Source organism: Erpetoichthys calabaricus, chromosome 3, assembly GCF_900747795.2.
Source record: "Erpetoichthys calabaricus chromosome 3, fErpCal1.3, whole genome shotgun sequence".
Taxonomy (NCBI): domain Eukaryota; kingdom Metazoa; phylum Chordata; class Cladistia; order Polypteriformes; family Polypteridae; genus Erpetoichthys; species Erpetoichthys calabaricus.
The window spans coordinates 284,464,354-284,529,851 of NC_041396.2; the positions used below are offsets into that span (position 1 = coordinate 284,464,354).

The 65,498-nt window shown below is 38.5% G+C and overlaps 1 protein-coding gene across 1 annotated transcript; it reads right to left on the reverse strand.

The window, feature by feature from the left end:
• Window positions 1–34,316: 34,316 nt before the first annotated feature.
• Window positions 34,317–60,052, reverse strand: LOC114649052 (asialoglycoprotein receptor 1-like). The gene is made up of 7 exons (XM_051924366.1): window positions 59,813–60,052; window positions 53,862–53,963; window positions 48,745–48,891; window positions 46,590–46,742; window positions 41,750–41,901; window positions 37,686–37,792; window positions 34,317–35,723 (listed from the first exon to the last, which is right to left on the reverse strand). Exons 1-7 carry the CDS (start codon window positions 60,030–60,032, stop codon window positions 35,573–35,575), a joined length of 1,032 nt encoding a protein of 343 aa, XP_051780326.1. The 5' UTR covers window positions 60,033–60,052; the 3' UTR covers window positions 34,317–35,572.
• Between the last annotated feature and the right edge of the window lie 5,446 nt (window positions 60,053–65,498).

Here is a 65,498-nt window from a genome sequence, read left to right on the forward strand (position 1 = left end):
CATGCCAACAATAGAGCCTGCCTTCCTCACCAGTTTGTCCAGGCGTGAGGCGTCTTTCTTCTTTATGCTGCCTCCCCAGCACACCACAGCGTAGAAGAGGGCCGCTCGCCACAACTGTCTGATAGAACAACGTCTTTATTTGAAAACAGCAGTGTCAGATTGGGAGGAGTGTGAACGTGACTGAAAGAATAAAACTGAATAAAAAAAAAAAAAAAACACTAACCTTTACAAGTACCATAAATTTACACCGGCTGTTACAGACTCAAATCAAATGTATGTTTTTATTGTATAATAGTAAGAATAATGGCAGCTCACTACACAAAACGGTAATTCTGGAAAGTGACCAGGATTAAACCCGTGACCTCTTGATTATGAGTCAGGAGTTCTTACTGCTGTACCACCCAAGCAGTTGTGTTAGCATCGTACCCTAACCTGATTTCATTTTCTTTTTGTTATATTCTTGAATAAAAGTGCACTTGTTTTGTTATACATGTACTGTATCTTTTGTGAAAGTGCTTATTTGATATTTGGACTTCAGCCTTCACACAGTATACACTTCATGTCAAAATTTTGTCATTAGTACTATAACATGAAAAGGTTTCTATTATAGATAGATAGATAGATAGATAGATAGATAGATAGATAGATAGATAGATAGATAGATAGATAGATAGATAGATAGATAGATAGATAGATAGATAGATAGATAGATAATCCAGCAGCAGCATACTGATAAAAAACAATAAATTAAAGAGTGATAAAAAATGCAGGTGCAACAGACAATAATATTGTACAATGTTAACGTTTACCCCCCCGGGTGGAATTGAAGAGTCGCATAGTGTGGAGGAGGAGCGATCTCCTCAGTCTGTCAGTGGAGCAGGACAGTGACAGCAGTATGCCGCTGAAGCTGCTCTTCTGTCTGGAGATGATACTGTTTAGTGGATGCAGTGAATTCTCCATAATTGATAGGAGCCTGCTGAGCACCCGTCGGTCTGCCACGGATGTCAAACTGTCCAGCTCCATGTCTACAATAGAGCCTGCCTTCCTCACCAGTTTGTCCAGGCGTGAGGCATCTTTCTTCTTTATGCTGCCTCCCCAGCACACCACAGCGTAGAAGAGGGCACTCGCCATAACCGTCTGATAGAACAACTGCAGCATCTTATTGCAGATGTTGAAAGACGCCAGCCTTCTAAGGAAGAATAGTTGGCTCTGTCGTCTCTTGCACAGAGCATCAGTATTGGCAGTCCAGTCCAATTATCATCCAGCTACACTCCCAGGTATTTATAGGTCTGCACCCTTTGCACACAATCACCTCTGATAATCACGGGGTCCATGAGGGACCTGGGCCTCCTAAAATCCACCACCGGCTCCTTGGTTTTGCTGGTGTTCAGGTGTAAGTGGTTTGAGTCGCACCATTTAACAAACTCCTTGATTTGGTTCCTATACTCCTCCTCCTGCCCACTCCAGATTCAGCCCATGTTAGCAGTGTCGTCAGTGAACTTTTGCATGTGGCAGGACTCTGAGTTGTATTGGAAGTCCGATGTATATAGGCTGAACAGGACCGGAGAAAGTACAGTCCCCTGTGGCGCTCCTGTGTTGCTGACCACAATGTCAGACCTGCAGTTCCCGAGAAGCACATACTGAGATCTATCTGTAAGATAGTTCACAATCCATGCCACCAGGTTTGAATCTACTCCCATCTCTGTCAGCTTGTCCCTAAGGAGCAGAGGTTGGATGGTGTTGAAGGTGCTAGAGAAGTCCAGAAACATAATTCTTACTGCACCACTGCCTCTGTCCAAATGGGAGAGGGATCGGTGTAGCATGTAGATGATGGCATCTTCTGCTCCCACCTTCTCCTGGTATGCAAACTGCAAAGGGTCAAGGGCATGGCGGACCTGTGGCCTCAAGTGGTGAAGCAGTAGCTGCTCCATGGTCTTCATCACATGCGACGTCAGAGCATCAGGCTTGAAGTCTTTCAGCTCACTAGGTCGTGATACCTTTGGTACTGGGGTGATGCAAGATGTTTTCCAAAGTTACAGCAGTTTCAACATTTGTTCCAGGCTCAGGTTGAAAATGCGCTGTAGAGGACTCCCCAGCTCCAATGCACAGGCCTTCAACAGTCGTGGTAATACTCTAACTGGACCCACTGCTTTGCTGGCACGAAGTCTCCTCAGCTCTCTGCTTACCTGGGCTGCTGTAATTGTGGGTGGGGGGAAACTCTCTCCTATGCTGTGTGATAAATAGAGGCACTGTCGACCCCTTGAACCCTCAGACCAGACGTTCACACCAGATAAAAGTCCAATAATAATATTTATTATTATAAATAAAGTGCACAAAGCACCACCACTCCTCTATACTCAATAAACAACAAAGCGTGTGGTGTGGCATGAGCATGTGGTTGTAGGTAGCTCCCTCACTCTTGGTTTGTAGTGAGGCTGAAGCAGGGCCAGGTTATGATCTGCTTTCCCAAGTGCATGCAGCGGGGTGGCACTGTATGCGTCATTAACGTTTGTATACATTAGGTCAATAGTTCTATTTCCTCAGGTGTTACAATCCACATACTGGGAGAAGGCAGGTAATGTTTTGTCCAGCATCACATGGTTAAAATCTCCAGAGATTAGCACAAGCACCTCGGGGTGCTGCGTTTGTAATTTAGCAACAGCACAATGAATGATGTCATCCGCTATCTCCATATCTGCCTGAGGAGGATGTAAACAATAACAACAATGACAATTTTAGGTATGTGTTCAACATTTCTTGCATTTCTCGAATTTCCTGTTATCCTACATTTACATAGATCATTGTAGACACGAAACACAGATGAAATGCATGTGTTCCACATAAAGATATATTATTTACCCTATACAACTCCAGGCACCTCACATCCAGACAAACAAGACTTGAGCTTGGAAAAATTTTTGCCCGATCTGAGCTGCGGCTATGAGGGGGATGGGAATGCAGGCTGCTTGCTGCTTGTGCTGATCAACACATTTACAAAACAAAAGAAATTAACAGAGAGGTGCAAAGGAATTTAAGGCGGTCCTGGATTATGAGTTTTTTCGTAGGCCTCAGGGATTCTAGTGTTAAAGAAAGTCAAGAAAGGACAGAAGTAAGACACACTTGCTAATGAAATAGTTAGCTTTAAAAACACAATGACAGTTGGCATTAGCCACGGCACTTCTACTGTTAAGTCACTCAAACCTTAGGTTCATGAGGTACATATCAAAAACTACCACCATGAACCACATAGTCTTACATTCTTGTAGATAATAACTGTAGTGTTTCATTAATATTGTCATTTGGCTGAAGATTCTCAATGAGCCAACGGGATTAACAAACAAGAACAATTGAGAACTTTATTAAAATAAACAACAGGAAAACAGTATGCACATCTCCTACACTGCTTTTTACGTACAGGCGCCTTAGCTCATTCACCACACAATAATGCTTTACTTGCATTGTCTGGTGAGCTGTGCACTTGATTATGCCATGCTATACACTATAGTGACAACTTTATTTCAGTGCTGTTCCTTTCTGCCCAATTCATGTTCACTTAATATTTAATTCATTACATATAATTAATATTTTAATATTTTATATTCCTGGACAGCCCATCTCTGGGCACTCTGGCTGTATCAGTGCTCTTAGTATAACACCAGGCTGCGTACAGTATGTCCAAGGAGTTATTATGGATTACTATCTAAAATCCAGGGCTTTGAACTGTAAATCTAGAAACACTTGATTAGAATACTGGTATTTTTCACACTACCTTTGTAGCAAGACTATATAACTTGTCAGGTGGGTTGGCTTTCTGGACTGTCCGTCACTTTATAATGTGGCTGGGAGGGTGTCTATGAATAGCCCTTTAGGCACTTTTGTGGACGACCAAGTGCTGGGAGGATCCCGCCTGGTAAATATTCGAGCTGCCAGATGCTGGAGTCATGTTACTATAACAACCAAGCGGGGAAAGGATGTTTTGGGGGTAAACTTTTATTTTTAAGGGGAATGGCAGATTGAGGAGGGGAGGAAAAAAAGGAAAAGGCAGAAGGCAAAGAGATGACTATCTACGCTTTAAGAATTGTCAGGATCAGACTTCACCCAGGGACGTCTGCTATTTGTGGGTGGCCACCCCGAAGTTGAATCAGTGTGACGAATCCCCGAGAAGAGGCCAGAGGCTGGTGTTCTCTGGGTGCTCCCATTTGGTGAGTCGGACTCGTGATTGAGTTTCTTCGGGATAGCCAGCTGGGAAGCCGTTTTCACCGGAGGACATTTTTTGTTTTCTACACTCCATTCTACAATAGGAACTGTACTGCATGTTTCTTCGCTGTGTTTATGGACTATGTTAAATCTTTCTTTTTGTTTTCTCTGGGATCAGTTCTTTTTTTTTTCTCTTTATGTCCGTGTCAAACTGGGGATTAAGATTTGGCCGCTGGGGAAAAGGGTTCACAAAAGAGCACTCAGGCAATGGGCAAGTAAATGTATTAATTGGATTTCAATATATTTACCAGTCCCATGTCCTTCTGATTTTTTGCCAGTTATTTAAGGGCACGTATAGGGGAGAAGAGTGGCAGAGGACCGAATATGTTAATGCTATTTTATCCTTTAAATATCTCTCACACCTCTCTGGTGGTGAAGTGTAGTAATCGCATTCCCATATCGGGCGATTGTTACACTTTTAATATAATACATACAGAAATTGTAACATGAAATTACATTATCAAATTCTGTTGTGCTATATCTTTAACTTTTACACACTGATTTCAGTCTGAAACACTTTAGCTATCACTGACTTATATGAAACTTTTTTTTGGATTGAATCAAATTATGCATATTTTGACTTTTTTTCATAAAAAAAATTAAACCTATAAACTGCTAAATGTATAGTTTCTTCTGCTATTGATGAGACTAAAGAAGTCACTTTGACTATTTCGATAATGTAAAATGTTATTTGGTATATTCTGGAAAACGCAAATGTATTTCAATTCACACAGGCAAAAATTAACCCTTAAAAATATATATGCAATCAAACCCAAAACTGAACAAACAGGGAAATGAAACAGAATGAAATAAATTAAACATAAATTCTCAACATAACCAGCCTAAGTGTAAAGGATACACAAAACATAACAAAACAATCGGGACAATCATGAGGTCCAAAACATGAAAGTTTTATGGAAGAATTTGTGCTTATTGTATGAGAAAATAAAAAAAAAAGTGCTTGAAACTGTATGCATGCTAAACTGTGCCATCCTAACTTATATGTATATATGCATCAGCACATTTAAATTAGAAAGGAGATCATATATGACATTTATTTAACTTTAAACTTTGTTTTCTGGTAACAGATTATATTTAACAAGTCTTCTTTCTTTTAACCAAGTATTCACCTATGATTCTTAATTATTAACTATTTTGGAACATTGCATTAATGCTTAATAACAGAGATATGTTTCTGGAATAAACCATTTATCTGTATGCTGACCGGTGTGTTTCAGCTGCTTCATAGTCGTTATATGTAAATGAACCTACAGTAGCTGATTAAATGAAGCTTTCTGTTAAATTTCTTCAGTAGGCCATGATGGTTTGAAGTTGGCATGTGGGGGCTCCATCAGTTGTTGTAAATAGAGGATGTCCATTTCGTAGAAGCTCCACAGCTCGGTGTAAATGTTTTCACTGTGATGAACTGGGATCTCTGGCTCAGGAGTGCCACCTCTCACCTACACAGTCCATAGACATTGGTCTGGCAGGTATGCGGCTTGCAAGTTTCCTCCAAGATGTTAAAGAAACACAATTTTAAGGTTTCTATTAAGTTTGGGGTTGGTGGCAGAATTGGCACTCTGGCCACCATAAAAAACCTCACATCTGTTCCATTCCATCTGAATTAGTGTGATGCTGAGGTGTCACCCATTGCATGGCTACACTCGGGTCCCAATCTGGGATCCTGAGTTGGTTCGTCATGTGTTGGGCACGCTGTAACAGCGCGTGCTCCTAACCTTATTAAGTTGGTCGGAATGTGAATTCTGTGACTTGCTCCAGCAGACCCCTTACACGACCACAGACCAGGTGAACACTGGCTGTATCCAAGGAAATGTTAAATGTATGAGACTACCTTACTCTCTCCGAAATTTAAAGGGGGTAAGTGTCATATCAGACACTTCACTCTGGCCTCTTTTAATATGGAAGTGGAATGCTCTCTTCCCACGTATCTTGGCCATTTGCAGAGCACCACCCTCGGTAGTAGATAGAAAGGAGCTCGCCGCTAACAATGCCAGTCAAGGAGCCAGCTTCAAAATTTAACTTGATTTGTCCAGTGAGGTGGGGGGCGGATCTTCACCTGAGGATCCGAACAATTGGATGACTCTACAACCCAGGTGTGCGTGCCTTCAACTTCCACAAATTGGACTGCCCAGACGAAGCAATGGCAGGGGAAGAGCAGGATGCTGTGCCAGGTTCAGGGGAAGCAGAGACAAACACTCTAACAGAGTTTACATGGCTACAATAAGCTGAAAGTAGTTTAGACTTTGCCTTTCAACACATATGGCACAGATGATTATTACTATATGTAGAGGGATGGTCCAAACTTTAAAACACCACACTTTTTAATTAAGGATAAGGTTTCTTATATCAAGTGATTTCTGATTGCATAAGAGACAGGCAGATTGAGCAGTTGGTGGTCCCAAGTGGGCATAGAGAGACGGTTTTAAAAATTGCTCACACCCACATCTTGGGTGGTCATTTTGGCATGAAGAAGATGGTTGAAATGCATTTTGAAATGCTTTTATTAGCTGAATAAGGGCCACGATGTGGAGCAGTTTTGTAGATCTATCCTGACTGTCTAGTTGTTTCCACTCATAGATCCGCTAGGGCTCCTCTCTCACTGATGCAAATTTTAGATGTCCCCTTTGAGAGGGTTGAGTTAGACATTGTTGGCCCACTTCCTAAGAGTAAGAATGGTTATCAGTACATGCTCGTGTTGGTTGATTATGCGACAAGCTACCCCAAGGTGACTGCTCTGCGGAAGGCTAGCTCACAGACGATTGCAAAGGCTCTCTTAGAAATTTTCATACATAATAGCATACCTCGCAAGATTTTAACTGAACAGGGTACATCCTTCATCTCCCACATCATGAAGCAGCTGTGTGAGAGCCTTGCAGTTAAGCAGTGGAGCACCACTGTTTATCATCTGCAGATGAATGGCCTGACTGAACAATTTAATAAAACGCTAAAACAGATGACCATGACAACCTGACCTCCTGGGATTTCTCGTTACCTCTTCTCCTGTTTGCTGTTGAGGAATCCCCTCAGGCATCTACCAGGATGAGTCTCTTTGAAGTGCTATTTGGCTGCTGACCATGCAGGGTTTTAGACATCTTTCGGGGGTAATAGACTGGGGTTTGCAATACACCGCACGGGGGGGAAATTTGTCGATTGAGTCATTTCTCTCCCAGAACAGATTTTGAAATTGTCCTCTATTGCAGTAGAATATCTGCAGCGCAAACAGAAGGTGCAAAAACATAATTATGACAGGAAAAGTAAACTCCACAAATTTAAAAAAGGGGATCGGGTACTGGTGTTGATCCCACATAAATTTCAGGCGAAATGGCTGGGTCCAGCAGTGGTGGAAGAGCGCATGAGTCCAGTAAATTATAAGATCAGAATTCCCAGTTGAGAAAGACCGTGCAAATTTTCTATATTAACCTTCTGAAAGAGTGGCACGAAATGCATGAGATGCCGGTCACGTCTTCAACAGTCCTTCAAAATGAGGTTGCTTTTGGTGAAGGCTGCGTTGCTGGAACTGATCGGAAGGAACTCGGATGTCTTCTTGGCCATGCTTGGCCAGACAAAAATTGCTGAACACAAGATTGTAACTGAACCCAGCGTTAAAGTACAGGTGCACCCATATCGCCTTCTAGAAGAAACGAGAAAGGTAATACTTGAGGAGGTGAAATAGATGCTTAAGCTGGGGTCAATTCGCGAAAGTGATGGACCCCAATTGTTCAGGTCTCAAAATCATCTGCCTCGGTTTCGTTCTGTATAGATGTTAGGCATTTGAATAAGAGTTCCAAGTTTGATCGTTATATAGATGATACATACTTTATTCATCCCAAGACAAATTCAAGTACCAGTAGCCAAGAATTAATTATGCCAAGTTACATGCAAACATTTAAGCACACACTACACCTATAACAAATACTGTACAAATAATCAATTCACAGTACACTAGATAGAATACATAATTGTGCAAATAATACTACAACCAAAGTGACAGGTGGCACATAATATTAAAGTGACACATACTAAAGTGACTTAATGTCAAAGTAAAATAAAATAAAGTGACATGGCTTATGCTGATAGAGTAATAATGAATGTGGAAAAAACTAAGATCTTTTATAGCTGTCCATATTGCAGTTCTGTGATAGCAGCCTACCACTAAACAAACTCCTCTGCTTACTTATGGTGGTGTATAGTGGGTGATACAATACAATACAATACAATTTATTTTTTGTATAGCCCAAAATCACACAAGAAGTGCCGCAATGGGCTTTAACAGGCCCTGCCTCTTGACAGCTTCCAAGCCTCGACTCTCTAAGAAGACAAGAAAAAACTCCCAAAAAAACCCTTGTAGAGAAAAAATGGAAGAAAACTTGGGAAAGGCAGTTCTAAGAGAAACCCCTTTCCAGGTAGGTTGGGCGTGCAGTGGGTGTCAAAAAGAAGGGGTTCAATACGATACAGTACAATGCAATACACAGAACACAACAAATCCTCAATACAGTATAAAAATAAAAATTTTAGAAGTACAGAGTAGAATTTAACAGTAGATGATATCACATAATATGATTTGGATTTGTTTAGAGTCCTGGAGACCTCATTCATCAAGCTGCCTCCCCCATTTGGCCATTCCCAGCTGAAATAGCGCTAATCCAATGAAAGGACCCCTCTTTCCCATGATTCCCATGATCCTCCATCTGGGATGTCTTTACCTTAGGCAGGCAAAACAACTTGGCAGGTGGGCCGTGGCACCAAGTAGCACATTTGAGTACCGAGAAGAGAAACATAATAGGTGAGGGTTAGAATCCAATTATAACTATCATGTTACTTATGTTTTAGTGCTAATGAGTAACAACAGAGATGTAGTCTGTACAGTTAATCAGCAGCTCTAGTCAGGATATGCTAAACTGAAGTAGTGAGTCTTCAGCCGGGATTTAAAAGCTGAGACCGATGGGGGCATCTCTTATAGTAACAGGCAGATCATTCCACAGTTTAGGGGTACTGTAACTAAAAGCTCGACCTCCCGCTGTTATTTTATTAATTCTTGGAATTATAAGCAGACCGGCATCTTGAGATCTTAAAGTGCACTCTGGTTTGTAAGTCATGATAAGTTCAGACAAGTAAGCCGGACCATGGCCATTTAATGTTTTACATGTTAAAAGGAGGATTTTGAAATTCGCCCTAAACTTAACCGGGAGCCAGTTTAAGGATTTAAGAACTGGAGTTATGTGTTCGTATTTTCTTGTTCTTGTAATAATTCTTGCAGCAGCATTTTGGATTAATTGGAGGCTGTATAAAGAACAGTCTGAACATCCAGTGAACACCACATTGCAGTAGTCAATCCTAATAGAAATAAATGCATGAATGAATTTCTCAGAATCCTGTTTAGTTAGAAAGCGCCTTCATTTCCCAACATTTTTAAGATGGAAGAAACATGATTTGAACAACTTTGTAATGTGTGCTTTAAATGACATGCTAGAGTCAAAGATAACTCTTAGATTGAGGGCTGATTCAGTAAAATTAATGGTTATTCCAACTGAGTTAAATGATGACAGAATATTGTTGTGATCAGCGTCATTCCCTCCAACAATTAACATCTCTGTTTTATCTGTGTTTAAAGACAAGTAGTTCTCGTTCATCCACTCCTTTAATTCACTAACACAACTAATTAAAGACAACATCAGAGAAACTTCATTTGATCTAAATGAAAGGTATAACTGGGTGTCATCTGTATACGAGTGAAAATTAACATTATGTTTCCTAATGATAGATCCCAGTGGAAGCATGTAAAGTGAAAACAGTAAAGGTCCCAGTACTGAGCCCTGCGGGACACCATATCTCACTTCTGTGTATAATGATGGAGTACTGTCAGCACATTTCTGTACATATTGGAATCGATTTGATAAATAAGAACTAAACCAAGCGAGCGCAGTGCCTGTGAGCCCAACATCATTTTCTAGCCTATACAGTAAAATAGAATGGTCGATGGTGTCAAATGCTGCACTTAAGTCCAACAACATAATTACAGTGGAGTTTCCTCCATCAGAGGATATCAGAATGTCGTTTACAACCCGCATTAGTGCCGTTTCTGTACTATGACCAGTGCGGAAACCAGACTGGAATTTCTCAACTAAATTGTAATGCATAAGATGTGACTGAAGCTGATTGGCGACTACTTTTTCTAGTATTTTAGAGAGAAAGGGTAAATTTGAAATAGGCCTATAATTATTTAGTATGTGTGGGTTTAGGTCTGACTTTTTAAGTAATGGTTTAATGACTGACACTTTTAGTGCATTAGGTAATGTGTCATGCAATAATGAACTACTGATAATGTTTAGAATAGGCGCTGCAAGAACATCCATTGAACTTTTTACTAGTTTTGTTGACACTGGATCTAGGGAACAAGTAGTGGGCTTCATTTTTGAAATTAAAGTTAAGACTTCCTGCTCAGTTACAGGATTAAAATTACTAAAGTGCTGAATGCAATGTGAGACAGGGTCTGCTAAGCTAGTATTTGGTTTGTACTGTGATGCTGAGATCTGGGATCTTATATTTTTAATTTTGATGTGACGTTTAACGTCCGTATTAGATATCAACTTGCATAGTGTCCTCCTCTCTGCCACTGTCACCAGAGAATCTATTTCCATTCCAACCACAGATCCTGCCTGCCTGATCAGATTGTCAATACAATCAATATTTCTCTTCTTCAAATTACCCCCCAGCATAGAAGAGAGTACTGGCAACCACTGTACTGATAGAACATTTACATGAGTTTCCTACATATCTTAAAAGAGCCCAGCCACCTCACAAAATAAAGTTGACTTTGCCCCTTCCTGAACAGAGCCCCTGTGCTCTCTGACTAGTCCAGCCTGTCATCGAGCTGAACTCCTAGGTATTTATTGGTCTTGACCCACTCCCCCTTCAATGGATACAGGTCTCATTGGAGGTCTAGACGTATGGTAGTTCACAACCATCTCTTTGGTTTTGGAACAACATTTATTTCTATAGCACATTTTCATACAAATAATGTAGCTCAAAGTGCTTTACATGATGAAGAAAGAGAAAAAAAGACAAAATAATAATTAAAATAAGAGAACGCTAATTAACATAGAATAAAAGTAAGGTCCGATGGCTAGGGAGGACAGGAAAAACAAAAAAAACTCCAGACGGCTGGAGAAAAAATAAAATCTGCAGGGGTTCCAGGCCATGAGACTGCCCAACCCCCTCTAGGCATTCTACCTAACATAAATAACATCAATCAGTCCTCATTGTATTCAGAGTGCAACCGCAGCTGGTTTGACCGAAACCATCCCACAAAGTCATTCACCGGGCCTCTGTACTCCTCTCCCTGTCCACCCCTGGCACACCCCATAATAGCAGTGTCATCTGATAACTTCTGCTTTTGGCATCCTGACTTGTAACTAAAGTCTGATGTGTACAGTGTGAAGAGGACAGCGGAAAGAACTGTCCCTTGTGGAGCTCCTGTGCTACTGATTACAATCTGTGATATGCAGTTCCCCAATCTGACAAACTAAGGTCTACTAGTGAGGTAATCTGTAATTCAGTTCACCAGATGTGAGTCCACTCCCATCTTGGGCAGCTTATCCCTCAGTAGAAGGGGCAGGATGGTGTTGAAGGCACTGGAAAAGTCAAAGAACATGATCCTCACAGCACTACATCCATTGTACAGATGCGAGTGGGTCCAGTGGAGAAGGCTGAGAATAACATCATCCACACCCACCTTCTCTCAATAGGCAAACTGCCTGGGGTCTAGTGCATGATTCACCTGTGGCTTGAGGAGATGAATAAGTAGACACTCCAGAGTCTTCGTGATATGGGATGTTAAGGCCACAGTACTGAAGTCATTACGTTCATTGGATATCACTTTCTTGGGAACAAGGATGAGAGATGAGGTTTTCAACAGCGTGAGGACCCTTCCCAGTTGCAGGCTCAGGTTGAAAATGTGCTGTTCAGCAGCACAGGCCTTTAGATATCTTGGACACACCTTATCTGAGCCAGTGGCATTCCAAGGGCAAAGCCTCCTCAGTTGTCCCCTAACCTGGTCATCAGTGATGGTGTGAGAAACGGGGGGCAGAGAAGCATGGGGGTGGGGCTTTTAGCACCTTCTGATGTGCTACTATGATGGTGGGGGGAAGAGGACTACATAATCTATGCTGGCAGTTTGGAGATGCGGTGGGTGAGTAGCTGTAAGGGAGGGGGTGGTGGCCGGTGAATTTTGTGACAGGTAAAGCAGGAATGGGGCACTTGAACTGGCTGTAGAAGAAATTAAACTCATTCGCTCTCCCCACATGGTCCTCTGCTATACGACTGTTCCTTTGCTTATAAACTGTAATGTTCTTCATACCATCCTACATCTCCTTGATGTTATTTTCCTGTAGGACTCCTTAGTCTCTTTTAGTGATGCATACCCGATGCTGAGTATAGATGACTTGGAGAAACTTGGGCAAGCTTCGTATATCTCCACCCTGGATCTCACAAAAGCGTGATGGTATTTTGTCCTCCTTCTGAACCTGGTGTTAAAGAGCACATCAGCAGGGTTAACAAGCAGATTGTTATCAGATGGTGCAGTATGGGTGTTTGACACTACACTGCTGTTCTATGAATCTGACTCCCCCTTGCAATGGTAAAGGTTATATTGGTTGTAGTGCACCACCACTGCCAGGCATCCTACCTTTACCAGTACACTATCTCTGACATTCGGACCTGAATAGTACAAGGGACTGTGCCAGCTAGTGGCCAATTTAAATGCCCTATTAGCAGTGTACAGTAGTGCAGAGGCTTCTCTAGCCCCCGGTGTTACACCTAGTAAAAGGCTGGATTTTGTGGCTTGTTGAGGTGTTAGTGTAACAGGAAAGTTAAGATATACACTATATTGCCAAAAGTTTTGGGACATCCCTCCAAATCCCTGAATTCATGTGTTCCAAACACTTCCATGGCCACAGGTTTATAAAATTGAGCACCTATGCATGCAGACGACTTCTACAAAAGAATGTAAAAGAATGGGTCGCTCTCAGTAGCTCAGTGAATTCAAACTTGGTACCATTATGGAATGCCACCTGTGCAATAAGTCCATTCATGAAAGCAATTGGGAAAAACAGCAACTCAGCCACGTAGTGGTAGACCACATAAAATCACAGAGCCGGGACAGCGCATGCTGAGGCACACAGTGTGCAGAAGTTGCCAACTTTCTGCAAAGACAATAGCAACCAACCTCCAAAAGCTCAAGAACAGTGCATAGAGAGCTTCATGGAATGGGTTTCCATGGCCGAGCAGCTGCAGCCAAGCCTTACATCACCAAGTGCAATGCAAAATGTCAGATGCAGTGGTGTCAAGCACACCGCCACTGGACTCAGAGCAGTGGAGACATGTGATGAATCATGCTTCTCTGTCTGGTAATCCTATGGACGAGTCTGGGTTTAGCGGTTGCCAGGAGAACGGGACTTGCCTGATTTTTTTGTGCCAAGTGTAAAGTTTGGTGGAGGGGGGATTATGGTGTGGTGTTGTTTTTAAGGGGTTGGGCTTTAGCCCCTTATTTTCAGTGAAAGGAACTCTTAATGCTTCAGCATACAAAGCCATTTTGGACAATTTTGTGGGAACAGATTGGGGATGGCCCCTTCCTGTTCCAACATGACTGCGCACCAGTGCACAAAGCAAGATCTATAAAGACATGGATGAGCGAGTTTGGTGTGGAGGAACTTGACTGGACTGTGCAGAGCCCTGACCTCATTCCAATAGAACACCTTTGGGATGAATTAGAGCAGAGAGTTCGAGCGAGCCATTCCTTCTCGTCCAACATCAGTGCCTGATCTCACAAAGGCTCTCCTGGAAGAATGGTCAAACATTCCCATAAACACACTCCTAAACATTATGGAAAGCCTTCCCAGAAGAGTTAAAGCTGTTATAGCTGCAAAGGGTGGGCCAACTCCATATTGAAAGCTATGTGTTAAGAATGGGATGTCATTAAAGTTCATGTGTGTCTAAAGGCAGGTGTCCCAATACTTTGGCAATATAGTATAGTCCAGTTGAGCTTTGAGAGATCAAAGCAACATGCCAGAGACCCGATTCCCACTAGAGCTCAAGGCAATGTTTGTCAAACTGCAGCTGCGGAGGACAGCGGATTGGTACAACAGATTACAGTGATTCAAAGACAAGAGGAAGTGGTGTTCAAGAAAGAAGAAAAGGAGCAAGTGCGATGGCTTGCTAGCTAAACTAAAAATGAATGCTAGCAGACCAGCTATACCGTCACTTTTCCTATCTAATGTGGGCACATTGGAAAACAAAGTGGATATAATTTGGCTGAGATTAAACCACTAAGAGATGAGGAATTATCATGCCCTCATTTTCATTGAAACTTGGCTTAATAGCAACATGTTGCACTCGGCTTTCCAACATGAGGGGTTGCTTCTTTTCTGATCAGACAGAGATCAGCTATCAGGGAAATCTCGAGGAGGTGGACTCTGCATATACATCAGCAAAGGTTGGTGTATGAATTATTCTTTGGTTATCAGCTATTGCACTGAGGCAGTAGAACTTCTAAAAATAAAATGCAGACCACATTATCTATTGGCAGTAGCTCATGGCTGTGTTTATAGCTGTTTACAACCCCCCCAACCCAAGCTTCATGTCAGCATTAGCTCACTTCACGACAAGTACCCAGAGGCTCTTTACGTGTTTGCAGGAGACTTCAATCACATTAAATTGACAGATACTTTACCAAAGCTTCACCAGCATATAAATTTTGCCACCCGAGGGGTGAACATACCAGACAGAGTGGACACAAACTGGAAGGGTGTCATGTAAAACCATCCTCTGCCGCCATCTTGATCTCTCTGACCATATCTCCATTTTGCTAATCCCTGAAAATTGCCTTGTTGTTAGGTATAGGAAGTCAATACTAAAGTCCATCAATGTGTGGCCTATTGATGTCCCTAAGCTTCAGCACTATTTTGTATGCACTGACAGGCAGATGTTTAAGGAGGCAGCAACAAGTGGGGGAGTTGTGGATTTGGAGGACTATGCACTAACAGTTACAAGTTATGTCTGTAAATGTGTTGAGGATGTCACTGTCACAAAGAATAATCATAACACACCACAACCAGAAACCTTGGATCAATGCAGTGTGCCCCTGTGCAGCAAGAAGAAAACTGGAGGTTGGAATAAAAAGATCAAAAAAGAACTACGCTCTTAAAATTCAGGGTCATTTTTTGACAATCGTCCAGTGGCATTCACGCCTTTAATCTCAAATTGTTTTGAGAGGCTGGCATTGGTGGAGATAAAAAAAGACCATCAGTGTAACAGTGGAGCCCCATCAATATGTTTATAGAAGAACTGCTCCACTGCTGACACCACCTCTTCTGTGATAGATCTGGCTGTCACTCACCTGGGGCCTCATGTATTAACGTTGCATACCCACAAAAATGTTGCGTACTCCCGTTTCCACGCTCAAATTGCGATGTATAAAACCTAAACCTGGCATATAGTCAAGCACATTTTCAAGGTAGCTCAAACCCTGGCATATGCAAGTTCTCCTCTCGGTTTTGCAAACTGCCGGCACCCAGCGTCAAAGCAGTGCTACTGTTCCTGTCTGGTTTCCCTTTCTTTTTAGGTCTACATCCCTGACGCGGCTTTATCATATACAGTATACTGAAATTAACCAAATATTGTTTATTAGTTTAAGGCATCTGATTGTAATTAACTTGTAACAATATAATGGTCCATAGAATAGCCAAACTATTCCAAATACCATAGCTGCTTTATCATTGTTAATCTTACTGCACCGTCTTTTTCTTCTTTCAGCTGCTCCCGTTAGAGGTTGCCACAGCGGATCATCTTTTTATCTTCTTCCATATTACTCACACTGCACCACTCTGAGTATTTATATCACTGTATCTGAGTGTGGAATCACAGCACTACAGCAGCTGATCGTAAAAGAGAATTATCAGTATACAGCATCAAGCACACACTGCCTCAGTCATGTTGCCTATTTGAACTGATATCATACGGCAAACGCTTCAGAGCCTTTCCTGTACTGACCTTGCGGTTCAGAAACAGTTTCATCCCAAGAACTATAAATGCACTCAATCAGTCCATCAAGTGCTCCTTGTAGAACTGTTTGTACTTATAAGTACAATTACCTCACTGTAAACTTGTGATACAGTTATAATATTGCACAACCTGAGCCACTTTAGCACATATTTACTGTACATATGATGATGATATTATTTTTAAGATGAAATGCAGAAAAATATGTTTATTACATTATATAGATAAAATGTTAACTTTATTTAAATAATCTATAATTGTTAATAATTAAACATGTGAGGACACGGTGTCGCATCGCTAGCAAGGAGCTGGCGCCCATTCAGGGATTGTTCCTGCCTCGCGCTGTATTCTTGCTGGGGCTGGCGCGACACTGAAAAGATAGATGAATAGAATAATTAAACATGTACTACGAAGATATTTCAATGTTCCTTAAACATTTTGAAGAATCGCCATTCTCAGCTTGCAGATGGATTAACAACTATTACAGAGCTAATTGTGTGGCAATTGGGTATTTGGAGAAAGAAAGGGAAGGACAGGAATTGGGGGTTAGTATGTTTGAAAGAGACAGTATTGCTGCAATAAATTATTTCATCGAAGGTTGTGCACGGCGCAGCAAGCATCTTGTGTAAGGCAGGAACAATCTCTGGATGAGGCACCAGCTCATCACTATCGCCGTGTTCCCATGTTTAATACATGCTTTAATTCCTCTTCATGAAAATGATATCAAGTATACATCTCAGTATTTAAATTATTCAGAGAGCTGTAATATCACGAATGTAATGGATTCTGCATCCTTTCGGAGGAAGAGAAAGCCGGTTTAAGAAGCACGTAGTGACTCACACACAAAGAGCACATAGAAGAACACATACAAAACAAAGCAAACATGCTACTTTAGTTACGAAGGTATTTCAGAAACTAGTAAATTAAACGATTTTAAGATGAAGTTTATGATGTTCTACTTTAATGACAAAATAAACTACGTGATTAAAGTGGAAATTTCGAGATTAAAGTTGACATTTCTAGCTTTTTTCTCACTGTGTCCCTATTTTTTTTTCTTTTCTCTGTACCCTAATAAGCTTTCATATGACACTCAGACGGTGGGCTACAACTTGCCTTTTCACTGTGAATTTGATATCAGACGACTTTCTAAACATGAACATTCGAGTTTCTCCGACACTCTATGTCACTCGATCAACTTCCTTTTGTTGTTTATACCACTGTTTAAACCAACAAATAGTATGTTTTTCCCTGCCTCCACTTGGTATTCGCTGAAATTCTTCTATTTCCCCCCCGTGCTTTTGCCATTGCCTTTTCACAGAACGCTGAGCTTAAGGGCTATTTATATTGATTTGCATATTCAAAGAGGTGTAATTCTGGGAGGAGTTGGGAAGTGGCAGCAGGTGTGTGCACGTGTGTTACTTTTCACCATGACCGGGATTTATGTAGCGGAAGAACGTGGAAGTTGGCGTATGCACAGATTTATGCATCTAGATTTTTTTGTGCATACAAACATTTCTGCTTTTGTCCATATGCCACGTTTTAGTGTGAATTCTACGCACGGCATTATGCATGAGGCCCCTGGAGAGGAAGGACTCCTTTGTCAGATTACTCTTCCTGGATTTCAGCTCTGCCTTTAACACCATCACCCTCCAAACACTTGTGAACAAACTCTAATCACTTGGATTTAACTCAGTACTTTGCAACTGGATTTTGGACTTTCTAACAAACAGGCCCCAGTCTATCAGAATCCATTCCCAAAACCGGCTCCCCACAGAGAGGTGTTTTCAGCCCCCTGCTGTATACTCTGCTGACCTATGACTGCATATATCACTATCCAAACAATCACATAGTGAAATTTGCAGAGAACACAGTGGTGGTAGGACTTGTTACTCATAAATATGAGTTAGCATACAGGATGGAAGTGGCTACACTGGAGGCTTGGTGTAAAGAAAACAGCCTTAGCATCAAGAAAACTAAGGAAATGAATGTGGAATGTGGAGTTTCGGTGGACTTCGACTCTCCCTCCTTTACATCAAGGGAGAAGAGGTTGAAACTGTCAACTGCATTAAATACTTCGGGGTGCATTTTGCAAATGACTACTCTTAGAGCTACAATACAGTCTGTGTGGTAAAGAAAGCCCACCAATGCCTCTGCTTCTTGAGGAGGCTAAAACAGGCTGGTCAGTGCCCCTCTATACTGACCTCCTTTTACAAGTGTGCGGTAGAGAGCATTCTTATTACCTGTATTATGGTGTGGTAAAGCAGTAGCTCAGCCACAAACAGGAGAGCACTTCAGAGGGTCTGCTCATTGGATCATCATCAGCAGCCTACCCACTCTCAAGGACCTTTACATCAAGCAGGTGCAAAAGTAAAGCCTCCTCCATTATGGAAAATGTCACTCATCCTGTACATGAACTGTTTTTCTCCCTTTAGTCTGGCAGGAGATTGGGCTGAAACTACCAGGTTAAGGAAAAGCCTCTTGGATACTATTAGACTAACGAATATAACATCAAGAAATCGGGCTGTACACTCTGTATGACTTATACTACACTTTTCATTTTAGTTTCAGTAGTTTCATGAGCTAAACTATCTGCTGCTGCCTTTTTTATTTTCTGCTAAATTACAGGGCATACTGCAATAATAGTTCTTAGTTAGTTATCTGAGTTTATTTTATGTATTAATGTACTGTATTTATTAGCCCAATTAACACTGCTATCGTGGGCTGCATCAGGAGTGGGCAGGAGGAGTATAGGAACCTAATCAAGGACTTTGTTGAATGGTGCGACTCAAACCACCTACAACTGAACACCAGCAAAACCAAGGAGCTGGTGGTGGATTTTAGGAGGCCCAGGCCCCTCATGGACCCCGTGATCATCAGAGGTGACTGTGTGAAGAGGGTGCAGATCTATAAATACCTGGGAGTGCAGCTGGATGATAAATTGGACTGGACTGCCAATACTGATGCTCTGTGTAAGAAAGGACAGAGCCGACTATACTTCCTTAGAAGGCTGGCGTCCTTCAACATCTGCAATAAGATGCTGCAGATGTTCTATCAGGTGGTTGTGGTGAGCTCCCTCTTCTACGCGGTGGTGTGCTGGGGAAGCAGCATAAAGAAGAGGGACGCCTCATGCTTAGACAAACTGGTGAGGAAGGCAGGCTCTATTGCAGGCACGGAGCTGGACAGTTTGACATCTGTGGCAGAGCGACGGGCGCCGAGCAAGCTCCTGTCAATCATGGAGAATCCACTGCATCCACTGAACAGTATCATCTCCAGACAGAAGAGCAGCTTCAGCGACATACTGCTGTCACTGTCCTGCTCCACTGACAGACTGAGGAGATCGTTCCTATTCCTACATGTTATTTTTACATGTTTTATTGTGTTATCTGTCATACCTTTATCACAAAGTTTATGGGGTTAAGGGTCTACTTAAGGCGTACTTTTTATTATGAAGTTTTTTATGGGGTTATCGTGTGCACTGTTTAATACTGGGACCTGAGTACTGAATTTCATTTCTGTATATGGATGTTGGAATGACAATAAAAGATCCTTGATAAAGCAGAATCCTACTTCTTACACCAATGCAGTGCTGCTTGGTGCTTGCCAGTGCTGATTCAATGGATTTATGATCATTTTATCCTTAAAGGGAGTGCTAGTTTTAAGCCAAACAAAGATAAAAAAAAGCTGGCGACTATGCAGGCTTGCTGTTTTTATAGGTGCCCCTGCTACTAGTGATGCCAGCTCATACTTCTGGTGATTCATCCCTAGCTGATGTAACTCGTCCAGGCCTGCTACAGAATTAGCAGTGATAATGTCATTTTGCTAGTAAATGGAATCCCCTACTGATGAGTGGCTTTTAAGTTAAGTTGGCATGGTTGTGCAGTCGTTAGCGCTACTGCTTTGCGAATTTAGCACTTACAGTAAGTATACATACTGTGCCTGGTTGTTGTTTGTGTGGATTTGGTATATTTTGCCAAAGTCAACAACATTTACAAAGTAAAGCTTTTGTTTTTTCATATGGACTGATATCCCACAAGTACTGCTTTTAAATGCAAGAACAGGTACAGTATTTTTTTTTACATTTATATGAAAAATTAACCACTTAAGAACCCAATTTATTGTGACAAATTAATGGTTTCCAAGTGTGCACAATTCCCTGCTAACATCTGAGCTGCTGTTCCATCTGTACTGCATGCTCATAGACTCCATACTTGTTTGTGCTTTCTGTTCTGTGTTGGATTCTAATTGTGTGTTGCTGACAAAGTAAGCTTTCTGTTGCCTTTATAATCAACATGCTGAGTGTACTTTAAGTATATAACTAACATTTTAACTTCTAATAACATTTAGTTCTCATATATGTAAATGGCGTGCCTGTATTTGGAAATTGGGTTAATGGTGCCATCTACTGGTTGACTTAAAGAATAACATTTCAGATTTAAAGTAACCAAAATTTTGGAGTTTGTAATTACTCTTCCTGGGTAATCTATAATGTTTCAGTTTAGCCATTTTGATTGTTTGTTTGATACGCACTTCTTTGGTACTTATGTACTTACTGTACTTATTTAGTTCTGTTTAGATACCACACACATATGCACATACAGTATCTACCAAAGTATTTGCTGAAAGGGTGTTCAAATGACTCTCTGGTGTGGTTTGCTATTCTTTCTGATAGAAGAATTAGGCCAGCTGGTGTACAATGAGACCAGTAGCATTCAACTGTCCTTCACACCAAGTCTCTAAAAAAATAACTTCAACTTGAAAAATAATTAATGTAGCCTTTAAAGCACATTATTATCACTTATTGAAGCCATCATTTGCCAAAAATGACACAACAACTGAAAATCAATTTCAATTCTCATCTAGTTGATAACAGAGACAAATGTCTGCCATGAATACTGCTACTTCCAGAGAAAAAAATTGAAACTGTACACTATCTAGGATTAAATTTGTTTAGGCCTGCAACTGTAACTCTGAGAAGATTTAATGGCTTTTATTTTCTACTTTATGGCAGTAACTGGGGCTGAATATGTAAACCCAAAATTGAAACCAGCAGAATACTGAAAATTAAACAACTGTGCTAAGTTTTGTAAAAAGGGTGAGACTGCAATCATTGTTTAGAGGGTGCTTAAATCAGAAAATTTGCATTTCCAATAAAGCAAAGCTTTCTGTTTCAAAAGTAAAGTTCAAACAAAGCGGTCTCCATAAACCCTCATCTTTGAATAGCTTGGTATTTATTAAAGAACTCATTAGCACTAGTCCTCACAACATCATCGCTGCAGGGATGCATTCATGGAGACCAAAGGGACACTACAGGTCATGATGTCATCAATCCCTGACCAAAACAATGTGATAATGTAAATTAAAAAAAAAAAAAACAGACATAATAGAAATCATACCAAAAAACAGCATTGAAAGATTTGATTTATATTTTAAACAACCATTTTGTTCCATTACTATATAGGTACACTAAAGAAGCGGGAGAATATTAAAAAATATGTTTGGAAGGAAGAAAGCCCCCAACTGAAGGAAAACAGGATCCGCATTTTCAGTGCACGTTGTTGTGTATTTTGCCTTTGTTAAGTAGCCATGTTAATACCCCAATTTACATAAAGAAACGCTGTGTGCTTTGCCTTGTGGGAAAAAGGAAGTGTTGATAACTCACATCTAAAACAGAGTAAAGAGCAAGTGAAGTTAACCAGTGTCTCTGTAGTTATTATTTGTTTGGAGTTGGAAGGAACACAACACACGTTATCTCCAAAAATGTGGCTTAATTGATCACAACTCTTTATATTAAACCAATTAACCATTGGCTCCTCCTCTTATGTACCTATTAGTAAAGAAGGGAAAAAAAGTTATTTGGAAAAGTATGTGCGTCTCGGGAACTGCAGGTCTGACCTTGTGGTCAGCAACACAGGAGCGCCACAGGGGACTGTACTTTCTCCGGTCCTGTTCAGCCTATATACATCAGACTTCCAATACAACTCAGAGTCCTGCCACGTGCAAAAGTTCGTTGACGACACTGCTATCGTGGGCTGCATTAGGAGTGGGCAGGAGGAGGAGTATAGGAACCTAATCAAGGACTTTGTTAAATGGTGTGACACAAACCACCTACACCTATACACCAGCAAAACCAAGGAGCTGGTGGTGGATTTTAGGAGGACCAGGCCCATCATGGACCCAGTGAACAACAGAGGTGACTTCTGCACACCTTCTGTGTGCAGAAGGTGCAGACCTATAAATACCTGGGAGTGCAGCTGGATGATAAATTGGACTGGAGAGGACAGAGGACAGAGCCAACTATACTTCCTTAGAAGGCTGGTGTCCTTCAACATCTGCAATAAGGTTGTGACATAATGACGGACTTGTCCACACCTGCCCATGAAATAGCCTTTGAGTCAATTGTCCAATTACTTTTGAGCCCCTGAAATGAAGGGATTGTGTTAAAAAATGCTGTAGTTGCCTCACATTTTTATGCAATTGTTTTGTTCACCCCACTGAATTAAAGCTGAAAGTCTGCACTTCAACTGCATCTGAGTTGTTTCATTTAAAATTCATTGTGGTAATGTACAGAACCAAAATTAGAAAAAAGTTGTCTCTGTCCAAATATTTATGGACCTAATTGTATCTATCTATCTGATACCAGAAAAAAAGAAAAAAGAACGACATCAGAAAACTTGCAAATGACAGGCAGTTATCCATCAAGATCATTTAGTCAGGTACTAACTAAGTTAATCCATTATCTTATTTAGATATTTTTATAAGCTGTTATAGTTTCCACTTCACCTACATAATAAATCAAGATGAAACCTCAATTTCAAATGCTCATTTTAATATTAATTTATCCAAAGTAAATAGTGAATATTAATTTAAGATGTGCATAACATGCCTTACTGATGTAAAAGGTCACATTTTATACTAAACAAAGTGAAATAAGCACCACATCACAAACTACAACACCACTGACACAGTGTGACCCTGAGTAAGACACTTCACCTGCTGTGTTCCAATTGGTAAAAACAAAAAGAAAGGTAACCAATTGAATCCTCAAACATTGTAAATCACTTTGTATAAATTCATTGGACAGATAAATAAATGTAAATGTAAAATGAAAATGTACAAAACGTAACAATTCAATTCATTGTAATAGTGGACGGCGGCATATACAGGCAGCATAGGGACTGGGCGGACTGGGACAAAGCGTCAGACCATCGCAGATCCCAAATAAAAGTCAAACACTATATAAATTTAAAGGAGCTGTTGGATGAATTTAAATTTTTGTGCTAACACTTTGTTGTGGTGTACAAAATGTGTAAATTTTGGTCTATATTTTCATTATAGTACTTTGCTTAAGACAAAACAACAGATGCACTTAAATGCAGGTCACTTGCAAGGACAATTAACAGCAAATCTGTTTTCCTGAATCACAGTAGCATTTGTTTGATCTGAGCAGGAATATAATATAAACAGTTTGTTTACATACATAATTTCAACAAATCTTACCTAATATCTAAGAGAATACAAAGGGATTATGCTGTATAATTGTGCGGGAAATGTTTATAATAGTGTGGGAGAGTTTATAAGGGCTTAAAATATATAAAAATAACCATATGAACATATGGTTTTTACTTCATGGATTTTCACCTTTGTGGGGTGTTCTGGAACGCAACCCCCGTGATCGAGGAGGGATTACTGTACAGTGGTACTTCTGGTCACGACTGTAATTCATTCCAAAACTCTGAACGTGACCCGATTTGGTCACGATCCAAACGTAATTTCCCCATAAAATTGTATGTAAATACAATTAATCTGTTCCAGACCGTATTATTATTCATGTAATAAATACCACGCTGCTTTTAACTTTCTATACTTTGTCTTCATGTCTAGAGTGATTGAAATAATAAGGTAGATTTCTTTGAGCATCTGGAGTAACCTGGTTTGCCATATGCTTCGTGCTACGATGTTTATTAAGGTCTGAGGGTGTGAGCTCCACCCAATAGTTAGGGAACAGTGCGTAAAGTAAGGCATTCTCGGTTGATAAATGGCCTATAGCCAAGGATGTTGAGCCTTTGTATGTTTGAGTATATTCCTAGAGACCAAAGTAATATTTATGTCTGAGATATATTTAAAACAACATATGTTGTTCATGCCAACCATAAGTAAGACTCTTGAAGTGCCAGAAGAGTGTCAGGCTATTGTGTGGTTTAATGTGCCAGAGGTTAACCAGCTGTGTGTGTGTCATTCATGGGGCACTGTTGTGTTTCTGTGTGTATGTGTGTGGTAATCTTAAGGTGCGATAGTAGACCAACCCAGTAACGAACCTGATGAGTACACTTACAGGGAAATATCACAATAATACATTTTGGTATAGTGAGCAGGATTTTGGGGGTAACCATGTTTTGCACCCTGTTTTTAAATACTGTTTTGATGTATGTGTGTGTGTATGTATTTGAATTTTAGGGCACCCAGTGTATAAATGCAGTGGAAGTAAAACAGTGATTGGTTGCTGAATTAAATATAACCAAAAAAAGTTTTGAGACTTCATGTGTACCCCTATACACCTGCATGTTTGTTAGTGCTGGTGGTAGTGAGTGCCTGATTGGAGAACAGTGGTGGTGATAAGACTGTGCAAGCATCGCTCACATGTACCTGAATGTATGGAATCTTAATGAGTCCTACGTGAAGCACTAATGAATGACTAGCAGAGTAGACATCATTCATAGTAAGTGCTTGTGTGGAAAGGAATTATGTTTGTGTGTGTTAGCTTACATGGGCCAACCCATAACAAATTTGGCAAATTGTATTACAGAAGCATTGTGGACTCAGAAATACCTAAATTCATATTAAAGCCAGCCATCTTCCAAAGGAGTGGCAGAGGCAAGCAGGCTAAAGCTAGGAAATGGAAACTTGTAGTTCAGGCAGAGAAAGCAGAAGCTGAGCTGCCACAAAATGGATGAGGACTGGGATTAAAAGCAGGAAAACAGAGATCTTAACCATCAAACCATTGCTGTTCTTATCAATGATATAACACTAATGTCTAAGTTACAAATAAAGACATACAAAATATTTATCAACTTATATACAAAATTTCACACAACAACACACTCTGATCATGAATATTATAGGATAACTGATACCAATGAACATAAATAATTCAATGTTTGTTATCTACGTTTGTGGGTCTTAAAGAAAACTAAAGTCTGATTTGGTAATTCTTACTATAGCCTGTCCTTCAGTTTTAAGGTTTGTTCTTATTATTGTAAAACCCATGACTGTTGCTATAGCACTTACCACATGTACAGCATCGACTGATTTTGTAAGGTTTGTCTTTAATATATTCCGCAGTGATAGCCATTACTTTATATACTAAAACAAATGAAAATTATTTAAAAATTTTCTTTTAAATTTTAAAGTGAATTATAATCAAAGTAAAGATAATAATAATACTATAACAGCTGGTACCACTGGGTCTCATATTTTGGTTAAGACAGCAATCCCAGCTGAACTGAGTAAACTCACCTTACTTTGTTACATTATTTAATAAAACTGTATAAAACTCAGATTCATCCATATTGCATTGTGCGAAACACACCACTCTTAATAAACTATCCAGACAATGGTGAATTGCATGTGAGTGGGCAGTATTCTGTGACTTGTATACCGTAAGGAGGGGGCTACCTTCGAAGAAAATGGACAAATTATATTTCAGAAATTCAAAATTGGCTAACAGATTGTCTAATCACAGTTTAGAATGGAAAAGCTTTGCCAAGACACTCAGCAATGTAGTTTGAAACCCTCCGCCTTTCTGTGTAACAAGTGAAAATAGGAAACAATGTTCGAATTTACATGAGAGATTGCTTGTAAGTATTAAACATATTTAATTGTGGGTTATAGATATATGAAGCAGTGTAAATAATATCAGTGTTATGCCAGGTCCGCATTTTTCTTGCCCAATATGACTATTATTGATCGTGGTGTGTGGAAAAAAAATCAGCTTTCGCAGGTTACCTTTTTTGGGCTACTTTAACAAAAAAGTGTAATTCTGGGCTATTTTTCAACCACCCGGCCAAAGAATTTTTACTATGTTTTTCAGCCATCTAGTACTCCTTCCCCTGCTATTTGCATTTGTATTATATTCTTTACTGTTCTAAACCCCGCATTGTGTGATGGTATATCTCAAAGGTGACCCTCCCCACTGGGGCTTTAGTATGTACCTGATCCTCTCGCTCTGATACCACTGCCCCCCCATTTTCTAGTGTGTCATTTTCTGTACCTCAAGCACTGGACTATTCTTTGGGCAAATTTTTAAGCAGTCATAGGGATATAAAGTTTTTTGGAACCTAGTAACACTGAGTAAAATCAATGGTTAATTAGGCACAGTCAAATACATATAAAGTACACCGAGCACAGTTTCTTAAAGGTGCAGAATACAGCTCATAGTGTAGTTTTTTGTAGTACTATTTTTATACCAGTTTCTTACTAATGAAAAAGAAATAATAATAAAAAGAAATAATAAAATATGCTATTCATAGGGCAGAGTGATGGCTTTGAGGCTAGGGATCTGTTGCCAGAACGAATCCACAAGTGACTCTACTCTGTCAGGCCCTTGAGCAAGGCCCTTAATATTCAATTGCTTCGTCCTGGGTATGACATTAAGCTACATCCAGGCCTGCAAGGAGGTCTTCCAACTTACAGGGAAAACTTGGGGGCTGGTGGTAGGATTGGCACTTCTACCACTGTAAAAAAATTTACTGTTTCAGTGTGGTGTGGAGGTGGCACTTGGGTCCCAATCCAGGTGGTTTGTCATGTGGTGGGTGCGGCAATGCACTATAAGCGCTTGCTCCCAACCCTTCACACTATTCATTTCCTATAACGTGAATTTGTAGTGTGTTAAAAATAACGTAAAATTAGTAGTAGATTAGAAATGTCATTTATGCAAATTTCATTTTATGGAGTTATGACAAAGGCACAGTGAGCTATAATTTTACACTTGGAGGGGATTGGGGTGTTAGGGAAACTGCAATTCCTTGCTAAGCTTTTATTTTGAAAAGACTGCCTGAGGTAATGTGAACACAGGAAGGACTTTTATATTGAAGCAAAGTGTAACAGGAAGTTCATCATCCTGAGGAAGACAGAGGAAAAGAAAAAAATATGAAGCCACTGGGGAGCAGGAGATCCTCCATCTTGGAAACAGGTCCGTAGAGTAAGCTGCTGGGACGGGTCTTAAGGATTACGAAGTGGTTGTAGAATTCTAAGTGGAATGGAGAAGCTTTCAAATAATTTGTTTAATGGATGATGCTTACTGGATATTCCCAGACTTTAGAAAAAGAAAAAACAACCAGCACTGGATGTAGCTAAAAATGCTCCATTGGGTGGGTAAGATCAATTCTATTTCATAAAAACAGAGACTATTCCCTTGTTTGGTGGAAGTTTTGAAATAAGACTCAGTTTTCTTTAGTTTATTCTAACATTTTTCTTCTGTATGTGCATGTGTGTATATATATATATATATATATATATATATATATATATATATATATATATATATATTTTGATAGATGTCCCTGAAAGAGAAGAATGGAGGAAGGCAGCCTTTTCAGGGCACTGCCTTCCCCAGGACGCTAGGTGGCAGCTCCCCTGGACAGCAACGGTTCCCCGGATGCCCTCAGGGCATCCTGGGACATGGAGTCCATTTCCTCAGCCCTGTTGGGTACTACAACCCGGAAGTACTTCGGAGTCACAAGGACGGAAGCCCGCAGTACTTCCAGGCTACTTGAGAACTGATGATGTGGCATTTGACCCGGAAAAAGAGAAGGAGCACTTCCGGGTCATGGACTATATAAAGGACAATGCGAGACTCAGCAAAGAGAGCTGGAGTTGGGTGGTAGAGTGACGGAGCTGCTGGGAGGAGTGGATGATTGTTGTATGGTTATTGATTATTTGTATTGATTATGGTTGGAGAATTGTGGCGAGTGTGGTGCTTTGTGCACTGTATTTGAAGAAAAATATTAAAATTCTTCTTTGGTGCTTTTAAACATGTGTCCTGGATGTCTGTCTGTGGGGTTTCACGGGGCAACAGCGACCCCTAGCGTCCACAATATATATATATATATATATATATATATATATATATATATATATATATATATATATGTATATATATATATATATATATACACATTCCAGTACTTGTAGTTGTTTATGATTTAAATCTACATTCTAAAAACAGTTAGTTTTGTTAAACCGTAAATTAAAGGGGTATAGTTTTTTTTTTGGGAGCATTCTAGAATTCAACCTTGGTGTTTTAGTAGCTCAACTTGGTGGCAGTTGATTGTTGCAGAGTCACTTAGTTTTGAAATTAACAGTAATGCTTTGGCAATTTAAGGATATACAAGCACACGGAGTTGCAGCAACACATTCCCAAATTTCAGTGTTGTCTCTCCAAACTTCATTTCTTCTTTCATTGAGGAAATAACCTTTATTAATCTTTACTTACCTTAAAAATCTTATATGTATACGGTATCTCCATTCAACATATAGCAGATGGGCTCAGTACATAAGTAAATTGATCATTTGTTGATGATATCTGATTTGAATTGCAAATCAGGATTCAAATGTTCACTTCATACAGTGTGTTCTGAAACCAGTAAACTGATCAATGTTTATACCACATTACAATGCAATATAAAATTTACTTAATTATGTAATATTAGGAATAAATTAACTGATGGCAGATATATGAAATAAACGATTGGTAGACAGCTTCAAAGTACACCCAAGAGATTTTACATGTTAAGTTTCAAGAGAAGCTGTGGTATTAAATAACAGAACAGGGAAAACAGAAATACTGAGAAAGGAAGTACAGCAAAAGCTAAAGGGATCGAGTGTAATTAACAAATGAAAGGGGTACAAAATAGCAATATGATAAACTGAAAAAAACAAAGCACATGTGTCAAGAAAAACAGACAGAGTTAATATCATATAGCAGGGCAGTGATCAAAATATCATTGACCCTGGAAATCCATTAATGAATGTCAAGCAAACCAAACTCCAGAAATAGCTGGTGGGTTTCCAGCATAGGTTTGAAAGTCAAGAATATTGGAACCTCATGAAAAGAGTATTTGCCAAGATATAAGGAGTCCAACATCAGAAAATCTCATCTCTTTGATAGGTTTATATGGTGCAAGCAACACAGGCGCATATTGTACAGGGTTGGAAAAACACCTTTGTAAGCCAACTTTAGGTTCTGCTGTTTGAGAGGAAGTCAGTGTGAATGGGTACTCTTAGGGGCCATGTAGTTATTTTGATGAGATCAAGACTAATTGCATTTTATGAGTAGTTAGCCACAGCATGCTTTCCATCAAAAGGCACAGCTTGTTTAAAATGCTTGTGCAGTGATATTTACATAGCTGAATCTACTGATATATAGTAATAATAAGAAACAATATGTGACATAACATTGATCCTTTAGATTGAAGTAGTGGAGAATTCCCACATGTATAAATTTATTATAAACACAAGTAAGTATTGTATAGCATTTTTAACATTTATGTTTATGTCATACTTAAAGAAACTGATAAAGTTAATTTAAGACAGAAGGAAGCCAGTAGACACATCTTTGTCCATACTACTACATTTTCATTTAAAACAATATTTTCAAACAACAATTATCTCTGTGCATACTAGTGTTTTCACATCATTTCCACGAGTATCTCTGTCCACACTAAAACAACATAAAACGCATATGAAGTAGCCATTCGCCAACACTGACCTAGAGCGTGTAATTGAAAAACTCTTTGAAGGGACGGTAATGTCGACGATCACTGTCAAGAAAGTTATTTGCCTTTGCATATGTAAGCAACATTCAAACTACACAAAATGCAGTTTAAATGCTTACAGTTAAGCACCACAACAAGCACCATGGAAAGCAACTCTTTTTATGTCTGCTGTATTGGAATATGTTCTTCTGCCCTAAAAGGTGAACAATCAGGGAATGAGATATTGTAATAAGCAGGATCCAATCAGGGAATGGGCACGTAACAAGGAATGACAAATAAGAGCACAGTTAAGAATCTGCATTTTCAAAAGTCTATGTTTTCACCTTTTCACACTGCAAATCCGAGCTGGCGTTTTCAGAAGTATAACTTCTACAATTAGAATTTAACCTTTTGAAAACAAAAGAAACTGAACAACTAATCTTTACTATGAAAACAGAGAGAAGGCTAATAAGATCTTAGCTCAACAAATACACAAGCAGGACGTTTGCATTGCAATAACAGAAATTACTAATGCAAATAAAGATAAAATCATTGACCATAAAACAAACCCATACATTTAGGGAGTACTATAAATCCTTATATTCTACTCAGTTTAAAGAAAACAAGACACAATCCTAAAGAGTTTTTGACACAATACAAATACCACAGCTAAATACTCTTAGTGCAGAGGAACTGGACAAACCTCTGGCACTCTCAGAGCTACTGAATTTTATGAAATCACTCCAAAGTGGGAAAACACCATGCTCACATCGCGATGTATAAAAACTAAACTTGGCATAAAGCCATGCACATTCTCACAGCAGCTCTCCCACTTGCTTACATGCATCTCTGCTCAGTTTTGTAAACTGGCAGCACCCAGCGTCAAAGCAGTTGTACTGTTCCTGTGTGGTTTCCCTTTCTTTTTTTAGATCCACATCCATGATCAAATACACTGAAATTAACCGCATATCATTTATTAACTTAAGGCACTTGATTGTAATCAACCTGTAACAATATAATGGTACACAGAATGGCCAAGCTATTCCAAATACCATAGCTTCTTTAGCGTTGTTACTCTCAGTGCGCCACTCAGAGTATTTTAACTCATTGTATCTAAGTGTGGAATCACAGCTGTACAGCAGCTGATCGGAAAGCTCTATGGCAGGTTGTGTCGAGAGCGTAGTGGATTGTTGGCATACATCTTCCATCCCTGGAGGACATTTATAGCATAAAAACACATACAAACTACAGTTAAAATCTTAAATGACCTTTCAGCATTTGTTTAATTTAAATTTAAATTCATTTTATGATTTCTCTATAATTCATTTTTTAACTTAAAACAATTGTTTACTAAATTTTTTTCTAAAGTTAACTTACAGCCTTTTAATTCTGTTACCTTAGAAAACCATTCCAAGTGATTAACTTTTAAACGGTCAGTACAAAGTTATTTGTTGTTTTTCAGTTTTCCAGGTTTGTAAACAAGAGAAAATTGTGAGGTAATTGTATTTATATATTCTGGGGCGAAAGGTTTGGATACAAATAGGAATCAGTTACCACCCAACATCCTCACAAAGATCTCACCATACAAGGGGTGAAGGGATCCATTCCAGGCAAGGGAATGACACAGCTTGATCAAGGAGCATTTAAGGAATACAGTATTCTTTCATTCCACCAGGTCCCTATTTATTCCTAGTTTGCAGACTATAGATTAACTTGAAGAAGCTTGCTTCATCCGACCAACTGGAATAATTAGACACTGTTATGTGCAAAGTGAAAAATACAGCTTACCCGCTAAATCTAGTTTCAAGCTCGTCTGAATCTTAGGTATCAATGTAAGCCTTTCTCCAAACTTATACACTTTGGCCTATACAGACACAAAAAGGAGAAAGGCCCAAAGATAGTTTTAAGTAATCTATTAAGAGTATAAAAAAAATCTGGCAGAGCAAGGAAAACTGCCAAACCTCTGGCCCAAGTAACAAAAAGTTAAGGCTCTTTATTCACATGAATGTATTTGCATGAATCAGGTAGAAGACAAAAGAAACTAGGTCACATATTAATGTTTTGCTGTATGTTTCCTCACAGTAAAACTGTTAGTGTTAAATTAACACTTTAAGTGCATATATGAGTCCATATTTATACACTTCTTTTACATTAAGCTTTCTTTATTTATTTCAGATCAATGCATTACAATAGAAGTTAAAATAACATGACATTCAAATATAAGTTTTGGTAAAACAAAATTACAGAATTTTAAGTCTGTTCAATCAGAGCTACAAATGATCCCATATATCAATAAAAAAATAAAATATGTAATTATAGACCACACTAAAACCTTCACCCTTAACTACATTAGAGAGCAAATGAGTAATAAAATGAGAAAAAAAATAAGAAGGAACACTGTGTTATACAGCCTCTTATTAATTATAGTTATAGAAGTTGAGCAGACACACAAGCAGGAGCTTAGTAGAGTTCTTTTAAAACGACATTAATGCATTCTTGGCAAATTCTAAAGAAGCTGTGTGCAGTTGCTTGTAAATAAATTTTGATTTTTTTTCTAGTTTTAGATCATTTTAAATATTTTTCCATTGAGTTATGGATGTTGCGTTAGGATTCTTCAAATTAAGGAGAATTAGTTGATATGGTGTTAGCATAGTGTAATAAAATAATGTTCAGTTAATTACCAGATAATCTAAGCTCTGATAAAATAACTGCAAAGACTGCTGTAGGAGGATTTGCAGTGATCTTAAATCCTAAACTATCTGGTAGATAAGAAAAAAACTTTTTCCAAAACAGCTTTAGTTTTGGACAGTCCCAAAACATATGCCCAAGTGAGGCTGGAGCTCCCTGATAAATTTTATATAGGTTTAATTGGGAAAGGTGTATACAGTGGGTGACTTTCACCAGGATTACAGTGTGTTCGAATGAATTGAAGGAGAATGAATGTTCCAGATTTTCGACTTCCACTCTTTGCCTGAGATAGTGCAAAGAGATCTCTTTCCCAGGACTGGCAAAGGTGGAGTAGCCATGGACACTGTGACAATACTTGATAAAGTCTGATAATGCTTCCAATATTTTTCTGATTTCTAGCTAAATTGGGCGGAGTGGTGGCTCTGAGACTAGGGATCTGCACCTGGAATCAGAAGGTTGCCAGTTTGAATCCTGCAAACACCAGAAATTACTCTACTCTACTGGGTCCTTGAGCAAGGACCTTAATCTGCAATTGCTTAGTCCTACGTATATTAATCTGCATCCAGCCCTGCAAGCAGGTCCTCTAACTTGCAGAGAAAACTTGAGGGTTGGTGGCAGGATTGGCACTCCAGTCACAATAAAAAAACACACTGTTTCAGTGTGGTGTTGAGGTGTCACCCACTGCACTTGGGTCCCAATCCAGGTGGTTCGTTGTGTGGTGGTTGCGTCAATGTGAGGTATCTGCGCATGCTCCCAACTTCCTTCTAGTTAAAAAAATTTTAAGTGTAAACTGTGGAGGTGGATTAGGGAAGTTATGCACGTTCTTTTTTGCAAAGTTCCAAACAGCATTTATATACTTATAAGTGTTTTAACGCTATAGAAGTTAATTTAACACTGGTAATTTATTATATTGCCCTTCTTTTGTGAGTCATCATCTCTTTCTTGTATAATTTCTTCTATGATCTTAGGATGCAGTGATCTACAGTATATAATGGTGCTCTAAAATTATTTACTGAATTAATTTATATTTAACACAATTAAGAAGAGTGATTTATAAATGATGTGAGGTCAAATTCTAAAATCCCAAATCATCTAGCTCCATTTTTCCAATAAAACGTGAATATGTCAAAATATTTTGCCACTTTGTTTGAATTAGACAATATGGCAGAATTTCCCATGGCAACTAAATTGTTAAAATTAATCTCTTACAAAGTTTTTATATGCTGACAAATACCTGAGCGTTTCAGGTTATTTCTTAACCCAATTCTCTCACCATCTTTTACGGTGCATTGAGCATGAAATTTTTCACCACAAACCTGTTTTATAATAATTGACCATCCTAAACTGTAGTAGTGATGATATTTTAGAACAAATGTCATTTAGAATGTTTGTATGGTGTTTGAACAAATAAACCGCTTTAAATGGGTAGTAAAAATCCATGTAAGTATATGGTGGATCAAAACCGACCCATGGGACATGGCAGTGTTCCGGTTTTGTAGAAGCTGAACACAAAGTGGGTATTTGGGAATTTTTTTTTGTTGTTGCTTTTTGTACAGTTAGGCCCCATTACTAAAAGCCTTCACAATTCTGAAAAAGATGACAATCTGGATCGTTTTATATGTGGTGAACAAACATATTATCTTAAATGTAGCAGAAAATCCATTAAGGTCAATGGTGGGATACAACTGACCCAAAAGAAATAAAAAAGTAAGCTTTTTTTCATCCTTAAGAGATTAACTTTAGGGCACTTTTAGTGATTTTTAACCCCAAAACCAGGTCAAATTTGACTTGAAAATGTTGTAAGAGTTAAACTGGAATGTTTGACAAGTGGCCATCTTTCAGTGATATGTTACTTAAAAGCAGGTTCTTGGTTGTGGGGTATGAGATGTCTGCTACCATCAAATAATTTAATGACACAAATTCAGTTATTTGTATTCCTTTTTTGAGTTCCATTAGTATTTTTCTCATTTTAAAAGACAGAGGATTCCAGTCCATTTGAACACATTTTCAAAACCTGTCTGCAGTGGGCTAATGTCCCTTCTAAGAGTGGTTCTTGTCCTTATACCTTATGTTGCCTGGGTAGGGTTCAGCTTCTTGCTGCCCTGTACTGTAATAAGCGGGTACAGAAAGTCAATGGATAGCACATGGCATCACTGTTGATGAGTGGAATCGTCATCATACAACAAGTTGCTCTTCAGTAAGTTGTTTTCCCTTGAGAGAGTAAAGTTCATGCAATTATTCTTAATTTAATCTGCTTATCCACATCAGGGTTTTACCATAGTTTGTACAGCATGAATCAATCCAGTCTATCACACTTGTCCAACATTTGCTAATGACTCTGCATTTAACTTCTTTAGAATGAGGAAGAAAAACCTAAAACATTTGAAAAAAATGCCTATTCTGTCTATCCAGATGCTGACTGAGACAGGATTCAAAACGACAGTAGACCTGTAAGGTAGAGGCACTAACCACTGCCCCACCATGTCACCTAGGCAAACAGGAGAACCAGTATAATAGGGTATTTAATTACCAATATGGAAGAACAACAAAAACAATTGTATGTTTCAGTTCGCTAACAAAGTAGTATAAAAATCCCCCTACAAAAGTTTGTTATGCAGCAGTGGTTGCAATAAACCTAAAGAGTAACAACGTAAAAAAGTTTCCAATTGAGAAAGGACTAATCAGTCTAGCAGGGTTTTTTTTTTACTTAAACATATTAGAAAATATTTTAATTTACAGATAAATGACTTTTGAAGTGAATATGATGGCAAGCAAGTGCTTAGAAAGAATTTAATACTTCATTAACTTTTTTCACAAACTCTGTTCATGCTGTAATCACAAGTTATATCATGCCAGGTGTTTAGGGTGTGTGCCCATGGTCTTAAATGAGCACAGTCCTCCCCAGCTGGATTAGTTTCTTTCCAATCATCAGGCTGTCCTCTTGTCCAGTAGCTGAATTAAAACAAATAATAATAATAATAATAATATTAAAATTATTGATTTGGATCCTGACATTCAGTTATCTACAATAAATTCAAAAAGACTTTAGACCACTTCACCTTTTTTCACATTTTTTTATGTTGCAGCCTTGTGCTAAAATCATTTAAGTTAATTATTTCCCTCATCAAGCAACACTCAATACCCCAGAATGACAAAGCAAAAGCAGGATTTTAGAAAACGCAGACCTGAAATATTCTCTGTACTTTTTTCTGTTAAACATTTCCTCCACTCTGTCTGGTCTTCCAGCCCCTGCTGCTGTAAAACGACCCCACAGCGTGATGCTGCAACCACTGCGCTTTACCGCTGGAAAGGTATTGCAGATGTGATGAGCAGTGCCTGGTTTCCTCCTGATGTGACACTAATTTTAGTTTCATCAGACCAGAGCATCTTGTTTCTAACAATTTCAGGGTGTGTTTTTACAAAATCCAAGTGGGCTTTAATGTCTGTTTTACTGAGGTGAAGTGCTACAGGAATAGTTGTCCATCTGGAAGTTTCTCCCATCTCCACACTGGTTCTCTGGAACTCAGCCAGAGTGACCATTGGGTTCTTGGCCACTTCACTTGCCAAGGTCCTTCTCTCATGATTGCTTAGTTAGCTCTAGGAAGAGTCATGGTTGTTCCTAACATCTTTCATTTAAAAATTCTAAAGGCAACTGTGCTCTCTCTGGAACCTTCAATGCTGCAAGAATGTTTAAGAGACTGGGAAGGTACGTATTTCAAACATATATGTTTGCATATATTTTGGGAATGTCCTCCAGTCTCAGCTTTCTGGTTTTCTATTGCTAAAGTCCTCTTCCTCAGGTTTTTCTCTTACTAGACCTCAAGTTTTTCTCCTTTCTAACCAGAATATGATCTTTTTCCTAGACACAAAAGCTGCAAAGATGTCTTTAGCATCTCAGTGGAAATCTGATGTTTCAGTCTGCAATTCGATGTTTTCAAATTGCATCTAACTCTTCTGGAAATGTCAGTGGTGATAGTCAATGGCTCATTTGCTTCATATAATACTGAAAGGCATGCTCTGGTGCAGTTTCTGCATATACAGATGACCTGTGATTGGTGTGGTTGTTTCCGTCTTTCTACTTTACTTAAACTTTATCTTAAAAGGTCCTGACCTCCAGACTATGTTTCCCTTCTAGGTTTTTTCTCAAGCAGTTTTCTTTGTACCTTTTTACCTTTTTTCTGGGTGGTTGGGGTGAGGTTGTATTTTTACTGTTATTTCTGTCATCATCATTGTCCACTTTTGACTTTTTTGATTTTTTTTTCAATTCAATAATTTTTTGATTACAAACTCTTCCACAGAGTTTTTATCCAAACATTTAATCACAAATTCTTCCAGAGACAGTTCACAAAAATGGGCAGTATAATAATCAAAAACATAAAACTGAAAAAATAATGCACAAGACAATAATGAAAAAATGAGCACCTACAAACACAGAGTACTTTCCCCCAAAAATATATACAAATTGGAAATAAACTGTCCTCATTAATATTTACAATTTGAAAGCACACCATAGTACTGGTACAAGCCCAGAGCAGCCCTCTGACTTGCAGGCCAAATCATTGGGGAGACACTAGACGCCAGTGCAACTTTTCCCCATCATCACATTCTCTCTCTCACTAGAGTGTTTAAAATAACAGGAAAGTAACTTTTACCTCTACTATAACTATTTTATATATTTGTGATAAGCTATAAATAGCTATACAAAATGCTACTTGTAAATTGTCTGCAGGACTGATTTATCGAAGGGCAACACTCAGTCTCCAATTAACCTAACTTGCATTTCTTTGTGAATGTAGGAGGAAAACTCAAAAGTTACAGGAATAGGACTCAGAATACAGCAGCAGCATTAGCTAGCATATAGGTGGAAATTAATTAAACAAATGACAGCAATAAAAAAAGATAGAAAAATACTACCTTAAATTGAGTGTTGTGTTGTCTACCCAAAGCCACATTTTTTCTTGTTTTGAATCAGTCAGACCAATCCAAGCATCTGAACTGGTGACATGTTCATTCAAAAATTTCTAAACATAAAAGGGAATGCAGTAATGATGGCAGTCAGACTACAATATATCCATATTTTCAGAATTTTCTATTTTCCATTGCAAAATCACTGGAACCACGGTTTGGTGGGAACTGGGCGACAGACAACTCAGCAAAAAGACAAGTGGTTGAAAGACAAATCGGCCAAAAGACAAGTGGACGAAAAACAAATCGGCCAAAAGACAAGTAGGCAAAAGACAAATCGGTGAAAAGAAAACTCAGTGAAAAGACAACTCGGCGAAGAAACAATAGAACTCGGTGACATCCTTTACCCATTAGGTAATATGTTCAAAGAGATTTTTTTATTATATTTAATTGACAACATGATTTAAAATGTTGAAAATAAATAAATTTATAATTAACGAACAAACTTTATTCTGCAGATGGAACAAACTCTATCTTACATTATCTTCTGCAACCAAAATTGCTAATCCTTTATATAAATTGTATTGATTGTAATCGTATGAATAAATAATAAAGTTCATTCGTCAATTATATATGTATTTATTTTCAACATTTTAAATCACGTTGCCATTTAAATATAATTAAAACATCTCTTTGAACCTAACTATTAGATAGATAGATAGATAGATAGATAGATAGATAGATAGATAGATAGATAGATAGATAGATAGATAGATAGATAGATAGATAGATAGATAGATAGATAGATAGATAGATACTTTATTAATCCCAAGGGGAAATTCACATTACCTAATTCCACATATTACCTAACTGGTAAGGGATGTCGCCGAGTTGTCTTTCGCCAAGTTGTCTTTTTGCTGAATTGTCTCTTGCCGAATTGTCTTTTCGCCGAGTTGTCTTTTTGCCAAGTTGTCTGTTGCTCAGTTGCCCCTGAACATGGAACCACAGTCATTCTTGGCACCATCAGTGTTAAAGGAGGTACCAAAACTGGATAGGATGATAGCCACCATGAGAAACAGTCACTTAGTCATTCAACATTCACACAGTGACACTCTCTCAAATTCGACAAATTTAACAGTGAAAATTAAATTAATGTAGCCAAAGGTGTATCATCAATGAACATGTCACATTTCTGGGTGAGTCTAACTGCTTTAACAAGTAGAAACTATAGAAACTTAAGCTCATCTATAGGCTGACAAAGCCATCACAATTATGTGATTGTCTGTGCAAAATGGTTCCTGTTATCATGAATCAGCGTAGGCTATTATCAAGGTTGTTGCCTAATTATCATCACTGTTATGAGTGCCATGGAAAAGCCGGAAAGCTTTTAAACATTTTCTGACTGAGAAATTAAGCTACAAGGCAGAGAGTAGACTGACGTGGAAAACAAAGGGTATCATGAGAATGTCAATTGTTAAAGTTGAAAATAAGAATCAAAAACCAATGTCAGAGTAAGGAGCCTAATAATCTCTAGTCTGTAAATCCTTTCCTTAGTAATCAGACACTGCAATTTTTGTTTTATGAGGAATGATCTAAAGCTAAGATGGCAACTGTTGCATGAGTTTGGTGATTTCACATGTCGGTGATTATGCAAAATGGCATCACCCATGAATCAAACCATTACAAATTTGGAGGTTTTGGAATATTATTATTATTCTGAATTGCTTTCTAATTAAGCATTATGTTTAATATTGTGTTTATATTTTTTTAATACTTTTGCTGCATTTCCGTGATGCCATTTTGTGACTTGTTTACATTCGCAATGGCCCCATTACCTAAAAGTGTTTGGAAGTTGTGTTGAGACATCAGCATGCAGACAGATGAGCTTCTCATCTGTCCAAAATGTGCATTGTACTTTCAGATGTGCATTCATTGGTTGTCAGCACTAATGCATTCAGAGTCACCCCTATGACTTGAGGAAGTGTAAGGAAACTTATCTTGTGTTTTTCAAAGCAAAGTTATTTCTTCACAAACATGGTATAAATGCATTTGCCACCTAAAATTGTGTTCCAAAGGGCATTCATTTTTTATACATTTTAAAAAACAACTTGGATGCCATAGCATTTTACATTGAAGTTCACAAAAGAAAACCCTTAAAATGTACTAAATACGTCAGTTTTTCAAGCCAATAGAGTTGTCTAGTATTAATCTGTGGCTTGCAATTACACACACAATGTAAAGTAGCTTATGAGATTCAGCCATTAAAAAAAAAAACCTCAGCCCCTTGTAGTCTTTCACTAACCTTTAATGTCCTACAGGCCATGGTTTCCTCCAAGTCAGACCAAATTACAGTTAACTGTTTGTGCTGTGTAGTTGGTTTTGTTGTGATTTACTTCCGTATTTATGTGCAAACTCAAACTAGCAAATAGAAAACGTATCCTTGCTTTGAGAAAAATAGTGCCAGGAATACACAATAAATTGATTATTTCCAGATCTCTTTTGTTGTCACAAACATGCATTGGTAACACAGCAGGCATGAATTCTTATCTAAAAACTTAAAGAGGACGTATTTAGTAAGTTTTAGGCTTTTATTTACCAGTGGTGCTTCATGTGTGGGTAAGATATTTTTAAAACTTTGATAGAAATTACTGCATTTAGAACACATTTTCACAAGGCAAATGCACGTATACCATATTTGTGAACAAATATTTTTGACTTGAAAAATACCAAACTTATCCTTTAAGAGAACTCCACAGTTGATAAATTAGGAGTTCAGAAAGAGACTGCACAAATTGTATATCTTGTACAAGAAAATAACCTCAGTGCTAGCTGTAGGGTTTAGTAGTACATGAAATCAATCAATATTTAAAAAGAATATTAAAAATTCAAATTCAGTTAGTCAGGAAAATTGTGAAAAATGCAAAACTCAACCTTAGGGGGAGGTAAATCTATAAGAAAAAAATAAAATCTACAGAAAAAGATTGCAAAAAATATACCAAAAGGAATGTTCCCAAATCCTTTCTTTTTTTCCAAAATTTTCTCCTTTCAAAATGTTAATAAAATTCCATTAGCTATTGGGAATTGTTAAGGATTAATATTACATATTAATAAACAAAAATTAAATATTAACATCAAGGATTCAGAGAGTTCAGGAAGAAAAATGCTACTACAATTACAAATGCTGAAATCAAATAAATTGCCAGGACCAGAAAGCATAACGTTTTCTGGTCCTGGCTATTCTTGGGTTAAAGAAGTACTTGGGGGGGCTGCTTAATGAGGAGGAGAATGAAATGGATAATGAGAAAACAGGACTGAGCTGTAATATTTTGGAAGAGGAGGTTACAAGAATGCTGAAAAAGATAAAGTTGGAAAAGCAGGGGGCCTAACTAGGGTGTGTCGAAAATGCAGGGTTTCTGAATATTTAAAAAGAAGTGTGATCATATCAGTATACAAAGGAAAGGGTGAAGGTAAATTTTGCATTAATGTTAGAAAGCTTATTTTCACAAAAGAACTAAAGATATGGGGAACAGGTTACCAAGTAGTGTAGTAAAGAGCAGTGCTGTGGGGACCTTTGTTTTTTGTTTATTGTGCAATTAAACCTTTTGACTTCTGAATCAGGAGTGAATCCCTCTTTTTGTTCTTCTTTAACATGAAATGGCTCTCAGTTCTATTAAGTTGCTATTAAGGTCACTTTCCTTTATGACACATACCTACATAGAAATATAACAAATTTGACAGATGAGAGTAGATCACTGAGTCCTTCAAATAGATTTGGTTTGCTAATGGGTAAGATGTTCCATTATCTCATCTATCCATCCATCCATTTTCCAACCCGCTGAATCCGAACACAGGGTCACGGGGGGTCTGCTGGAGCCAATCCCAGCCAACACAGGGCGCAAGGCAGGAAACAAACCCCGGGCAGGGCGCCAGCCCACCGCAGTCACTGAGACTTGCCAGAGTAAATATGGGTGTGAACACAGAGACCAAAAGCTAATATGTCTCTCTGTTACTTTTTTCCCTTTTATTTCTATGTAATATGGGTGAATGCTTAGTATACAAGAATTCCATCTCACCTGCTCATTTTCATTCTCAATTATCACCAGATGTCCACCTTTAGCTAAACAATCGTCTTGACTAGCTCTCCAATTCATGTGATCAGTCGAGATGAAGTAACATGATGTATGATGAGTCAACCATCCTTGTGGACAAACTGGGCACTTCTTTTCTATCAGAAGAAATAAGACATACCATTAATGAAGCACCCACCCATACATACATACATACAGACATAATATATTTTCAAACTGGATTAATTCAGGTTAGGGTTCAGCTACATCAAGGCCATGGCCATTGCAAGACACTTTGTTGATGTCCAGTCACCAGTTGCCTATGGAAGATGGGAGGAAAGCTGGAGTATCTGAAGAACAAGTCCTCCAGACATGGGAGATCATGCACACTCTGTACAAACAGACAGTGACCAAGAAAAGATGTCAAGCAGCACACCAAACCAGTACACGTCATGCAATTCTATTAATTAATTCTATTAATGCAACTTTGCATTTCAATTGTGGAATGCAAAAAATGTATACTGGAGTTTTCCAAAGTCAGGTATTCATGGCTAAGATATTGAAAACTTTCATTCACTGTAGTCCTCCTAGACAAGAAGAAGAAAAAAGGAGACAGCAGTAGAATGTATTAGCAATTACATAACATGGATATAAATGATTTTGTATGTTTTATATGTTTCTTCACAAATAATTAGGTTGATAGTGTGCTCATTTCTCAATTCGTTGACAGTTAACTCTGACAGTAGTTCAGAACAATATTAGCCAGTCTGGACACTGATCTCACTCTTCAGATCTCCCTCTACTGCCACAACTGAAGGGTTGAATATTGCAAAAATGATGGAACAAGCATTTTAAGAAATTTGAATCAAGACTGAGTGCTAAACAAAGGATATTGCAAGCAGGTAGTGTAGTGTTGTGACAAAGGCAGTGGACATTCGAACCATAAGGTTTATTTCCTACCCTGCTTCAATTTGTGATCCTGACTGTTTGTCAATACTCTGATTGCTAAAAATGTGTGCATAAACACTGATTATATCTGTCTAAAGGTTTTAGTATTTAGGGGAAATGTAGTTGAAGTGGAAGTGATATTTATGAGATGGTGCAGAAATCCAGCCCTGTTGGGTTCCATGGAGGTCGGGTGGAAGAGGAAGAAGCTTGTTGGAGGAGGAGTGGAGAGGAAAGAGAGAAAAAAGAAGGAAAGGCTTTTGTGCTGGACTGTGCATTTGGTGCTGGTATTGTGTACTGTGCTCAAAAAATAAAAACGTGTGCTGTGCAATACTTGTGTCTCTGCCTGTCTGTGTCAGGTTAGTGAGGCTGTGGTCCACAATATATATATATATATATATATATATATATATATATATATATATAAAATATATATGGTATTTTGTAAGGAGTTAATATGTCTAATAGCTATCCAAACCAGCCTCCATTTTGGACCTGAACACAAGCCAGGATAAATGGAGATTGTTAGCATCAAGAAAGGCATCCAGCAATAAAAATCATGCCAAAACCTCTGCTGGAGAAGTCAAGTAAAACAAATAACCCCATTTAAAAATGAGAATAGCTACAGAAAAAGAAGTCTAATAGCTGTCCATACGTAAGATGGTGTTGATTATAACACAAGTTTTTATGCATGCATATGTAGTGGCTTTAAAATGGTTGCTGGTGATTTGGAACACAGACCCACCAATATCCGGATTCTGCCGTTTATTCTACAAGACAAGCAGTAAGGGGCACAGTCAGCACACGCAGTGACAGGCGCTCTCTGTCTCCTGCAAAAGCGTCATCCAGCTTTTGCCAGAAGTCTGCTGTACGCCACATGTGCGTCCTATGGGTGTTACATTAATTAAAGCCCCCCCTGCTACAACAGACAAACAGGAACTATATACAAGAGATACAATGATTACATTCACATTAAACAAAATTCACAATATATAAAACAGAAGAATTTCAATATTTAAAAAAAATAGTTTTGAGAATATTCACAAAAATATAAAACATAATAAACTGTCTCAGCCACACATAGAAATGACTAAAAAAATACTAAGAATGCTGAAAAAAGAACAAAACCTGAAATATAAGAATAACTTCATTGTATCCTGATCTTGTCGTTTAACTCAGTTAAAGATACTGACCACTCACATAATTCTTCTTCCTCTTTAAATAAATTACTCTCCACAATATGTATTAATATTTGTTAGGCTTCCATTGAGGCCTTAAAGGAATACTCCTTTTTGAGAAAAAAAGTTTTAATCTCAGAATTTATATGTAATATATGTATATGGTGATCGATGGTGGACAACACTAAACAATATAAAAAAACCATGAAAAATCTCACATTACTCAAGTCACATAATCCACATGTCAAGTCATCTAGTTGAATTCTCATAACATCCCAAACACATGTATTTTTCCTTAAATAAAGTAATCAACCTAGCATTGAACATTAGTTGACATTAATGTTTGCACTGCACCAACTTTTGGAATTTATTTTGTAATATATGTAGTTATAAAATGCATTGCACTTCTCATTTTAACAAATGTAACATCACAAATATATGTAGTAATAAAATGCTTTACTACAAGTGTTTGTGATGCGCCATCTGCTGAAGTTTCAAATGCAATGCATATGTCTGTGTTCTATGACATTTGGTATAAGATTCATAAAAAAGTGTAATTATTTGTGATGTGCCATTTGCTGGAATGACAGAGACATAACAACTGTATAGACACATAGACACTTATCCTTTTATTAAGGTGGATAAACCACTTCTGGATAATGCTCTTCAGATGCGCCAGCATTGCTTGATCAGGAGTCCAGCCCAGTAACAGCTTATTCATTGGCTAACAATTTTTGGGTAGAGTATTCCTTTAAGAGTTAGATGATAAGCTTGTGTGTTGAGGTTAAGTAAGACAAGTTTAGAACTTCAGGTGTAATTCAGTGTCATTTTTGAGCAACATCCTGGATGTCACCATGTGATTGCCTCGCTTCAATAAAGTGATTACTTCACCACATTGCACTGCAAAAAATGCATATGCAAAAACTGGACAAAAAAACTTTAAATGGGAGTTGCTTTGCTTTTATTTAGCAGAAAAATCTGCCAATGGGGTAAGCAAAATTTACTTGACAAGATTTCTTAAAGTAAGCTAAATAATCGTAAATACAAATTTTTTGATAAGTCGATATTTCTTACAATACGGAAAAAAAGATTCAATGTCATAATATAAATACTTTTCACTTGCTTAGATTTCATTTTTTGCAGTGTGTGAAAATAAGTTTTGAAATGAATTTAATGTAGTGCAACCACAAGTGAGTGCCACTGAGTCCCGAAACCATAGACACAGAAGCACCCAACACAACTCTGAACTTAAAAATAAAGGGTTTTATTTCCTCCAACACCTCCCAACAATGAACACAGCCAAAATATCTCAACCAAAAACAAAGTAGACACTCATCTCTCCTTGAGCTCTTCCAGATGAGTTTTCTCGATGTCTTCCAACTTTGACTGTCTGAGGTGAGGCAGTAGGTTTCTTGTAAGCCACTCCCGGGAGTGCTTCAAATGTAATGGGATTGGTCATCCAGAGAACTTCTGGATCACCTGGAAACAAAGGGCAGTCCCCACCCGGTAGTTCCCTTTGGTGGCACCCAAAGACCCAAACCAGGGCTGCACCTTCTGACGCCAATTACCATGCTACCCTGTGAGTGTTCTAACTGGGATAGCCTAGAAGAACTCTGCATCCTACCGTGTGGGGACATTAACTGCTCTTGGCATCCACATTTTCCCATTGCATCCATTATTCTTCCTTCCCTTCTGGGATGAAGATTGTAAAACACTCTGGCCAGGTTATGTCTCCAATCCCATCATCATTCCATTATGGTTTCCTGGACATCAAGAAATCATCCTCCATCCCACTCAGGACGCCTGTCTGTCCTCTGTGGTATGTGTTAAGAAATGACTAACTGTATATCAAACTAAGCGTATTCTGCTGTCTAAAGCAAACTTCATTACATGTTATTACTTAAGTAATCCTTGCAATTCAAATTTATAAAAGTTTCACTTTAAAAACCCATTAACTAATTTCTGTTTGTTGGACACGATGGAAGTTAGTTTACATTAAAAAAAGAATAATAAATGGAAGTTTCTTGTTCAAATTGTCCAATACCATTGGCATATTCTCACATATTAGGTTCAAGAGTTGTCCAAATAAAACTAAAACAATTCTTTTAAGACACTCTTTATCCTTAAATTTGTGGAACCAGTCCTTGAAGTCTTTCAAACCAAAACTCAAACTTAGTTAATTTTCAAAGAAATTCAAGTCAATTTGTGACTTCCCGGTACTGAAAAAATTCAAAGGCACTCTTTCAAGAGTTGTCCCCCAGCAAAGGAGCAGAGCAACACAATACACATCAAGAACCCAGTCAGTCAGCCATTACCCAACCCGCTATATCCTAACACAGGGTCACGGGGGTTTGCTGGAGCCAATCCCAGGGCACAAGGCAGGAACAAATTCCCGGGCAGGGTGCCAGCCCACCGCAGGGTACACACACCACACCACACAGACAATTTAGGATCACCAATGCACCTAACCTGCATGTCTTTGGACTGTGGGAGGAAACCCACGTAGACACGGGTAGAACATGCAAACTCCACGCAGGGAGGACCCACGAAGCGAACCCAGGTTTCCTTACTGCGAGGCAGCAGCGCTACCACTGCGCCACCATGCCGCCCCACACCAAGAAGCAAGACTCTCAAATGGGGAAAGCTGATGCCATCTTATTGCCCCAAATATCACAATTTTTAACACTCATCATATTGTCATTATTACAAAATACTTTGCTTACCTATAAGTCTGTTGTATTTATTTTGAAGAATCTGGTTGTCAGTTGATAAATGGGTGAAACTATTCGTTAGCTGGTTGAACTTCATGTTTAGCACAGAATGATCTTCTGATAAGCTATTGTATTCCGTTTTCATTTCCTGTAATTTATTTTCACCTGGTAATAAGAGAAATGTAACACCATTATCAGAATCACAATTTGGTGGCTTACCATTGAATGTTACTTCCGTGTGAGAATTAAACAAAATATAAAGTTTGTTATAAAAGTTTGTTTTTGGCAGCTTCTGTGGGGCCATACAGGACTTTTTGGAGCTTTTTTTCTTCAGAAATATGTTTTGCTGTTTAATTTGAGGTTTTGAGGGAGGCTAAAAATACACTTGTGGTCAAACTTTGCAGCACCGCAGAGTGTAACAAGCACTATTAGAAGCCAACAGGTCTGTAAGTAAGTAACTAAGGTGTACAAAAGGATTTCTGGATAAAATAATAACACTCATACAGAGAAGTGTTAGCGCTAGTAGGAGAACAAGGGCATAGGCATTTATTTGTAAGGATTAATACGTTATTTTGAGTATAGTGCAGCTGGCAGCCCAGGGTATGATAGCAAAAGAGGGACTCAGCATTAAGAAAACAATCACCTAGGGAAGCAAGAAGGAAAAAGAGAAAGTTTAGTTATTTCAGAGTCACACAGCAGAAAGTCAAGAGCTGAGAGTATTACATCAGCTTAAGGGGCAGGGGCCAACAGATAATAAATAAGTGAAGCAAATGCCCAAAAATGAATGTTATTAAGTTCATCTAATTAAGATGCAATTAGTATATGTAGTTATAATTAACTTATAATTAATGTCATATCATGTTCTAACTAGCTTAATCTAGTCCAGAATCACAAGGGATGCTGGAGCCAATCCCAGCTAGCATAGTGACACCACTTCACCTAACCAGCATGCCTTTGGAAGGAAATCAGAGCACCCAGTGGAAATTCATGCAGACACAGGAAGATCATGCAAACTCCATGCATGGAGGACCTGGGACACTAATTCTTTTCTCTTATTGTGGGACAGCAGCAGTACCACTGCATCACCGTGCCACCCTATGTGATGAGTGGTCTGTGGCATTGAGCAAATTTTTAAACAAATAATCAGGCCCTGGTAGCGTGTAGGCTCGGAATTGGTGCAGGTGTGTGCATGACACCGTCACTACGGGATTGATTGTGGTACTTGGCTAAATGTGCACTCATGTGTAAAAGCACACTGATCAGCATTCACACTTCGGAGTGAGCGGAGTATCACACCTGTGCACAGTCCGGCATGAAAGATAAAAAGGATCCTGCAGAGCTGAAGGAGAAAAATATAAGACACAGAGCAACAAGAGACCACGAGACACAAAAGTTAAAGGAAAAAGAAGGATTGATGGAAACAACAGGAATGTGAGAAGCCAGTGTGCGATAGGATGGAGGCAGCAGAGCACAGCAACATCCTCAGCATCTTCCTCCTGCCCTGTGTTCTGTATCTGCCCTTCAGTCTTCTTCTGGTAGACCTTGCCTTGTACACCTTCCAAAAGAGGCACCCAGGGTAACTACATGTCCAGACCACCCAATGGCTCTTCTCAATTTAAAAAAAGCGGCAGTTTTTCTGTGAGGACCTCCTTCTAACCAACTAAATGCATACAGTAATTCAACAGGCGGGTGGTGTGGAGCAGTAGCTAAGGACAAATCCACAAAGCAAACTTCATGTGTTTTTGTTTAGTAATCATTTCTATTCAAACTTATAACAAGTTTTTGTGACTGCCTTTTAGAAATAATCCAATACTAAAAAACAGATTAAGTGGATTAGAGATGTTAAATTGTCCCTAGTGTGTGTGTGTCTATGCATGTGTGTGTGTGGGTGTGGGAGTGCATGCGTTGTTCACCCTGCGATAGACTGGCACCCTGTCCAGGTATTGTTTCTGTCTTGCGATAAGCTCCAGACCCCGGCATCCCTGCTCAGAATAAACAGGGTTTCGAAAAGGGATGGATGGATGGATGATAGACTAAACAAGTCACGATTTCTTTTGGTAAGACATGATGCATGACAATCAATTTAAGTATACTATTCATATATACAAAACTCATTGTACTGTCATTATTATTTCTATTTCTAAAAAAAATACAATGCTTTACATACCTGTTCTATGATTAATTTGAAAAGCCAGGTACTTTTTTGACAAATCGGTGAAGTTATTCCTAAATTGATCAAGCTGCTTTTCTATGAAGGAATGATTTTCTGATAAGATGACATATGCCTTTTTCAAATTCTGTAATTTATTGTCACCTGGTAAAGGGAAATATTAAACAATATCATTTTTATTCCACCATTCTTGGTGTGAGTTGCAGAAGTAACATGCTGGACTGGACTGACCAGGCCTTCCCATACACAGTATCTTCCTCCAGCCCTTAGGGAATACTTAGATGCTCACAGGACAGTTGAAATATATAATCCTTCCAGTGTGTCCTGCACCAGCCTGTACCACCACGAATGAGAGGGACACAATATGTTTAGAATAACGAACCAATAATATATATAGGAATTTGTACACAAAAGACAGAAAATTGTGATATTCATAATAGACAAATATCTATCTATCTATCTATCTATCTATCTATCTATCTATCTATCTATCTATCTATCTATCTATCTATCTATCTATCTATCTATAGGCAGAAAAATGGGATTTCATTTCAGCATTTTAATTATCCTTCAGATGTGAAAGCAAATGTCACCATTGTGCTTTTGTGGCGGACGGCTGGGGCCCTTGCCCAGCCAGGATGCCTGGAGGATAAGAAGACTGGGAGAGAGGCAATACCTTCCCCAAGACGGCGCTTGGATGATTCCGGAGCCATTGACTGAAGCACTTCTGCCACACCAGGAAGTGCTGCAGGAAGATCATCAAGATAGATAGATAGATAGATAGATAGATAGATAGATAGATAGATAGATAGATAGATAGATAGATAGATAGATAGATAGATAGATAGATAGATAGATAGATAGATAGATAGATAGATACTTTATTAATCCCAATGGGAAATTCACAAGGAGCACCTGCAGCACATCCGGGGACAATATGAAAAGGGCCTCATCACTCCATTCAGGGAACCAGAGTCGGGAGGCAGAGGACACAGCTTGCGAGTGGAGGAGTGAAGGCAACAGAGAAGATAAACAAAGGCAATGTGAAAAGGAGAGAAAAGAAGTGTGAGCATTATTGTGGTTGATTTAAGAACTGAGTAAGGTGTTGTGTCTTAAAAGGAGAAGAAAATTAAACGTGTGTATTTTGGGGCTTCCCAAACAGAAGCCAAATTGGCCATGCAAAATTCAAATTTAATTAAAAAAAGGTTGAAACCACCTTAAATGGCTCATCTCAGAGAAGAATCAGCCACTCTACTCTGATGTCCTCCCTATTACTAAGCTTCACACATTTTTTAAGAGACAAAATTCAACAACTCTACACAGAAACTTTACCTTGCCTCATTCTTTTACTCACTACCAAGGGGTCATGACCATAGGTTGAGTTGAAGATGTAGATTGATCAGTCAATCCACATCTTTGTCCATGGACTTAGCTTCCACAGGACCATCATTAGCTGGCACAGCATTTTTAAATCTGCTGACACTACTGGAACTGTAAAAGAATTCAGACTTGGGCAAATCTGTGGCAAACAGAATTTTTGGTTATGTAACAGTCAATGGAGGCGATACCTCAGCTAGATAATGCAATTGTGATACCTCATCTGGAGTACTGTGTTTAGTTTGATCTTCATATTATGAAAAAGACATAACAAAGCAAAAGAAAGTTCAGAGGAGAGAAATCTGAGTATAAGGTGTATGAGCTTTGAGGAAATATTGACTTTGGTTTAAGGAAGCTGAGATTAAGAGGTGACATGGTTGATATGTTAAAAATGATGAAGGGAATTAGTGTGGTGGATGCCGACTGTTATTTCAAAAATTAATTTTTCAATAAGAACATTGGACCACAGATGAAAATTGGTCAAGGACAGATCTTAGATTAATTTTTTTCATCCCATGGGGATATTCAGATACAAAATTTTCCTTCACACAGAGAACCATAGTAACACCAAGTGGTGTGTTAGACATTAAACATTTGTGGACCTTCAAAACTAGACTTTAGCTTATTTTGATGAAATTAGATGAATATAGCGGACTGGTTTTGTTAGACTGAATGGCATCTTCTCATCAAGAGAGTTCTACAAGAAAATTCAAATTATTTTAATTATGAATTCAATATGGTTAAAAAAATAGTCCAATTTTAAAATTGTGTTTGGGTTCATCTTCTGTTACTCTTGCCTCCAACCCCCAAAAGACCTGTAAATTAGATTCACTGTTAATTGTAAACCATCTATTTATGAAATTGCATTGGAGAGTTAAAATTGGTGATACCTGGCATATAGGTTGATAATTTTTTTAATTAATGTCTAACAAATAATATCTATTTTTTAAAATGTATAGCCTGGCAGTAAGGCTAGAGAGGATACTTCCTAGATCAGATCGATAAACTGATTTCTATGGGAAATGAAAGGCAAGCAGGGTTATTCTGCCATGTGGCCTGGGAGAATACAGGTGGCAAAGATGATACGCCAGGGATGAAATGAAAGCTGAGTTGTGACTGAGTGGGGTTTGATGCAATAAACCCCCACTGGACCAAGAGGTTTGTCATGAAATATATGACTAGATAAACTGAGGCTTTCAGAGGCATGCAGATGGCCATGCTGGGTCTCTGCCATTCCATCCATGTGTCATGCTGGTCCTTGTCAGATTAGAGACCAGTCACCATTCTGAAACAGAGACCTACCTGGTAGCCTAAGCAAGGTGAGCTGCCTATTATCTAGGTTGTATTGGTGTTAAATGACACAACAGCCATTTACTTTGAGCACAATCAAAACCCTCAAGTTAATCTATGTTATAAAAGAAGTTGAGGTTTCTCTTCTGCCTATTGTGACACTCTTATTGCTTGATGTTATATATGTAAAAGAAAGGGGGAAGTGTTGATCCACAGCAACAGTCAACCCTGACAGTGACCAGGCTGGCAAGAATAAACATATAAGGACTGCAGACGGGATGTAGGACATTCTGTTTAGGCCTACATAATCAAGAACCTCATGTAAAACACTGTGCACAGAATTCACATTAAAACATGGCATATGGACAAAACTGGAAATATTTATATGTACAAAAAATACAGATACTTAAAACTGTATGTACGCCAAGTTTCACGCACTTCCCCTTTATAAATCCCAATGAATGTGAAATTTAACGCATGTGCAAGCGACTACAGCCCCACCCTGACTTCTCACAGAATTTTGCAAATTAAATATGCAAATAATTATAAATAGCCCCTTCTGTTCAGTGCTTGTTAAAAGATTATGGCAAAAGCATATGGAAAAAAGAAGAATTTCAGCAAATACAAAATGGAGACAAGGAAAATATGTACTATTTGTTGGCTTAAGCAGTGGTAAAAGTAACAAAAGGAAGTTATGCAGTGATATAGTGAGAGAAAGTTCAAGTTCAGAAAGTCACACAGTGCAAGTAAAAAAGTAAAAAGAACTGGTCAGATATCAAAGTTGCCGTGAAAAGGCGAGTCACAGCCCACCATCTGTTTATTCTGTTTCAGACAATATTACAAAAGCTGACCCCTGTGCTGAGTATGTAATGATCCCACTTGCTGCACACACACCTCTGCTATGGAAACTGCTGGTTGACCATCTGGCTGTGTGCTAAAGGATGCTGTTCTGCAGACACAAAATGAGTGGATGCTGTAAGAGATGTGCCCAATGAACTAAGGAATATAAAGGATATACTATGTGATATTGACCACAAATTAAATTAATTGGTTAAAAAATAAATGCGGCGTTTGATTACCTGCTTTTACATTCTACTAATTAAATTCAAACAAAGTTGTAACACAGTCTGATTTGGCTGATCATTTGGTGGGTCAGGGTCAGGTTCATCATATCATCTCTTCAGGTACGGGCAAGCCGCGACTGTGTGTCACATTATTCAGGATGCTACATGGTCACTCAATGCAACAAACTTTCTGTGGACTACAGAGCAGCACATTAATAGAGTGGAAATGCCATCTATTTACTTAAGCAAGTGCATTCTCTGAAGGCACATTTATAGTGTAGCGTCTTCACCAAGCGCCACAACGGATCAATTCTCTGCTCTTTACATGGCTCTTTGAGCTGACTCACTATCCTTAAATGGACTACTTGCCCTGTTTCATACTAGTTGGAATAAACTCCTGCAACTGTGCAGTGTTTATAGTCTCTCCTGCTATAGATAATGTAATGATAGACCATCCTTTTGCTGATCCATCCCTGGCTAATGTAACTTGTTTAGCACCATTGTAATAGCAATGTATGTGCAGTTAACCGCTCTGATTACATTTGAAAAACTGGACATTGCTGCAAATTGCACTTTGATGTTTCCTAGTTCAACCACAGTGTAAGGAAATCTTATCTATCTGGATGACAAGTGGATAATACCATCCTATACAGCTGGCACAACTCAGTGATGTTTGTAAAATACCTGATCAGTCACCAAGTTCATGTTGAAAAACACCTGTGGCTGAACAGAAACTGCAAATGAACAGGTAGAGCATAATTCCTCTGCCTTTGTAAAGCCAGTGCCAGTTCAGCACACAGCTCCAAGAGGATAGCTCTTGGAAATTGGAATCTATATCTATAAATACATGCTCTCTTCTAATTCTTCCATTTGTGATGTCTTCTAACAACACTAACGCAGCTATGGTAGTTGGAATAGTTTGGCTATTCCAGGCACTGTTATATTGTTACAGAATAATTGAAATCAAGTGAATTAAATTTGTACATGATATGTAATTAATTTTGGTGTCTTTCATAAATCCCACATCATTGATGTAAATCTGAAAAAAAGGAGACCACACAAAAATAGTAGCACTGCTTTGACACTGGGCGCCACCAGTTTGCAAAACTGAGCAGAAACTTGCGTATGCAAAGGGGCGAAACAGACTTGAATATGTACGTGGCTTTACTGCAAGTTTAGTTTTTGTACATCACAAAGTGTGCGTGTAAATGAACGCATGCAACATTTGTGTCCATACGTGCTATTGATACATGAGGCCCCAAGAGTCTAAAAAGGAGAATGGGGTCACCCTGAGACCCTACCATGAAAAAGTGATTGTATGTGAGTACAGAAATGCTATGATTTTTAAATATCAAAAGGTTCAGTCACCATACAGTTACTCACTGTGTATAAAGAACATTACAAAGGAAATCAAGCCTAGGACCAGCAACACAGCAAGAGTCACCATCACCCAACAGCAACAGTGGGCAGACAGTCTACAGCAGCCTGCAGAAACAAAAGAACAAGACACACCACATGGGCTGTTAAAGGTAAGATGTGCATTTTATTTTGTTTCCAGCTGGAATGCCATTCACACCCTTAAATACGATTAATCACTTTACCAAGTAGTAAATGATTAATTATGTCAAAAACACCTATTATTTTATTGGATACCTTTTTGTGGCAAACACTATGCCAAGTTGCATTATAAGACAACACTATTGAAGAATTAGTTTTTTACACTTAAAGGTGTGGCAGGTGAAGTCGCTTAGTGAGGGACGTGGAGATTCACTTGTTGAAGTTTAACTGGTGATTGTGCATTAGACTTCAAAACCTTACTTCCTATGTCAAATTTAATATGACACCATTGTCTCAGTAAATTCCAAACCAAAGCCTTGACAGGTCCTGCACAATTTTGAACATCTGAACAATTAGGTACCATGCTATATATTGAGATGGTGGAATCCTTCAGGAAAGGTGATATAGAGGATATACAGCAAACAACTTATATGTGCCTATCTAGAAAGAAACCGTTTATAGTGCAGGTCTTTCTATACTTCCATATTTTGAACTCTAACATGTTAAGTTTGAACACTTTTTTTGATTTTTGACTATGTCTTTTCTCCCAGTTATTTTTCAAATAGCTCTTGCTAGTTTTACTAGTAAATTGACAGGCTACTAAGGCTACTTTTAGATTGCAGCTAAAAGTTATTTATTTCTGATTTCTGGCTTATATTTAATTTTTTGGTTTAACAGTTAAAGTCAACTTTGCAGGTGATCCATACCCAATATGAATGTGTACAGAGATCCATCCTGAACATGCCTTGCATGCACAAAATTAATAAAAACAATTTCTTCATTTATTTTCAGCCTACTAGACCACCTTGAACAAATTTATCATGCTGGCTGTGGCAGTATTTCTCATTCTTTTTGGTGTAATGTCTATGAATTTCTTGGCTCATCATAGCAAGGAAGAGGAATAGAAAACAAACATTTGAAGCAGTTTACTTGAGCACAGTTATCTCTGTTGTATTTGTTTGTGGAAACCAATGGACATTAGATAGGAGCCAAGTGTGGAGAGAGTGAAATGTGGAACAGTTTGATGTAAAACCATAGCTTGTCATTTTTAGAATGTCAAGGGGACATTCAGTTACTTATGTTAATGTGTATCAAATATTTCTTTCAAAAAACAAATATATATTGGTCAACAGTCAGAATTCATCACAGAAGGTCAAAACGTTTGTTTGTTTATGAGCTATAAATGTCCTCACTCCATGCTGTAATGCTGGCTATATCAAGCTGCTGTAAGGAGATGATTTTTTTTTCACAATTCTTTGAAAAGATTGGTCTGGAATTGAAAACTGGCCCTGGATATTTGTCCGGACTGGCCCACCACAATCACTTAGGCCCAAACCATCCTTTTATTCTCTTCAGTGTATGTACACATAACATTCCACACTGATCTCTAGGTCCAGCATCCTGCCTGATATAGCATAGGCTATGCAGATGATGCCATGATCCCCTGGATCCCAGTGCTTTGTCTTTCTGATTCTCACTAACTCTGCTGTGCTGCTCTGTAGATGCTGCATGTGGCTAAATTTTAACAAAAAGCTTACAATGTGTGGGAGTTTAACATAGAGACAAAGTTTAATTTCTTACGAGATAAACTTTAAGTTAATGATTTCTGTCATATTTAATCCAGTCCAACAGCATTTGAAGGTTGACACGCTTATTAAAATAAAGCATGAAACGGTTTAGGTAATTTAGGTCATTGGCTATTTCAAACTACAGGAAATAAAATTAAAAAATCCTCTAACTGTGAGCTCATCTTGTTTAACCCAGGATATTAACATCATGTTGCTTCACTTTAAAATTAACCTTAACCACGGAAGTTTCACGTTTTTAAAGGTTTTGTTAATTTAAATGTTGTTATCTTGGCTTGCTTACATTATTAAGTGTTAAAAGTAAACAGTCCATTTTTGAATGGTTTAATTTTTCCTTTCATTTTTTTCAAATCAAGGTTTCCTTTTATGAAACATTTTCTCCGTCTTACCTCTCATTTGTGTCTTCTGTTTCCCTTTCCTTTGCTTCAATTAAAAGGTTAGGTCAAGTTGATGGGAGTAGACTGACTGACTAATAGATAGATAGATAGATAGATAGATAGATAGATAGATAGATAGATAGATAGATAGATAGATAGATAGATAGATAGATAGATAGATAGATAGATAGATAGATAGATAGATAGATAGATAGATAGATAGATAGATAGATAGATAGATGTCCCCAGGGGGAAATTTGGCTTTTTACAGAAGCTCTTTTTCAATAAATAAATGTACACACACACTGGGGTTTGAACAAACTAGAAAAATTAAAAAGAAAGAAAACTTTTGATTTGTCAGTCCCAGTCCTAGTGAGGCATTATGCAGGTGTATTTTTGTTGGTATAAAGGAGCCCTGTTTCTTGACACACTTTTGCTGAATAATTTGTTTGGCTAAAAGTCATCAGTGTTGGTGTGTGACAGAGAGGATGTGCAGCATTATTCATAATGGCACTCAGTTTTGTTTTCAATCTCTCCCTCATTACAACCTCCAGGGTGGCCAGAGTGTGTCCTATAACTGAGCTTGCCTTTTAGTTAGCTTGTTAATTTGGTGGGCCTCTGTTGAAGTGATGTTACCAGCCCAGCACACCACACTGGCCATCACAGAGTTGTAGAAGATGTGAAGGATGTCACTTCCCACATTAAAGGAACAGTCTTCTTAGGAATAAGAGCCTGCTCTGCACTTTCTTATATAGTTCCTCTGTGTTCTGAGACTAGTCCAACCTGTCATTAATGTGGACCCCCAAGTACTTGTAGGAGTGGACCACCTCTACATCCGCTCCTTGAATCTTCCCAAAGAGTTTCCTATACCATCAACACAGGTACAATAAAGCCGGCCACAATTTTTTTTTTCTCTCTGTCTCTCTTTCTCTATATGCCACCAGTCTTACTAGCAAGCTTCATAACCTTTCCTCCCAAATCTGGCTCTTGGAGCTAAGGCAGCTGACTCCATTTATGTAATACCCAGGAGTACTTCCGCTGTCACATAAGTTTGGTCAAGAAGCTGTTCAGGTTGAGATGGGAGCTCGATAAAACAGGTCTCAACAGTCCCTGCAGCACTCCCTAGCAGCATTATGCCCCATGGGAATCTGTGGTGCTGTAGCAACCCAGGGGTGCAGCCATCTAGCAGTCCAGGGGAGATAATGCCCTGTGCACGCTCGCTCCCCTTGTCCTTCCATCATGAAGGCGTCCTGACCAGGTAAGGGCACCTGCCGTTCACCAAACATGTTTTTGTAGAGAATAAAAACAAAACAAATATAATATAATACAAGCCAAAGCGACCAAAGTTGTTCAACGGCAAACAATATGTAAAATTTCATGGAAGAAAAGGAACTCTCAAATGAGTAGCATGAGATTTTTTTTTTTGTGGATGTTTTTTCTAGAGTTTGCTATTGTACATCACTGGTCACCGTTGGCTTGTATTGTATTTATTTTATATATTTATATATATATATTATGAGGAGCCGTTCAGGAAAAAAAGATTGCTCTGCTCATCACAATCCCATATTTTTCTTTGTGTCTTCCTTCAAACTGTCTTCCCTATTTATCTGTTTTTCATTTCTTGGACATTGAGGCAAGTTAGAATCTAACAGCATCCAGCAGAGCAAAATCAGCATAGAGTTGAAAAAATGACATCAGCATCAAGTGGTGGTCGGGACACAGGTGAGGATTTGTAGCTAAAGCAAACTACATCTGTTTACATCTGCATTACATACATACATCATGATTGGATGGCACTAAAACAGGATGTAAGCATGCCTATGATGAATCAATCTGACTGCATAGATAGATAGATAGATAGATAGATAGATAGATAGATAGATAGATAGATAGATAGATAGATAGATAGATAGATAGATAGATAGATAGATAGATAGATAGATAGATAGATAGATAGTATTTTTGACACACTTCTGCTGATTGATTCATTGGCTGAAAGTCCTCAGTGTTAGTGTGTCAGAGAGAGGATGTGGAGCATTCTTCATAATGGCACTCAGTTTTGTTTTCATTCTTTCCTTCACTACTATCTCCAGGGGGTCCAGAGTGCATAACCATAACTGAGCCTACCTGCATATTTAGCTTGTTGATTTGGTGGGCCTCTCTTGAAGTGATGTTACCAGCTCAGCATACCACAGCATATAAAGTCACTCCAACTATTATTAACAGGTCATGTAAAGGATGTCACTACTCATATCCAAGGAATGTAGTCTCCTAAGAAAAAAGAGCCTGCTCTGCCCTTTCGTACATAGTTCCTCAGTGATATGAGACCAATTCATCCACTACTTTCAAGTTAGAAACTTTGCTAAAGAGAACCTGCCCAGTTTTCCTCACCCAGATGGGCTTAAAATGGAGAAGGACAAACAAGCAGTAATTGCCTTTACTTCACTATTAGCACGCAGATTTGTCTTGCTCAACTGGAAGAATCCCATCTCACCATTTTTAAGTAAGTGGGAACTAATTTTCCATATTATTTGAAATTGGAAAAAATCAAATTCCCATTTAGAGGATCTGTTCAGAACTTTTTAAAAACATGGCAGGATCTAATCAATAACATTTCAGAATAAGCTTCCACTTCAGGGAAAAGGGTGTTCTTCCTTTCTTGTTTCTTTTTATAGAGTAGCTCAGGATGCTGGCTCTCCTCTCTTTCTTTTGGGTGGTGGTTGAATTTTGCTTTGTTTGTTTGCTTGGTTAAATTTTACCTAACTATATGTAATGTTATCTACTTCTAATTAAGATTAAAATCAATAAATACATTTAAAAAAGTGATACAAGACCTGTCCAACCTGCCATTGGTGTGGACCTCCAAATACTTTTAGCAGTGCACCTCCACAACCACACCCTGAATAGGACCAGGCCTAGAGAGTCTTTGGTCAGAAACACATAATGATCATATTTAACATGAGTGGAAATGCAAATGGATTTTCTTTCTACATACAATAAGCAAGCTAGCAGAAAAGACAAAAAAAACACATAGGGCGGTGGCACTTGTCAGGTATTTCATATAATGGTGGCCAACCCTGGCTCCGGAGCAGCTTTAAGAAGTGAGTGGAGTATTAGCAACAGCGACAGTCATGCAGAGCTACCATCTACTTCATGACATCTTTATAACTGTTCTCAATGAGCACCGTGAGCAGCCAGTTTCCGTTATAAAACAGGTTAGTAGCTGCTGTATGCCAATATAATCTGTCTGAATTATATACAGATACAACCTATATATGAAACACCCATTAAGGAAGGGTCTTTGTGAAATCTAGTGCTCATTGCAGTCCATATATAGCATGTTCTGAATACTGATAAAGCGAACGGCTTTAAACAGGTCCAAAGGCCAGATGAAGCTTGTAGGCCTTGAGTTTGGCAGATCATCCATTCATCCATGTTGTTAAGCCCACTTTAGGTTAGCAGCAATCTAAAACAGTACTTGAGCTGAACTAGGAATAAAATCTCTTGCAGTTACATTAGGTCAAATAAATGTCACCAGTTAACTAAATTTGCCCATTTTTTGTGGATTTAGAAAGATATTTAGATTAACTGGAGAAAAAACCTATATGAAGGCAGAAAATGCACATTCCAAATAGATAATGACCAGCCTCACACCCAGTCATTTGGAACTGACAGGCAGCAGTGCTAACCACTGTGCCACTGAGCTTTAAAAGTATAGTAAAAGTTTAAGTAATGCTAAGATGGTAATAAAAAGTGGAAAGTGCAAGCCTTTAATAAACAAACAGCAAAGATATACAAAGTAAAAGCCACCTACCTGCTTCTCCTTTACCAGAGAATTTTTGTTCTCTTTTTTTTATTGAAGAGCTGCTCATCTTACTAGTCTTGGTTTTAATGTGGCTTTCAGAAACATTAATAGAATCACTTATGTCCCAAGAATTCATATAGACAGTGTCTACCTGCTTCATAGGATATGACAATGTCTCTGAAGAGTATAAATCATCATTTATGTAGTGGTCCTTCATTGCTGCAGACATCTTTTGTGCCTTTATGAGGATGTGACTGTTTAATAGTGCTACAAAGTTGTGGCTCTATGGGCTGGCATACTGAGAAAAGGGAGGGTAAAGCTCCTTTTATGTGGGAAATGACATCCTTCATATCTTCTATAACTCTGTGATGGCGAGTGTGGTGTGCTGGGCTGGTATCATCACTTCAAGAGAGGCCCACTGAATCAACAAGCTAGTTAAAAGGGCAAGCTCAGTTATAGGATGCACTCTGGACCCCCTGGAGGTCATAGCAAAGGACAGAATTGAAAGAAAACTGAGTGCCATTGTGAACAATGCTGCACATCCTGTCTCTGACACACCAACACTGAGCACTTTCAGACAGCAAATTATTTGGCAAGCATGTGTCAAGAAACACTACAGGGGCTTCTTTATACCAACACCAATATGCCCCTTATCAATTGTAAAAGGAGACACAAACAACGTAAAAGGGTTGGGGCACCACCCTGGAGACCTCATATAATTAAAAGTATTAAGTAAATAATGTAAAAATAACTTTTCAGACAGGAGTTCAAAACAGATCACTGAACTGCTGGTCATATGGCTTTCAGGCAGGAAGTGGAGGGTCTAGCTGGGCAGACAAAGGAAGTGACAGTAGATGTGGAATGGCTGTTAGTCTTTTATTCTGTAGAAGGAGGAAGAGAGAAAGCAATTAGTAAACAGCTCCACCCCGTACACCTGTGACACTCTATCTATCTATCTATCTATCTATCTATCTATCTATCTATCTATCTATCTATCTATCTATCTATCTATCTATCTATCTATCTATCTATCTATCTATCTATCTATCTATCTATGTCCCAAAAATATTTCTTTGGAGTGATCTTAAAATATCTTTGAAAATGCCAATTTTGACCCATATTATCTCCATGTTTACTGTTAATGTCTTGTTATCAAGTAGTGCTACTGACATCACATAAAAAGCTGTTGAGATCCCCTCTTATTTTGCAAGGTTTTTTTTTATTTTTCAGAACATTCACAAAATAAAAAATTAACTGTATTTTTGGACATTAACACCATGTTATTTTTGTTGGTATAGGAACTATGAAAGTGTATGATGTAACTGAGCCATGTACAAGAATATAGTAGCTCTTTGAGCATTATATAAATAAAACGTACAATAACAATAATAATTATAATTACTAGGGGGCTTTGCCACCTGCTTACTTCACTCGCCAAACCCCCCGTTCCTTTGCTTGCCAACACCCCCCCCAACCGCTCGCTTCGCTTGCCAATCCCCCCCATCTCTGTTGCTTGCATTATGAAGAGGGGGGCTGAATGCACCCCAAGGACACACAATCTCTCCTCCAAAACCCTCCTCTTTGCTTGATCAGCTGCTGGCTTGTTGCTGCTGCCGTGCTGCATGATCTGCATCTTGCGCTGCGCACTTTTGTCATATCACCTATGTCCATATATTTGATCTCTTTTCGCTTTTACCTTTTCATCAATATAGCTTTGAATTTTGATTCCGTGTTTGGAAATTACAGTGTCCCAACGCAACGTATAACTGCCCATGAGTGACTATCGTTTCTTTCTCTCTACAAGAAATGTGTCTGACAATAGCATTCACACAAATGAGAAATGATTTCTCTTGTGGGATTTCACTTTCACCAAACAACAAATCTTTTAATTCTCTAAGATACGCCTCTTCATTGGGAAGAAACACTACTTTTTTTTTTCAATGATAGCAACACGAATTAGACGATCTACAAGTCTCCGACTTAAAGTTTAAATCCGAACAATATATTCAATCTCTTTTCCCTGTTCCGTTATTTCACCGAGACTTTGAATTTTTGTACTTCCGTTATCTCTAACCTGCTCTGCATGTGTACTGCTCCAATGTTTTTGAATTCTTTATGAAGTTCTACTTTGTCATGTACTCTTTGTTTTATTTGTGGTTAAATCTCTTGGCGCAAAGACTCATCTCGCAGCCATTGACATTCAACCCAATTTGCTCCTTCTCTATGACTGTAACCTTAATCCAATTCAGGCTCTTAGGGGGCTGGGACCCACTTTTGTGTTAGCATAAAGTGCAAGTTAACCAACTCAGGATCATGTGAATGCAGGGGTGACACTGTATTACATGGATCATTAGCACAGGTATCCACACTCAAATAGGGCAAAGTCAGAATCACATAATCACTTTAAGGATATCTTTGGTATTTTTCAGGTTGAATATAGCTTCTTAACATGGTATATATTTATTTGCCACATTAAATTGTGTTCAAAAGTGCAGCATATTTTATACATTTTAAAAATGAATTAGACCAATCTTATGTTTTATAATGGAGTTTATGGGTAATTAATGTGAAAAAAGACTTAAATCATACCAAATACATCCACTTTGAAGTAGCAAAGATCTTGATTGAAGAAACTGTCTTATTCTTTAACACTCATGTTTTTAGGATGTGAGAGGAAAACCCACACTATTGCCTGATGTGGAATTTGAGCAAAGGATGTTGGATCCATGAGACAGAAGGGCTAATCTCTGTCTCACTATCCTTTAATATATTTGAATATTTTTTATTTTTTTATTTATATTACATTTTGAATTATTTCTAACCTACACATACATTAATCCTTATAACACCTTGCTCTACCAGACCTGCTCTGAGTTGTCTTTCTCCTCTTCTTCACTAGCTTTGCACACATCTTTCATCATAATGGTTTGAATCATGTTATTTAGCTTTGTTGATGATTTGTAAAGTTTTGTCCAATTTGTTTTTCTGTTGGGCAATTCAGTTCTCCGCATTCCATTTCCTTTTTTTTAAAAAAAACATTCCCCTTTTTTTTCCTTTTTCAAATATTATTTAGAGAAAAGCCAAGCAAAATGACACCTTTTATTGGCTAACTAAAAAGAATACAATATGCAAGCTTTCGAGGCAACTCAGGCCCCTTCTTCAGGCAAGATGTAAACATTACATTACATCTTACATTAAACATTACATCTTAAACATTACCTCTTGCCTGAAGAAGGGGCCTGAGTTGCCTCAAAAGCTTGCATATTGTATTCTTTTTAGTTAGCCAATAAAAGGTGTCATTTTGCTTGGTTTTTCTCTACATTCATAATGACTAACATGGTACAACACCCTAGTACTACAAATATTATTTAGATTAAATACTTCTTAATTCTTTCTACACATTGCCAGAAAACATCTGCCCTTTCCACTTCTTCTAATTTTCATAATCTCAGTTTCTGTGTTTTCAACCACAAATTCAGTATAATCATTTGTAACAGAAATATGATTCTTTCATGTTTTCACACAGTTCTTGGCAGGAATGGATGAGATCAAAATTGCCTCTGGACTATTACGTAGAATGGCCTACCCCAATAAGCTGGACAACAGTCATCTTTGTTCCTTCCTTCAGTGCATATAAACTGTCATACATGCGTGCCTGGGGATCACCTTCCTGGCTCTGCTGAGGTCCTCTTCAGGTTTAATCTGGAAAGCAATAAGGAAAGACACCTGATTTTAAGAGTGTGTTATAGACCACCCTATACAGACAGTCATTTCAATGCACATCTTTTTAGTATTATTAAAAAATCCAAGTTTGCAGAGAATCTTATAGTTATTAGGGACTTTTACTTCCTGAATATTAACTGTGATAACCTTTCAAGCAGCAGGTATGTTAAAGCAGCAATGAGGGGTGAAGCCTGTCTAGATTTAATATTTTGTAAAAAAGAGGATAAAATTGAGAGTGTAGAGGTGATTGAACCACTAGGGTCCACTGACAATAATATAATACAATTCTCAGTGTTTTGTAAGAGTAAGCATGAGAAGATGAAAACTGTTAAGTTTAACTTTGGTTGGGCACATTTTGAGCAGAATTGTCAATGTCTAAGGAGGATAGACTGGGATAAGCTTTTAAGAGTGGAAACAGTCGAGGAGCAGTGGAACAGGTTTAAAAATGTTTTACATGTAAAGTAGGACAGATACATGCCTCAATTTTGAATTAATAGGAAATTTGAAAAACTGCAGTGGGTTAATAAAGAGCTTAAAAAGTAGCTACAAAAGAAAAACAACTGTATAGGGGTCTCATAACTCCAAAGTGAATCATAGGGCTTATGAGAACATGTGGGCAACCATTAAGGAGGATATTAGAGTGACTAAAAGATAGTTGGAGAGGAATATAGTAGATAAAGCAAAATATGACAATAAGATATTCTTACAACATTTGAGGTGTGATTGGTTACATTTCTTTTTGTTTTCCAGTTGGAGTTCCAATAGATGTAGGGCCTTGCTCATGGCCACACAGTATCAGTAGCAGGACCAAAACCTTAACCACTACACCAAAAACCCTACGCATATTGTATACAGAATATATACAGTGCATCTGGAAAGTATTCACAGCGCATCACTTTTTCCACATTGTGTTATGTTACAGCCTTATTCCAAAATGGATTACATTCATTTTTTTCCTCACAATTCTACACACAACACCCCATAATGACAACATGAAAAAAGTTTATTTGAGGTTTTTGCAAATTTATTAAAAATAAAACTGAGAAAGCACATGTACATAAGTATTCACAGCCTTTGCCATGAAGCTCAAAATTGACCTCAGGTACATCCTGTTTCCCCTGATCATCGTTGAGATGTTTCTGCAGCTTAATTGGAGTCCACCTGTGGTAAATTCAGTTGGTTGGACATGATTTGGAAAGGCACACACCTGTCTATATAAGGTCCCACAGTTGACAGTTCATGTCAGAGCACAAACCAAGCATGAAGTAAAAGGAATTGTCTGTAGACCTCCAAGACAGGATTGTCTCGAGGCACAAATCTGGGGAAGGTTACAGAAAAATTTCTGTTGCTTTGAAGGTCCCAATGAGCACGGTGGCCTCCATCATCCATAAGTGGAAGAAGTTCGAAACCACCAGGACTCTTCCAAGAGCTGGCCGGCCATCTAAATTGAGCGATCGGGGGAGAAGGGCCTTAGTCAGGGAGGTGACCAAGAACCCGATGGTCACTCTGTCAGAGCTCCAGAGGTCCTCTGTGGAGAGAGGAGAACCTTCCAGAAGGACAACCATCTCTGCAGCAATCCACCAATCAGGCCTGTATTGTAGAGTGGCCAGATGGAAGCCACTCCTTAGTAAAAGGCACATGGCAGCCCACCTGGAGTTTGCCAAAAGGCACCTGAAGGACTCTCAGACCATGAGAAAGAAAATTCCTTTTATTGAGCACACAGGAGTAGTTCCAGTGCCAAGGCTACTGCCCAATGGAAGCACTTCTGGGTCATGCGGAAATCCTATATTTTGGGAGCGCATCTCCCTGCATCACCCCCGTGTGGCACCCATGGACCCCAGCAGGGCTGTTATGCCGGATTACAACTCCTGGCATTCCCTGCTGGTTCCTGAATAGGTGCCAATATGGAGGGCTGTTGCCATTTTGGATGCCTAGTCCAGGTCTGACCTTCTTCCCTTTCTTGGCTGGGATG

What these genes read in the sequence shown, in the direction of transcription:
- LOC114649052 (XM_051924366.1), bottom strand. Translation starts at nt 60,032, where the DNA reads ATGTCTGCAGCAATGAAGGACCACTACATAAATGATGATTTATACTCT. An exon ending in CTCTGGTAAAGGAGAAGCAG is followed by an intron (nt 53,964 to 59,812) that starts GTAGGTGGCTTT and finishes TTGTTTCTGCAG; the next exon opens with GCTGCTGTAGACTGTCTGCC. An exon ending in AACACAACACTCAATTTAAG is followed by an intron (nt 35,724 to 37,685) that starts GTAGTATTTTTC and finishes GTTTTAATTCAG; the next exon opens with CTACTGGACAAGAGGACAGC.